Source organism: Trichomycterus rosablanca, chromosome 2 (genome assembly GCF_030014385.1).
Source record: "Trichomycterus rosablanca isolate fTriRos1 chromosome 2, fTriRos1.hap1, whole genome shotgun sequence".
NCBI classification, from domain to species: domain Eukaryota; kingdom Metazoa; phylum Chordata; class Actinopteri; order Siluriformes; family Trichomycteridae; genus Trichomycterus; species Trichomycterus rosablanca.
The window spans coordinates 51,491,206-51,563,294 of NC_085989.1; the positions used below are offsets into that span (position 1 = coordinate 51,491,206).

The 72,089-nt window shown below is 40.4% G+C and overlaps 4 protein-coding genes across 5 annotated transcripts; 2 read left to right on the forward strand and 2 right to left on the reverse strand.

The window, feature by feature from the left end:
* Nucleotides 1–10,985: 10,985 nt before the first annotated feature.
* LOC134335046 (GTPase IMAP family member 8-like) lies at nucleotides 10,986–16,525 on the reverse strand. 2 transcript variants are annotated; one of them, XM_063017425.1, is made up of 4 exons: nucleotides 16,427–16,525; nucleotides 14,507–14,619; nucleotides 13,398–14,030; nucleotides 10,986–13,322 (listed from the first exon to the last, which is right to left on the reverse strand). In XM_063017425.1, the coding sequence occupies exons 3-4, from the start codon at nucleotides 13,978–13,980 to the stop codon at nucleotides 12,196–12,198; spliced, it is 1,710 nt and encodes a 569-aa protein (XP_062873495.1). In that variant the 5' UTR covers nucleotides 13,981–14,030; nucleotides 14,507–14,619; nucleotides 16,427–16,525; the 3' UTR covers nucleotides 10,986–12,195. The 2 variants fall into 2 exon arrangements, with proteins under 2 accessions (XP_062873495.1, XP_062873485.1); XM_063017415.1 differs by having other exon boundaries at nucleotides 14,507–14,622.
* A 2,679-nt stretch (nucleotides 16,526–19,204) lies between these two features.
* On the forward strand, nucleotides 19,205–32,742 carry LOC134300412 (GTPase IMAP family member 7-like). Its single transcript, XM_062985102.1, has 3 exons — nucleotides 19,205–19,264; nucleotides 29,453–29,524; nucleotides 31,814–32,742. Exons 1-3 carry the CDS (start codon nucleotides 19,252–19,254, stop codon nucleotides 32,740–32,742), a joined length of 1,014 nt encoding a protein of 337 aa, XP_062841172.1. The 5' UTR covers nucleotides 19,205–19,251.
* On the forward strand, nucleotides 31,194–32,742 carry LOC134302063 (GTPase IMAP family member 7-like). Its single transcript, XM_062987077.1, has 2 exons — nucleotides 31,194–31,449; nucleotides 31,814–32,742. The coding sequence occupies exons 1-2, from the start codon at nucleotides 31,194–31,196 to the stop codon at nucleotides 32,740–32,742; spliced, it is 1,185 nt and encodes a 394-aa protein (XP_062843147.1).
* A 15,105-nt stretch (nucleotides 32,743–47,847) lies between these two features.
* On the reverse strand, nucleotides 47,848–53,890 carry LOC134335142 (GTPase IMAP family member 9-like). Its single transcript, XM_063017602.1, has 2 exons — nucleotides 53,728–53,890; nucleotides 47,848–49,698 (listed from the first exon to the last, which is right to left on the reverse strand). The coding sequence occupies exons 1-2, from the start codon at nucleotides 53,761–53,763 to the stop codon at nucleotides 48,727–48,729; spliced, it is 1,008 nt and encodes a 335-aa protein (XP_062873672.1). The 5' UTR covers nucleotides 53,764–53,890; the 3' UTR covers nucleotides 47,848–48,726.
* Between the last annotated feature and the right edge of the window lie 18,199 nt (nucleotides 53,891–72,089).

A 72,089-nucleotide genomic window follows, 5' to 3' on the forward strand; every position in this document is an offset into this window, starting at 1 on the left:
AAAGCTTCTGACAAGCTAACGTAATTAACGCTAATTAATAAACGCACGTAATTAACGTTCTTCACATCATACATACGACGCAATTTTGCTTATTGAAATATTTACTTTAAAGAGATAATACAGTCCGATCCCATCTGAGCTGATTCAATTAGCAAATAAATTTGTGGTTCACCTTGGTAAATCGTAAGTGGTTCTTGCTTTTTGATGTAGATGAGAGCAGAAAACGTTCCTTCACAGAGTCAAGCATAGACAAAAGTTCATTAATTACTAAGTTGGTTAGTTCGGGATCATCTGCTCTGACTGAGGCAGAACGAGTCTGAGTCGGTTCCCGCTCTGTGGTAATAACCAGTATAATTAAGCCTGAGCTTTTTAATGTAAGCAAGTCACACAAAATGTTCTGTTGAAGTGTTTTTTTTTACAACCGCAACATTTATTATAACAGTAAACACGGAGAGATGACTGAGAAAAACTTACGCTGCGCTTAAAATGAATCGACTCCTGAATCACTTATATCGATACTGTAAACAGAGCATCTATCTTAAAGACACACTCACGTCCTATAACAGCAGTCGTTACTTTGGTCACCGGTTTATCTTCACTGTTAGTCCTATTTTGAAAGGGTTTTTTTTTCAAACTGAACTGAATAACATTAAACGTGTGTGTGTGTGTGTGTGTGTGTGGTCAGTTAGACTAATCAAATCTGTCTCCCGTGGGTGAAAAATTAATTGCTTTAGTTTTAAAAGTAAAAAAAAATCTCGTAATGCCATGCCCCCTGGTCAGGCACTCGCGCCCCCCCAGACAAGTACTCGCGCCCCCCACAGGTTGAAAACCCCTGGTCTGTGGGATGGGGAGGTGTGTGTGTGTGTGTGTGGGGGGGGGGGGTCTGTGGGACCCATGGCCTGTCAGTCAACATGACCTGTCAATCAAACTACCCAGTCACTCACAGAGGAGGGTCATAAATCAAGGGTCATAAATCATATTTTGACAGAAGGTGTATTATACATACTACTGGGGCTAACAAAGCATGCAGAGAAACAGATAGACTACAGTCAGTAATTGTAGAACTATAAAGTGCTTCTATATATGGTAAGTGTAGATGTTTTAATGTTTTGGCAGTGTGTGTGTGTGTGTGTGTGTGTGTGTGTCTGTATTAGGTAAGCACAATTCAAGTATAAAGTAAAATTTTATATATATATTTCATGATAGTTAATATTTTTATGGTGTTGGTGATGTTGCGGTGTATAGAACCACTGCGTCTATGAGCTTTTTTAAAGGCAAATTGGCTTAATTAATCGTTTTTGTGCACGCAAAGTTCAAGTTAAGAGGTACTTAGTGAGTTACGAATGGGTCAGACTACTCTTCATTTACGAACGATTTTAAGTACTACGTTAGTTGCGAAGGCTTTCAGGAAACACTTGTAAATTTAAGAATGTTGGTAAGTACGAGGTTACGAAGTACTTACCGTTGCGAACGTTTTGGGAAATGCACCCCTGAACAGTAAAGTTAAACCGAAGCCTGATTCTCGCTGCTCTGCTTCTTGCTTTCTTTGCTGCAGTGTTCATACAGATAAAAAAATTATAGAGATGCCCTGTAGTGACCGGGAGCATTTCCGTTGTAGGATTTGTATTCGTGTTTCCTTAATTTTGTTGTGTTGTCCTTTTTGTATTCGCATTTTTCCTTAATGTTGTTGTGTTGTCAGCTTTTGTTTGTTTTGTAAATGTTATTGTGTTTTGACTCAGTGGGCCACCGTAATTTAAAGCATAGGGTATTAAAATGTCCAGTACAGTTCTTAGATTGAGATGTATAAAGGAAATTGTATTTCAGATATGATTCCATTTCTCTTTTTTATAGGAACTTAGATCACAGCTTCCTGAATGCAAAAAAAACCTTATCTTCATGGCATAACACAATAAAAATTAGATTAGCTACGTCCGGAATCGCATACTTCCATACTCAATAGTACACGAAAGCAGTACGCGAGAGCGGTTAGTTTGTCTAAATACATAGTATACATTAAATTCAACTGGAGCTGCTTAGGCGCTCGAAGCGGAAGAAAAAACAAGAAAGATGGCAGAAAATGGAGAGTCTGTTCACAAGTGTAAGTATGATAAACAAAATAAAAATGTTATTATTGTGTACAACCCTAAATAACATTACGATTAGCGCAAAAAGACAATAAATATCCAAACTTTTGGCAAGTGGGGCTTGTAATGAGCACGCGGTCTGTAACTATGGTGATGTTACGTCATCACCTGACATTGGTAAGATGGCAGACGTAGTACGTAGGGGTGTTGCGTGCATACTGCACACTTCTATACTGAAAGCACGTACTTCCTTCAATCTAGTACATACAAACATCGTTGCATTTGCATGCTGACCAATAGTTCCTACACTACCTTGAGGATGAGAATTTAACTTGCTTGGTACAATGTGCACACAGATTGTTAAATGTATTATATCTATATATTTAATTGTATTTATGTCATTATCATTATAGTATATATGTATTTAAAATAATGCATAAGGATAATAGTTTGGCTCTCTGAAAGTGTGTGCTTTTTCATTTTACCATACATGTCTATTATTCCTAAAAGCTTCTTCTTTTCTTCACACATAATTTCTGAATCAGTGATTAAATGACGTGGTGAACATTTGTTTTACATGTGTTTTTTGGGGTTGAGGTCCTTCATATTTAACTCATCAAACCTGTTATGGAATGGGGGGGGGGGGGGGGGGGGTATTGGGGGGGGGATTTTATACCTCTGTTAATTTGTAAATTTTTTTATTGCTCCCAGCTGCTCTCTTACTGCGCCACCCTGCTGGTGACCGGTGGTATAGACGAGAATTTAACTTGCTTGGTTAAAAACCCCTTACAAAACCAAACGACGTCTTTACGTACCCTGTTTAGTGCACAGTCATGCTGGAACAGAAAAGGCCTTTCCCCAAATTTTGGCTAAAATGAATTAGAAACGATGTCTACAGTTTTGTCCATAGTGTGAATTATACAACGATTAGGCATAACATTATGACCACCTTCCTAATATTGTGTTGGTCCCCCTTTTGCAGCCCCATACACAACAAACTATATTGCACTGTGTATTCTGACACCTTTCTATCAGAACCAGCATGAACTTCTTCAGCAGTTTGAGCTACAGTAGCTCGTCTCTTAAATCAGACCACACGAACCAGCCTTCACTCTCTATGTGCATCAATGAGCCTTGGCCTCCCATGACGCTGTCGCCGGTTTACCAATGTTCTTTTCTTGGACCTTTTTTGATAGATACTGACCACTGCAGACCAGGACACACTGCACAAGAGATGTAGTTTTGGAGATGACCTAGCCATCACAATTTGGCCCTCAAATCCTCACACTCGCCCATTTTACTCATACATTTTGAGGATAAATTGTTCACTTGCTGCCTAATATACCCCCCCCCCCCACACACACACACACTAACAGGTGACGTGATTAACAGTGTTATTCACTTCACCTCTCAGTGCTCAGAATGTCTATAGGATTAATACTTGATTAGTAAAGAAACAACTATTTAAATGTAAAATCTTTGGTTTCCAGTGTACAGTAGAAAATCAGTAGTTGTTGGGAGGTGGAATTTAGTGTATAAACAGAACAATAAGAATCTAGTAAATTTAGTCAATACGTGTAAAGAGAAGGATGTTTTGCGTTGGGCCCCCTGAGAATAATATGCATTGGGCCTCTTGCTTCACTACAACCTGAAGCACTGAGGTTTTTGTAAGTTTCTGCATTTATTACATTTGCAAGTGGTGCGTTAGGAACCATCTGCTCCTGAATGTCTCCAAAATTTAAGAGATGTCCGTGGACTTCAGGAGGAAGAGAACTGAGACCACCCCTGTTAACATCATGGGTCAGAATGTTGAACTGGTGGACATGTACAAGTACTTGGGTGTCTGGCTTAACAACAGACTGGACTGGAAGGCCAACACAGAGGCTGTTTACAGGAAAGGGATGAGCAGACTCTACTTTCTGAGAAAACTCTGATCCTTTAATGAGTGCAGCAAGATGCTGACCATTTTCTACCAGTCTGTTGTTGCGGGGCTGTGTTCTTTGCAGCAGTGTGTTGGGGAGGCAGCATCAAAGCAGGAGATACAAAAAAACCTTAATAAACTGATTAAAAAGGCATACTGGACAATCCATCACACCCTCTCCATGAGCTCCTAATCAGACAGCGGAGCACTTTCAGTAACAGACTCATTCAGCTCTATTCAGCTATCATTCAGGAATGATACAGGAAAACGTTTGTACCAACAGCGATCTCACACTTTTGTATTATATTACATATTGCATATATATTTATTCCTACCAACATTGTACTGCAATACTTACTTCATATTTCTTATGCACCTTGAGACAATTTAATTAATAATTTATAACTGAGTCTTTTCTTTACTTAATACTTTTTCTATTGTACCTTGGGCTGTTGTAATACTTGACTTTCCCTCTGGGATTAATAAAGTATCTAAGTAAAGTTTTCTAAGTAATAAAGTATAAAGATAGATCGTTCTATCTATCATTATACTTTATCTTTATTTCATCTCACACTTCTCAGTAATGAACTATAATGAGAATCATCAGGAGGTAACTGCAGGTGATGTAGGGTGATGATGACAGACAACATCACAGACAACATCCTGAGCAGATGTGCGAGCGGATGTGCGAGCGTCAACAAGTTATTTATAAGTAGTCGTATTTTTTTGCTTTGTATCATTTAGTTATGTAAGTAAGTTTCATTTTCTTTAAGCGGAGATTTGTCGGTTTTTCACAACGCTGTTAACACCGCTGTGGGGCTGTGTTGTGAGGCTGGACCGATACACTAATGCTAAGCTAAGCTATCTATTATGTTCTAAGGCTGCTACGCCATTTATACTGTACTGACTACCATAACACAAGGACACTGGACAACATGCCACCCAAGAAAGTCAATAATATATCTGAGGAAATAGAAGAGATAAAAAAATCTCTGGATTTTATGTCTGTTGCACTGAGTAAAGTGGTGAAACAGCAGAGTATGCTACTGGACTTAATGGATGAAGTTAAAGAGTTAAAGACCATAGTTAAAGAAAAAGATAAAATCATTTATGGATTAGAACGAAGAATTGATGACCTGGAACAGCATACAAAGATGGAGGATTTAATAATAAGTGGACTGGAAACTTCACATAGATCCTACTGAATAGCTGAATGCAAAGATGGTGAAGACGTCTCATCAGAGGAACTAAAATCTCTGGAATGGCAGGTTAAAAAGTTCTTTGAAAGCAAGAATATAAACTTACAAACTAACAATATTTCAGCTTGCCATACCCTTCCCAGAAAAAACAGCAAAACAAAGCCTGCCATAGTGGTCAGGTTTGTGAATAGAAAGCCCAAGACTGAACTACTGAGGCAGGCAAAGAAGCTGAAGGGAACAGGAGTGTACATCAATGAGAATCTTACCAAAAAGAATGCAGATATTGCAAGACAAGCACGTATACTTAGAAAACAACATAAAATACAAGCCACATGGACTAGGAACTGTAAAGTAATGATACGGCTAAACGGAACACCGGAGGAAGCCAAAGTAATTATGATAAAATAATTGAAAGATTTGAACCCATACAAATGAAGAATTATATAAAGCATACTGCTTATTTTGTATTGGATAGCTGTGCATTATTGTAATTTGGATTGTGTGACTGTATATTAATTAGACCTTACAAAATGGCAGACCTTAATGAGGATTATTTATTTCCATTTAGTGATGTTAATGATGAAGAGTTTATAGATAATAAGGATAGTGTGGGGGATCTTCCACACAAACTATGGAGTGAGTATGATCATTTGAGTTTTAAAACATTTGATAATACTGAACAGAAGATGTATGAGTTTGGAAATGACATTGATCCAGAAATTCATTTCTACAATAATATCAACTATCATTGTGAGTATTACACCGAGGAACAGTATAACAATAATGTGAATATGGAAGGTGCTCTATCAATAATACACTTTAATAGCCGAAGTCTCTATAGAAACTTTACTAAAATAAAGGACTATTTACGAAAATTTAAAAAGTTTAATGTCTGAAACCTGGCTTGATAATGATAAAGTAAATGACGTGGGACTGGATGGATATAAGTTTTTTACAGTAAATCGGAACAATAAAATCGGAGGAGGAGTTGCTCTGTATGTTGATGCAGATCTAAAATGTAGTATGGTTAAAAGTATGTCAACTACAATAGAAAATATATTAGAATGTATAACTATAGAAATCGATATAAAACAATCAAAAAATATATTAATCAGCTGTGTATATAGAACACCAGGGACTTGCTTAATGACCTCATTCAATGATAAATTAGCTGGTTTGATTGAGAAATTGAGAGATAATAAGGTACAAATTGTATGTGGTGATTTTAATATCGATTTGCTAAATCCAAATAGACATAGAAGTACAATAGATTTTATCAGTACAATGTACAGCAACAACCTGTTTCCAGTGATTACAAAACCAACAAGAATAACAACGGACACTGCAACATTGATCGATTGGATTGCTTATAAATGATATAAGTGACCATCTTCCAGTTTTTGCAATTATTCAAAAATGTTTAAAGGTAGAAAATAAACATAGATTAAACCATTTTAATGTGATCAGACATAAAACTCCAGAAACTATCACTGCCCTTAAGGTGGAATTAATGAAACAAAATTGGACAGAGGTTTATGCAAACGATGATCCAAACAAGGCTTATGATGCTTTTATGTTCACATTTGTTCAGTTATATGAAAAAAATTGTCCATTAAGAAAAGTTACAAGAAGGTATAAATATGCTGATAAACCATGGATTACTAAGGGAATAGCAAATGCATGTAAAAAGAAAAATGTATTATATAAGAGATTTATAAAGTATAGAACAAAAGAAACAGAAAACAAATATAAAATATATAAAAATAAACTAATAAGTGTTATGAGATTTAGTAAGAAGGAATATTATCAGAAACTATTGGAACAGCATAGGAATAACACCCAACGAACATGGAGTGTACTAAATAACATTATTAAAAAGAGTACAAAAAGAGTAGATAGCCCAGATTATTTCATTAATGAAAAGAATACAATGATAAATAATACGAAGGAAATAGTGAATGAATTTAATGAATACTTTGCAAAAGTTGAGTATAATTTAGCAAAAGAAATTGTGGAGCCAAAAAATAGGAAGGGTGTAGATAAAGATATTGCTTATAAAAAACCCCACCAAATTTTTATACGGAGAACTGATGAAAATGAAATATTGGATATTGTAAAAAAAAATTAAAAAATAAAAAGTCCACTGATTGGACTGAAATTGATAGGACATTGGTTAAAACTATTATAGAATCTATTGTGAAACCGTTTACATATATCTGCAATCAGTCTTTTCAAACAGGTGTATTTCCTAATGAAATGAAAACAGCAAAAATTATTCCGATTTATAAAAATGGTGACAGACATAAGTTTTCCAATTATAGACCAGTTTCCCTGCTCTCTCGGTTCTCAAAGATTCTAGAAAAACTATTTGTAGATAGGCTTGATAAATTTATAGAAAAACATAATTTATTGAGTGAACATCAGTATGGCTTTAGAACAAATAGGTCCACCTTGATGGCAGTGATGCAACTGGTAGAAGAGATCACAACTGCAATAGATAACAAAGAATACACTGTTGGGGTTTTTATAGACTTAAAAAAAGCATTTGACACTATTGACAATAATTTATTAATGGATAAAATGGAGAGATATGGTTTTAGAGGAGTAGCATATTCATGGCTCAAGAGCTACTTAGATGAATGATATCAATATGTACAAATAAATAACATTAAATCAAAACTAATGAAAGTCACTTGTGGTGTTCCACAAGGCTCAGTGCTTGGACCTAAGTTGTTTATATTGTATATGAATGATATCTGTACAGTGTCTAAATTGTTAAAATTTGTTTTATTTGCTGATGACACTAGTTTATATTGTTCTGGGACAAATTTGGAACAGCTTCTGAATATAGTGGAAAGTGAATTGAATGTGTTAAAGACATGGTTTGATATTAACAGGCTATCATTGAATTTAAATAAAACAAAATTTATACTTTTTGGAAATCGAAAAATTGAATGAAGTTAAAATTATGATCAATGATGTTGAAATAGAAAGGGTGAATGAAAATAAATTTTTGGGCGTAATAATTGACCATAAATTATGTTGGAAACAACACATAAGTAATGTGAAAACAAAAATGTCTAAAACTATTGCAATATTGTTTAAAACCAAAGATATTTTGAATAAACAATCACTCTATATATTGTATTGTTCTTTCATAGTTCCATATATGACTTACTGTGTGGAGGTATGGGGAAACACATACAAAACTAATATTAAACCAATATTCATGCTACAGAAAAAAGCTTTAAGAATTATAAATCGAGTGGATTATTATGCATCAACCAAGCAACTATTTACCAAACTGCAGGTTTTAAAATTCAGTGATCTAGTCGATTTTAATATTGCACAGATAATGTACAAAGCACAAAAAAATTTACTTCCAAACTCTATTCAGGGGCTGTTTGAAATAAAAGAGAGCAAATATGGACTTAGGAGAACAGGTATATTTAAAAAAATAAGAGTAAGGACAAATCTAAAAGATAGGTGTATATCTGCTAAAGGGGTACAGTTGTGGAACAGCTTTGATAAAGATTTAAGAATGTGTTGCTCACTCGACAAATTTAAAAAAATGTTTAAAAATAAGGTGGTCAGTACTTATTAAACTGAGGATTGATTATTATTATGTATGAAATGTTTTTGACATGTTGATTTGTTTTTATTATTAAATTTCCTATTTTTATTTATATGTATATGTATATGTGTGTATGTGTATGTAGATGTGTATGTATATATATATATGTATGTATGTACAGTATATGTGTATGTATATGTATATATGTATATTTATATATATTATGTACACACACACACATATATATATATATATATACTGTATATATATATATATATATATACAGTGTATCACAAAAGTGAGTACACCCCTCACATTTCTGCAGATATTTAAGTATATCTTTTCATGGGACAACACTGACAAAATGACACTTTGACACAATGAAAAGTAGTCTGTGTGCAGCTTATATAACAGTGTAAATTTATTCTTCCCTCAAAATATCTCAATATACAGCCATTAATGTCTAAACCACCGGCAACAAAAGTGAGTACACCCCTAAGAGACTACACCCCTAAATGTCCAAATTGAGCACTGCTTGTCTATTTCCCTCCAAAATGTCATGTGATTCGTTAGTGTTACTAGGTCTCAGGTGTGCATAGGGAGCAGGTGTGTTCAATTTAGTAGTACAGCTCTCACACTCTCTCATACTGGTCACTGAAAGTTCCAACATGGCACCTCATGGCAAAGAACTCTCTGAGGATCTTAAAAGACGAATTGTTGCGCTACATGAAGATGGCCAAGGCTACAAGAAGATTGCCAACACCCTGAAACTGAGCTGCAGCACAGTGGCCAAGATCACCCAGCGTTTTAAAAGAGCAGGGTCCACTCAGAACAGACCTCGCGTTGGTCGTCCAAAGAAGCTGAGTGCACGTGCTCAGCGTCACATCCAACTGCTGTCTTTGAAAGATAGGTGCAGGAGTGCTGTCAGCATTGCTGCAGAGATTGAAAAGGTGGGGGGTCAGCCTGTCAGTGCTCAGACCATACGCCGCACACTACATCAAATTGGTCTGCATGGCTGTCACCCCAGAAGGAAGCCTCTTCTGAAGTCTCTACACAAGAAAGCCCGCAAACAGTTTGCTGAAGACATGTCAACAAAGGACATGGATTACTGGAACCATGTCCTATGGTCTGATGAGACCAAGATTAATTTGTTTGGTTCAGATGGTCTCAAGCATGTGTGGCAGCAATCAGGTGAGGAGTACAAAGATAAGAGTGTCATGCCTACAGTCAAGCATGGTGGTGGGAATGCCATGGTCTGGGGCTGCATGAGTGCAGCAGGTGTTGGGGAGTTACATTTCATTGAGGGACACATGAACTCCAATATGTACAGTGAAATACTGAAGCAGAGCATGATCCCCTCCCTCCGGAAACTGGGTCGCAGGGCATTGTTCCAGCATGATAATGACCCCAAACACACCTCTAAGACGACCACTGATTTATTGAAGAGGCTGAGGGTAAAGGTGATGGACTGGCCAAGCATGTCTCCAGACCTAAACCCAAAATAGAACATCTTTGGGGCATCCTCAAGCAGAAGGTGGAGGAGCGCAAAGTTTCGAATATCCGCCAGCTCCGTGATGTCGTCATGGAGGAGTGGAAAAGCATTCCAGTGGCAACCTGTGAAGCTCTGGTAAACTCCATGCCCAGGAGAGTTAAGGCAGTTCTTGGAAATAATGGTGGCCACACAAAATATTGACACTTCAGGAACTTTCACTAAGGGGTGTACTCACTTTTGTTGCCGGTGGTTTAGACATTAATGGCTGTATATTGAGTTATTTTGAGGGAAGAATAAATTTACACTGTTATATAAGCTGCACACAGACTACTTTTCATTGTGTCAAAGTGTCATTTTGTCAGTGTTGTCCCATGAAAAGATATACTTAAATATCTGCAGAAATGTGAGGGGTGTACTCACTTTTGTGATACACTGTATATATATATATATATATATATATATTTCTCTTTTTGATAATTATTTGTGTTGCTTATAAACAGAAATGAAAAAATTGTATAAGTATTAAAAAGGGTAGTCAAAATAAGCTAAAGCTTCAGACTACACCTTTTCGGTTAGTACAAATATGAATGTATAAACAACATGGATGTAGAAATGTTGAAAAAGGAAAAAAAATGAATGAATGAATGAATGAAAAATGAATGATAGTTATGAATAATGAGTAACATGTCAGTCATTGATGCACTGACTCAGACACTTACCTTCAGATTTTCTTTTATTAGAGTAGGTGTTCTTTACACAGCATGCAGGGTGATTATAAATGTCTGTGTTTCTAATTTATACAGTAAATTGCCAAAAGTATGTGGACACCTGAACATGGCTTTGTTGGACATCTCATTTCAAAATGGCAGATATTACAGCTTTCTTCTGTTGGAATTTTTTGTAATAATTTGAGCATTTGTGAGGTCAGGCAAGGATGTTGAACGAAAAATTCCTGACTCTATGCCAAAAACATGTTGCCACAAAAATGACCTTTTATACACCTGTTAGCAATGGGTGCGGTTAAAATACCTAAACTTAATATTTAGGGTAGATGTCCACATACTTTTGCCGATGTGAATGTGTTATCAGTAGTCAGTGTGCAGATTATGCAAGTGTCAACTGTGAGTGCATCAAAAAAATACAGTAACCAGTAACCTTCTGCTTACTAGTCCAGTACTTTAACCACTAGGCTACTGCTTGAATGATGCAATAGCTGCACTAAGCAAACACACAATCTATCATGGTATTTACAACATTACATAACTTTTCATGTCCACCATCTGCAGTGTATCTACCTGCACAGGTTAACCAGGACAGTGGTAGCTTAGCATTCAAGTTCTAAACAACATCTCATCAAAAAGATAATCAGAAATATAAATTCTTTCACCCTTTTATTGAGGGTTTAGCACAGCGGTCCCTAACTGGACCATTTTCATATAAGATATAATTTTCCGCACTATAAAACAGAAAATCAGTGTGAATCTGCAATGAGACGCTGCTTCCACATGGTGGTGATTAGGGACAGCAACATTCAAAGAGTTTTGGAAATGTAATTGCTCTTGTAGCATCTCTAATTATTTATTCTTTCTGTGTGGCCCGGTAATAAATGACTAGATACCGGTACACGGCTCGGTGGTTGGGGACCACTGACTTAGCAGACACTTTTATCCAAAGTGATTTACAACAGTGACTGAGTCCAGTACCTTAACCACTGAGCTTTTACTGCCACTGTAATATACATACTGCATCCAAAACCATTTATCTGGTAGAATAGTTAAGTCCTATAATGCCATTTAACACCATTAGTTACTGAATAAAGTTGTTCATATAAAAAGTTAGATTTACTGCATTCATTACAGAGTACATGGAACAGTGATCTTTTGACAAGGTCTGAGAAAAAAACCACAATGATTTATAATCTTCTGCTATTCCTCTTTTTCTCTCTTTTTCGGTTTGTCAGCATAAACAACAGCACCAACACACATAGCGGTGCCAATAACAGCAGCAACACCACCTAAAGCAGCAGCAGCACCAGCAGCACAACAAGCAACAGGTACACCAACAACCAGAAGTGCAACTCCACCAATAAAAATATATGCCCCATACTTTCTCATGAACTGACTGAATCCACTTTCAGGTTTTTCAGGAGTTTTGTTTTGAGCCTCTTCTACCTGTGATCTTAATATATTTATTTCTTTTTGTGTCTGTGTAACCCTTGCTTCGGTCTCTCTCTTTATATTTTTAATTTCCTCTTGTTTTTCCTGTTTAATTCTTGCTTCTGTCTCTCTCTTTGCATTTTCAATTTCTTCTTGTCTTTGTTTTTGTTCTCTTTGCCTTTGCTCTTCTTCCTCCTGCATCTTTCTCTCTTCTTCCTTTCTTTTAAGTCTGGCTGCTTCCTCAAACATCTCATTTGAGTAGCAGCTCCCTTCATTCTCCACCATTCTGTCGATCTTCTCTAACAGCTCACTGACCTGCTCTCTGTTATTTTTATCTCTGTTGTTGAAGACGTGATATCCACCTCCACACTTCTCTACAAACTTTTTTAAAGATTCATTCTCATTAATGAAATTCTTTACATTGTTTTCATTTTCATCATCATATAACTGATCTCCATAAGTGAATAGAATGATTGTATATTTTGCCACTTCATCTCCAAATAACATTTCAGTTTTCTCAATTATTACCTCTTCATGTTCTGTGAATCTGTCACTTATTTTGAGAACCATGAGAAAAGCGTGAGGTCCTGGACTGGATAAACAGATACTTCTTCCTATCTCTGTCACTAACTCTTTATTTAACACAGAAGTATCAAAGAACCCTGGAGTATCAATCACCGTCACATTCTTGTCACCAACACGTCCACTATAAGCTTCACTCTTCCTGGTTACAGATTTTGAACTCAATTTTGATTTGAAACATTTCTTTCCCAGGATGGTGTTTCCTGTTGCACTCTTGCCAGCACCAGTTTTCCCAAGCATGACGATTCTTCTGTCCGATCTGTTGCCACTGCTGTTTGATGTGATTTTCTCTTTTTTTCTGCGTAGATGTGTTGCTGTTTGATGAACATATGAGGTCAACTTAATGACAAAAACTTTGAAACATCTTATTAAACTGAAGAATAACTCACCTAATTTCAGAAATTTCTGTACAACTTTTTTAATCAGATCGTTCACTTGTTTAAGTGACTCTGTCATCTTGTTGTTGAAGACGTGGTATCTGTCCTCATATTTCTGCACCAGCTTCTTCAGAGCGTCTGTCCTACTGATGAATTTCTCTATTGTCTGTTTATCGTCCTCCAGTTCATCTCCCCTGGTGAAGAGGATCCAGGTTTTCTTCAGACGATCTTCTCCTAAGAGATCCTCAATCTGCTCCACAGTTCTTCTCTCTTCTGCAGTGAATCTGTCTGCCTTGATGACCAGAAGATACGAACAGAATTCTGATTCACATGAGCTGAGAACATTCTGACATTTCTGTCTGATCTGTTCATCACTCAGTTCTGTGTCACAGAATCCTGGAGTATCATAAACAGTGACCGGGAGTCCACATACAGTGTCACATTCTTTCTGAACATCTTGGGTCACAGATGTGGCACTCTTAAATGATGTAAAAGCTCTTCGTCCCAGTATTGTGTTTCCTGCGGCACTTTTTCCTGAACCTGTTTTTCCAAACAGGACAAAACTGATATGTGGTTTCTTGATTTTAACACCCATTTCAGTGGGGCAGCCGATTTCTAAAGCAGACTACAGCTGTGGAGAAAAGACTGATCTCACACACACACACACACACACACACACACAGTACTTGAACTGAAGGTTCAATATGACTGGATGTGTATAATCAAAAGTGTTAAATAGAACAATTTGTTTGAAGGTTGTCAGGTTAATCATTATTAAATGTTACAAACTGACAAGTTGGCGACAGTTGTATTAACAGATTATACTCTTAACAACAGTTTAGGAACATGAAATAAGAAAATAAAGAGACTTGCTGCCACCATTTGCTAATCACTGCTTCTTGGTGCAATAAATTGTTGAAGGAGAAAATGCCAAATTAACTTGAGTAGTTTTCTTTTACACAAAAAAGAAATTAATAAAATGGTTTGATCTCTGTGACAGATGAAATTTGGAGCATTTGTATGTTTTTCTAATCGCTTTTACTTGCAGGTTTTTTTATTCAAATTTTTTTTATTTACTGTTTACAAAAAATAACCAGAGATAATGAAATGTTGAAGCTTACCTGATAAGAAGATATTTATAAAAGCAAAGATCAAATGTAATCTCTGTGTTTGCTGGTGCTTTCGTTTTTACACAAATGTTAAACCCTCCCACAGATATGCTGCGTGCTGAAACCTGCTGAAGCATTAAACAGATGAACAGATCATTTATATAGAATCTCTTGAATTATTCACCAAGTGAAACTCTTTTGCATCAGTGTGGAGCTGCTTGACAGTAAACAGTCATTTCATATCAGAAAACAGCCAAATTTACTTAGATCAGGGGTGTCAAACTCATTTTCACCGAGGGCCACATCAGCATTATGGTGGCCCTCAAAGGGCCGATTGTAACGTATCCTGCTGTTATTGCAGTCTGTTGTTTTTCTTGGAGGCTGAATTCTGCATTATATTGTCCTCCTTTACCACAGACACGGCCTCATAACACAAGAGACGCTACTGGTTTCTCTTCCTGAAGCACAAACTTGTATTCACTTTCATTACATTCCCTTTTTCTGCTTAATTTTCTTACTTATCTTCTTGTACATTTTGGGATTATGTGTAAATATTTCTTAACATCATCTACTAGTGAGATGTGTCACTTTGCAGGTCACAAAATTAGGCATTTTGAGAGATGCAGTTTATGTAGGATTTTACTGTGTATTTTAAGACAATTGTTCAACCCTTACTAATAGTTTATCCCCCTTTCTCAGGTGGACAGACAGACAGCTCCCTTCAGAATACAGTCGGTTTATTTGCTCCCCAGCTGTGTGATACACTGTGTGCATCAAAATGAAGTAAAAATACAAACAATAAAAACAATAAAGAACCTAATACAGTAAAAGCACACAGCTGTAGTCAAGTGTTACATCTGGTACAATATGAGATTTAACCAAACGTAAAATAACATTAACGAGTTAGCATTTTGTGTAAAAATACAAATTGCTATAGTAACGCTAACGATTGTATTTAATTACGGTAAAGTTGTAAATAAAACGCTGTGATATACTCACTAAACATTTACAAACAACTGAGAATATAAACGCCACTACGTACAGAGGATGCTTTGGTATTATACTGCAAGATAATTTATTATTGTTTACATTACTGACTACGCTACCCCGCGTTCTTTTGCCGTAAAAGTCACATGGCTTCTCAGCGAAGGTCAAAGTTAGTTGCCATGACTACGATGTCAACAGTTGCCACTTAAAGGCGCAATAAATGATAAGTGAACTCAATAAATTATAAGCGCGTCTCAGTAACGACTCGAACCATCACAACAATCATTCAGTCGTTTAAGCTCTCGCGGGCCACAGAAAATGACGTGGCGGGTCGGATCTGGCCTGCGGGCCTTGAGTTTGACACCCCTGACTTAGATAAATTGTACACAAAGATAAATTAATACAAATTTTTTTTTAAATAAAACTAACAAGTCTGTGTGTTCAAAAAAGGGTTTTCTCCAAACATCTGTGCTGCACATTTGCCCAGGAGTTTACATGCAACAAACTTCAGTTTACTTGAGCTTAATATTGGTCAAAATAATTTTTATTTCTGGTCATATCTATGATTGATGTGCCCATGAAATTTGGCTTTAAATGTACTAAATATTAAATGTTAGTTTTTCCAAAGAAAGAACAGAATACCTGATGGATATTACACTGAATTAAATAAATCATCCTGACTCGGGTCATAAACAAATTAATATCAATAGTTTTTAATACGATGATAATATTACCACATTTCAAACATGAAACAACATTTCTATTTCTTAGTTTTTTATCTTTTCTTGAAACAGGAAGTCTGCGCCTCTGTGTGACGCAGATGAAATTCGGAGCGTTTTTGTTTGTATGTTTTTCTAATCGTTGTTTCTTGCAGGTTTTTTTTCGCGATTTTTCTATTTACTATTTACACAAAATAACCAAAGATGATGAAATGTTGAAGCTTACCTTATAAGAAGATATTTATAAAAGCGAAGATCAAATGTACTCTCTGTGTTTGATAGTGCTTTCGTTTTTACACGAATGTTAAACCCTCCCACTGTTATGCTGCCTGCTGAAGCGCTGAACAGATCAGCTCCTGCTGGTGTTTTTTTTATCTGTTTTTTTACTGCCTCTGTCTGTTCATTGGTTTGCTCAGTGATGTCATCATCCTCACTAAGTTTAACCCTCTGCTGCTCCCCTGCTCTTTGTGACTCCCTGTTCTCTTCATTGCAGTGGCATAACAAGGAGCTCATGGGCCCCTGTGCAAAAAAATTATTTTGGGCCCCCCTCAACAAATGACACACACACACACACACACTGGGTTTGATCCCCACGTGTGGCATTTTTGTGTGGGTTTCCTCCGGGTGCTCCGGTTTCCTCTTACAGTCCAAAGACGTACGAGGTGAATTGGAGACACTAAATTGTCCATGACTGTGTTTGATGTAACCTTGTGAACTGATTAATCTTGTGTAATGAGTAACTACTGTTCATGTCATGAATGTAACCAAATTGTAAAACATGACATTAAAATCCTAATAAACAAATAATGCATCAGCAAACACACAAGTTTACAGTCTCTGTAACTTGATCGTCCATGCCAAAACATCATACCAACGTTTTCATTACAAAAAAAAAATTTTTTACCTTAAACTCTCTCTGCAGAACAGAACAGACAATCCATGTTGGTCACGTATCCCAATACACTGATTTACCCATATTCTTTTTTTCCCCCCGTTTTCTTACTGCATATTAGGACATGAATAACATGGATGACCGTTTGGTGATGATGTTTACTAATATGTGGATGCTGTGCACAGCCTGCAAAAGAGCACAACCTGTGCTAAATACGTTTTTAATTTAAACAATATTCATAATCTTGGTCTTACAAAAAAAATCATTCGATTGAATGATTACATAAAATACTTAGACAACATTAGCAAAGTTAATTAATAAAGTACATTTTATATACACAAATCAAAGTGCTTTATGTATGTTAAATAGAACAGCATAAATGATTGGAATATGGCCAAAATTAAAAAATAAAATAAGTGAGAATTCCACATGCTGCTAACTGTCTTTATCTGTATTCCTGTATATTTTTTATATAATTTATAGTTAGTATATTTTTGTGTTTAATGTTTGCTTGTATACTGGATTTATAATGGAGAGATACCATCACTGGGGACCACATTTCTTGTGTGTATCCACATACTTGGCCAATAAATCTGATTCTGTTAACTCTAAAACTCCAGGTGTACCCTGAATGCAGTGTTGCCAGATTGGGTGGTTTTCCTCTAAATTGGGCGGATTTTGTTGTAAATTGGTGGGGAAAATTTAGGCTGGTTTGTAATCATTTTAGCAGCTTAAAATAAATTTAAAAAAAAACTAGGGCTGGGCAATTTTCACGATTAATTCGAATCAACGTTTTCACCCGATGTTAGAAATGTGACAATCGCGATTGTTTACATACTTTATATTTTAATTAAAATACCAACATATCACGAGGTTGAAACTGAATCAGGTCAAAGTCCAAAACCAGAGGATAAACAGACAGGCAGAAAACCAATACAGTTAAAACAGTAAACGGAAAACAACAAGGGTCGTACGCGGTAACGACTAGATTCAGAAATAAGGAGCGCAAACACAATCGGCAATATTTCACAAGGGGACTCAAACAGAAGAGTTTATATAAGATTCATGGAATTGAACACAGCTGAACTGAATCAAAACACCAGCGACTGAGGACATGTGATAGTCATGTGAGAGTCCATGGGAGCTGGGAATTGTAGTCCATATTGTTAGAAGGAGACCGAGCCCTCTCCATCCTCTCCCCAGTCACAAGAGGACAAAATCTGACTGCTTACTCGATGTCCCCCAGTGTAGATACTGATACAGACTCACTTCATTGGTGGAAACAGTACACAGGCTTGTGTTCCTTTTAAGAAACCTGTAAAGAGCATTGTGGTTTTGCACTTTTCCTAATGTAAGGAGGTTTTTCTGCACATTATTTAAAGTAAAAGTTGTTTGTGAGCTGTTCTTAAAAAGAAATATAGTTAATTAAGATTTCTATTTTGTTTTAATTATTGTAATATTGTTATTGTTATAATTATAGGTAGTGCAGTTACTATTTTTGCACTTCTGCAGTCTTTTAAACTCAAATGCAAAAAAAGAAAATGTAGTCTTTTTTTCAGTTTCATTATACAAGAACACAAAAAATTACAATTGGAATCAAGAATCGTTGATGAATTTGAAAATCATCTAGATTTTTTTTTTCTTTTTTGCAATATCTATCAGTCCTACATCCAATCCGTATAGTTAAAAGTTTGACTGATCGGTTATTCTGGTCCAAAAGACACCGTCACCACGCCCATTAATACAGTGATTGATATGGCAACGGAATAGGCTTTTGTTAAGTTTATTCTTATTTACTTGAAAAGGGTTGTGTGTTCTATCATAAATAATGTATGTTAAAACTTGGTAGGCTCCTTCAAAGACATGCAAGCAAAAATAATTTGTCCTTTATCATTTATAATGACTGATCTGTACATTTTAAGATATTGATCTGTAGGTCATGGTGGTTTAACTAGTGGTTTATTATTTTTGAAATGCTAAACATTATCTGCTTATTCTGTGTGGTTTTTCATGCATATTTGGCGGATTTTGAGAAGGTATTTGGCTGGAAACCACTGTTGCAATCTGGCAACCCTGCTTGAACGTGTGTAGCCGTGTTTTACTTCCGTTTCAACTGACTGCAGCAGGGCGTCGATTCTTCCTCTCAATAATAACCGAACATGTCGCTTCCAGGTAAAGTAATTAAGCCTGAATAACGTTTAAACACCAATTGAACACGTTTTATTCATTAATACGTCTATAAATTACTCTTAATAAATAAAATATTAGGTCACGATTTTACTTTCGGTTTCAGCCGAACCTGCCCGAGTAAAAACACTGATTTTTAGCTCCAAATAATGATGAACACGTATAAGAATGTTCTATTGTTAAACTGTTTTACTTGTTTAGTGTTTGAGATGTTTGATTGTGTTTTATTAATCGATACTCTCATTGTTTGGTTTGACTGTTACACATAACGTGCAGAATCTATCAGGTGGAAATCAAACCGGTGTTCTGTTGATTTGATTTGTCCTGCCTTAGTGCAGATTTATAGTAAATACTTGTAAGTTTTATAGAGTTATTCTTAGTAGACTATAGGCAGCACATCTCGATGGATCTGTTTCTAGTTATAAACTATAGGTAGCAAATATCAATAGAAGTGTATCTTATTATAGGTAGCACATCCTGATAGATGTGTATTTTATTATAACTAGTGGTAGCACATCCTGATAAATGTGTATTTTATTATAACTAGTGGTAGCACATCCTGATAGATGTGTATTTTATTATACCTAGTGGTAGCACATCCTGATAAATGTGTATTTTATTATACCTAGTGGTAGCACATCCTGATAGATGTGTATTTTATTATAACTAGTGGTAGCACATCCTGACAGATGTGTATTTTATTATAACCAGTGGTAGCACATCCTGATAAATGTGTATTTTATTATACCTAATGGTAGCACATGCTGATAGATATGTATTTTATTATAACTAGTGGTAGCACATCCTGATAGATGTGTATTTTATTAAAACTAGTTGGTAGCACATCTTGATAGATGTGTATTTTATTATAACTAGTGGTAGCACATCCTGATAGATGTGTATTTTATTATACCTAGTGGTAGCACATCCTGATAGATGTGTATTTTATTATAACTAGTGGTAGCACATCTTGATAGATGTGTATTTTATTATACCTAGTGGTAGCACATCCTGATTGTGTATTTTATTATAACTAGTGGTAGCACATCTTGATAGATGTGTATTTTATTATAACTAGTGGTAGCACATCCTGATAGATGTGTATTTTATTATAACTAGTTGGTAGCACATCCTGATAGATGTGTATTTTATTATACCTAGTGGTAGCACATCCTGATAGATGTGTATTTTATTATACCTAGTGGTAGAACATCCTGATAGATGTGTATTTTATTATAACTAGTGGTAGCACATCTTGATAGATGTGGATTTTATTAAAACTAGTGGTAGCACATCCTGATAGATGTGGATTTTATTAAAACTAGTGGTAGCACATCCTGATAGATGTGTATTTTATTATAACTAGTGGTAGCACATCCTGATAGATGTGGACTTTATTATAACTAGTGGTAGCACATCTTGATAGATGTGTATTTTATTATAACTAGTGGTAGCACATCTTGATGGATGTGAAATCTTATTATACACTATAAGTGTTAGGGTGCCTGCGGTAGCTGGTGAACTTACCCCGGGTTCCCGGCGAAGGAGGCGTTACAGACCCAAACCCAGCAAGGCCTCTAGTAGGAGAGCGGCTGATTAGGGCGATTGCCTGCAGCTGCACCTGGCTTATTTAATCTGCCAGTGTGCAGCAGCGGGGGTCGCACCTTTGTTTGTGTTGGCCTGTGTAAGCCCGGTGGCGAGAACGTCCTCTCGCTCCCATTTTGACAGGGAAAGACGGTAGCCCGAACGGTGGTTTATGTCGTTCGGGATTGTAAAGCGCTTTGCTGAGGTATAGTCCTTTCATTTCTTTCATCTTAGGGAAAGTGGTGCGATTATGCTCAGCCCTCGCGCTGCCCGTTTGTTTATAGCTTTGTGCTAAGCTCCCCTGTTGCTAATAGCAGGACTTCAGCGTCTGGTGCCACGCTTGGTCCAGACGCTTATCTGTTCTTTGTGCCTTGTAGCTCTCTAACCTCTAGTGGGCGAGACTGTAGCGCGAACGCCCAGCATCGGAGCGATCGGGGTTCGCGCCTCGCTCTCATTCATTTTTTTTTCTTTTTCTTTTTCAGCCCCCCAGCGCCTCTTAAGCGCATTTGCCTGGGCTGTTGTTATCCTCCGAGTAGCGAAACTGTAGCGCGAATGCCCAGCATCGGAGCGACCGGGGTTCGCGCCTCGCGTTCATTTATTATTTTTGTATTTATTCTTTTCAGTTCCACAGCGCCTCTTAAGCGCGTTTGCCTGGGCAGTTCTCATCCCCCGGTTGGCGAGACGGTAGCGCGGACGCCCAGCATCGGAGCGATCAGGGTTCGCGCCTCGCTTTCATTTATCATTTTTTTCTTTTTACTGTTTCAGTTGCCTGCGGAACCTGCGGCGCAATCGGGGTTCTCCCGACTGCTTTTTGTTCTGGTTTTGTCTTTTACTTTGTCTTTTATTTCATAAAATAAATAAAATTAATTTTTTTAAAGAATCTGCACCTTGGGTCCTTTCTGCCTCATAACAGAAAGGTGCGACCAGTAATATGGACCCCGCAGATTCCTCCCCGGTAACTGACATCTTGCGCCACCAGGGGGTGGCTTTGGGCCGGCATGAGCTAGCGCTCACAGAGCTGGCACAGCGGGTAGGCGATCTTTACCTGCGTGTGCCGGCTACTGAGACCGGCCCAAGCCATCATGGCCATCTTCCTGGCCCCCCCGGAAATTCCCTGGGGGGCGAGACCCCTATTCCGCCCCCCGAGCGATTTTCAGGAGAGGCCAAAAAGTGCCGTGGGTTTCTCCTACAGTGCTCGTTGGCCTTCGAGTTACAGCCATCACGCTTCCCCACAGAACGCTCCAAGGTGGCCTTTATTATTTCTCTTTTAACAGGCCGAGCCTTGGAGTGGGCCACTGCGCTCTGGGAGCAGAACGCTCCCGAGTGTTCTTCTGAGGGTGCGTTTAGGGGTGCCCTCAAAGACACCTTCTTTCACCCCTCTGGAGGGCGGGAAGCAGGGCCTAGGCTACTTGAACTCACACAGGGCCATCGGCCGGTGGCGGATTATGTCATTGAATTTCGCACCCTAGCCGCTGAATGCGGTTGGGGCGAGGGGGCGTTAACCGCCATTTTTCACCGGGGCCTTGGGGAGAACATCAAGGACGAGTTGGCCACTCGTGACCTCCCCACCACTCTTAGCGCCTTTTACTCACTGGCCACCTCCATCGACACTCGCCTCCGCCAGCGAATGCAGGAGCGAGGTGTTCGACCCTCTTTTTCCGGGCCTCAGGGTTCGTCCAGACCGGTGTCTCCTGATCCTGAACCCATGCAGTTGGGTTCCACTCGAGCGACTGCACCTCCGTCTTCGAGCCTTCCTCCTCGTTCACGGAGGCGGTTAAACGAGTAGGCCACTCTCGATTCGGGGAGTTGGGAGTGAGCCGTTTAAACATCCTCCGCCATGGCTTGTTCCTACAGGCCCAGCTGCGTTGGGGTTCAGGGGACACCAACCTAAAGGTCTGTGTGGACTCTGGGGCCGTAGAAAATTTTATTGACATCAACTTGGTACGCGGCTTGGGGATCGAGGTTCAACCCCTACCGACCCCCATCTCGGTTTATGCCGTTGATGGCAGGGCGGTTAGGGGTAGCCCCATCACGCACCAGACCCAACCTCTTACGTTGCGTCTAGGCAGCCACGAGGAACACATCACATTTATGGTGACTTGTGTTCCTCACCTCCAGGTGGTGTTGGGCTACTCCTGGTTGACCAAGCACAACCCTCAGATCGACTGGGCCACCGGTTCGATCTTCATCTGGGGAACTCGGTGCCGGGATGCTTGCCTCCTTCAGGCGGGTACGACTGCCGCATCGTTGGACCCTAAGATGGAGCTCCCGGACCTGGCCCAGATACCAGCCGTGTACCATGACCTGCAAGAGGTTTTTAGCAAGTCCAGGGCGCAGGACTTGCCCCCCCATAGACCGTTCGACTGCGCCATCAACTTGTTGCCCGGCACTTCTCCTCCTAGGGGGCGCCTTTTCTCACTCTCCGGTCCGGAGAAGGTCGCTATGGAGGAGTACGTGCGTGAGGCACTTAAACAGGGGTTCATCCGTCCTTCTTCCTCCCCGGCCGGGGCGGGGTTTTTCTTTGTAGCAAAGAAGGACGGCGGTTTGCGCCCCTGTGTCGACTATCGCGGTCTTAATGCCATTACGATCAAGGATCGGTACCCGCTGCCGCTGATGGCCACGGCTTTCGAAGCCCTCCAGCGAGCCACTGTTTTTACCAAACTTGACTTACGCAGCGCGTACAACCTGATTCGGATCAGGCAGGGGGACGAGTGGAAGACCGCGTTCCTCACACCCACTGGCCACTATGAATATTTTGTGATGCCTTTTGGGCTGATGAACGCACCGGCGGTCTTCCAACGGTTTATCAATGAGGTCCTACGGGAGACCCTTGATCGTTTCGTCTATGTATATCTAGACGACATTTTGATCTTTAGTCGATCCATTGACGAGCATATAGGGCACGTCCGACGGGTTCTCCAGCTATTGTACGATCATTGTTTATTCGTCAAGCTGGAGAAGTCCGTATTCCACGCCCCATCAGTGTCATTCCTGGGGTTTATCGTGTCACAGGGCGCCCTGCGCATGGATCCGGCTAAGATCCAGTCTGTGGAGAGTTGGCCTACTCCAAGTTCTGTCCGCCAAGTGCAAAGGTTTCTGGGCTTTGCAAATTTCTTCCGGCGATTTATTCAGAACTTTAGTACAGTCGCCGCTCCCTTGACGGCCCTTACTGGCAAGGGGCCTTTTAAATGGTCGGTGCCGGCCCAACAAGCCTTTGACAGGCTTAAGTCTCTGTTGACCACTGCACCGGTTTTGCAGTTGCCCGATCCTGAGGAACCCTTCGTTGTCGAAGTGGATGCCTCTGAGGTCGGGGTTGGGGCAATTTTGTCCCAAAGAGCGGGCCCTGAGAAGAAGCTACACCCTTGTGCCTTCTTCTCGCATCGCCTGACTCCAGCCGAGCGGAATTACCCGGTTGGAGACAGGGAACTTTTGGCCATCAAGTTGGCCCTTGACGAGTGGCGCCACTGGCTCGAGGGAGCTAAACATCCCTTCCTTGTTTGGACAGACCACAAGAATCTGTCGTTCATCCAACAAGCGAAGAGGATGAACTCACGTCAGGCTCGGTGGTCTCTATTTTTCGGACGCTTCCATTTCACGCTGTCCTATCGGCCGGGCTCCAAAAATGGTAAGCCGGATGCCCTGTCGAGACAGTGGGAGCCGACCAGACCGGAGACAGAGCCTGATCCCATTCTCCCTTCGACCCAGATTGCGGCCCCAGTGACCTGGGGAATATCTAAGGTCATCCGGGATGCCCAACGGGCAGAGCCGGACCCCGGTGGGGGACCTCCTGATCGACTGTATGTCCCCTCTACAGTTCGCCGTCAGGTATTTGAGTGGGGCCATGCATCCCCTTTTGCGGCGCACCCAGGCGCGACTAAGTCCCTGGTTCTGTTGCGCCGAAGATTTTGGTGGCCGGGGATGGAGAATCAGGTACGTGACTTTGTCCGTGCCTGCCCTGTGTGCGCTTTGAATAAGAGCACCAGAGAGCGCCCACGTGGGCTTCTCCACCCGTTGCCAGTACCCTCTAGACCGTGGTCCCATATTGCTCTGGACTTTGTGACAGGTTTGCCAAAGTCCAGGGGATTCACGGCGGTGCTGGTAATCGTAGACCGGTTCACCAAATCTTGTATATTCGTTCCACTGCCCAAGCTGCCATCCGCCAATGACACGGCTCAGATCATCCTGCAACATGTGGTAAGAGCACATGGGGTCCCCTCTGACATTGTGTCGGATCGGGGCCCGCAGTTTGTGAGCCAGTGTTGGCGGGCCTTTTGCCAACTTATTGGCGCTACGGCTAGCTTATCCTCAGGCTACCATCCTGAGTCCAACGGGCAGTCGGAGAGGTTAATTCAGGACCTGAGCAAGATGCTCAGGTGTTTAACTGCAGGGAATCCGGCAGCATGGGCCGATAAGTTGTTGTGGGCTGAGTTCGCCCACAATACCCTGCATCACTCGGCTTTGGGTATGTCACCGTTTGAAGCTCAGTTCGGGTACCCTCCTCCGCTCTTTCCAGAGCAGGAGCAGCAAGTGGCGGTCCCGACGGTACAGCTTCATATCCGCCGCTGCCGCGCCGCCTGGCGCAAAGCAAGGAGGGTCCTTTTGGCCACCCAGCGCTCCATGAAGCGCAATGCTGACCGCAGGCGGCAACCGGCTCTCACTTTCCGGCCGGGTCAACGTGTCCTCGTCTCGACGAGGAATCTCCCCGTCAGAGGTGCCCCACACAAGTTGGCACCCAGATACGTTGGTCCGTTTAAGGTGGTCAGGCGGATAAACCCGGTGACCTATAGGTTGGAGCTTCCTCCCAAAATGAAAGTGCATCCAACCTTTCATGTCTCACAACTCCGACCATTTATGTGCGGAGGAGTTAGACCCCCCCCACAACCCCCCGCCCCTCGTATCATCCAGGGTGCCCCTGCCTTTACGGTGCGTCGCCTCCTGAGTAGCAGGAAGGTGCAGGGTAGCACCCAATACTTGGTGGATTGGGAGGGTTACGGCCCCGAGGAGCGTTCATGGGTACCGGCTCGTCAGATCCTGGACCCTGAACTGATCCGCGAGTTCCGTAGGAACCAAGCAGCGGGTCTTGGGACCTCGGGAGCTGTCCCTAGGGGGGGGGGTACTGTTAGGGTGCCTGCGGTAGCTGGTGAACTTACCCCGGGTTCCCGGCGAAGGAGGCGTTACAGACCCAAACCCAGCAAGGCCTCTAGTAGGAGAGCGGCTGATTAGGGCGATTGCCTGCAGCTGCACCTGGCTTATTTAATCTGCCAGTGTGCAGCAGCGGGGGTCGCACCTTTGTTTGTGTTGGCCTGTGTAAGCCCGGTGGCGAGAACGTCCTCTCGCTCCCATTTTGACAGGGAAAGACGGTAGCCCGAACGGTGGTTTATGTCGTTCGGGATTGTAAAGCGCTTTGCTGAGGTATAGTCCTTTCATTTCTTTCATCTTAGGGAAAGTGGTGCGATTATGCTCAGCCCTCGCGCTGCCCGTTTGTTTATAGCTTTGTGCTAAGCTCCCCTGTTGCTAATAGCAGGACTTCAGCGTCTGGTGCCACGCTTGGTCCAGACGCTTATCTGTTCTTTGTGCCTTGTAGCTCTCTAACCTCTAGTGGGCGAGACTGTAGCGCGAACGCCCAGCATCGGAGCGATCGGGGTTCGCGCCTCGTTCTCATTCATTTTTTTTTCTTTTTCTTTTTCAGCCCCCCAGCGCCTCTTAAGCGCATTTGCCTGGGCTGTTGTTATCCTCCGAGTAGCGAAACTGTAGCGCGAACGCCCAGCATCGGAGCGACCGGGGTTCGCGCCTCGCGTTCATTTATTATTTTTGTATTTATTCTTTTCAGTTCCACAGCGCCTCTTAAGCGCGTTTGCCTGGGCAGTTCTCATCCCCCGGTTGGCGAGACGGTAGCGCGGACGCCCAGCATCGGAGCGATCAGGGTTCGCGCCTCGCTTTCATTTATCATTTTTTTCTTTTTACTGTTTCAGTTGCCTGCGGAACCTGCGGCGCAATCGGGGTTCTCCCGACTGCTTTTTGTTCTGGTTTTGTCTTTTACTTTGTCTTTTATTTCATAAAATAAATAAAATTAATTTTTTTAAAGAATCTGCACCTTGGGTCCTTTCTGCCTCATAACAATAAGTAGCACATTTCAATAGATATACACTATATTGCCAAAAGTATTCGCTCGCCTGCCTTCACACACATATGAACTTGAGTGACTCCCGTTATTAATACATAAGGTTTAATATGATGCCACCACCTTTTGCAGCTATAACAGCTTCAAATGCTTTCCACAAGGTTTAGGAGTGTGTTTGTCTTCCAGAAGCACATTTGTGAGGTCAGACACTGATGTTGGATGAGAAGGCCTGGCTCACAGTCTCCGCTCTAATTCATCCCAAAGGTGTTCTATCAGGTTGAGGTCAGGACTCTGTGCAGCCCAGTCAAGTTCTTCCACACCAAACTGGCTCATCCACGTCTTTATGCAGCTTGTGTACTGGTGTGCAGTCATGTTGGAACAGGAAGGGACCATCCCCAAACTGTTTCCACAAAGTTGGGAGCATAAAATTGTCCAAAATTTATTGGTATGCTGAAGCATCAAGAGTTCCTTTCACTGGAACTAAGGGGCCGAGCCCAACTCCTGAAAAACAACCCCACACCACAGTCCCCCTCCACGAAACTTTATACTCGGCACAATGCAGTCAGACAAGTACCGTTCTCCTGGCAACCGCCAAACCCAGACTCGTCCATCGAATTGCCAGACAGAGAAGCGTGATTCATCACTCCAGAGAACATGTCTCCACTACTCTAAGTCCAGTGGCAGCGTGCTTTACACCACTTTACATCACTGCGCTTGGTCATGTAAGAGTTGGATGCAGCTACTCGTAGGGCTGTCGCGGTGAAAGAATTTCCCCTTGCGATATTCAGCCTGTCTCAATATCGCGGTATGCGGTTATATCGCCATTTTTTGTGTTTTTGAAAATTACTTAATTTATCTGGTTTTTAGAGCTATATAAACAAGCTTTATTGTTATGCTATATTATTGCTTTATAATGACAAAGATGAGACAGCTTTAAGACCAATGAAATGCGTGTTTATTGTTAAATACAGAACAGAGCAGGGATGCGCGTCTTTTCTCTATTAAAAAAAAGGTTAAAATTTAGCTTCTAGCCTAGGCTAGATATACACTGTGAAACAAAAAAAAGTGTTTAGGATAAATATTTTAAATGCACATCTAATCAAAATATGGTAAAAAAAAAAATAGAATAAAGAATAAAGTCTGTAAGAGTTTAAACCTGCGTTCATGCGCGCTAGAAAAACCAACACGTTCATCTGATGTGGTTTAGAGAGGATCTGAGTGGGGTAGTGATGTTCCCCTCGGCACTAAAACTCTCTCTGATGGTGCTCGTTGCACTAATACACGTGTACTGTACCTGCATGCGACTTTAGAGATCAGAGGAGATCTAGCATGGTTATCGCGCCACTATTAACTATCTATTTAGTAGGTATAATTAACATAACAATATATACTACATTTCAAGTTATTATTCGTTTCAATACATTTTTATTCAACGAAAAAATACATTTAAATCATCCCAGCAAGCCAGCAAGAGAGTATCTGCAGGCTGCAATGCCATATTAACCGTCATTAAGTGTTTTAGTACGCCAAGGCTGTTTAAATATAGTCTAAATTACAAGTATTTATTGAGTGTGAATTTAATTTAATCATTAATGAACTTGCCTATAATTCTTGTTGCGATTGTTTACATTTTAAAACACAAAGTCTGACACTCAGCAGCAACGGATGCGAACAGGTTGCGGGAAAATGACGCTCTTAGCTCATTTTCATTATGAATTTATTTAACATTTATTACGTCCGATGTAAGCGAAAAACAAGATGGACCCTGCAACAATGAAAAAAAAAAAAAGAGAAGAAAGAAAGAAAAAAACGTGAATATCGCGGTGATGCGGTTGCTTGGCATGCCCTGCGGTTGGCTGGTCTATACCGCGATATTTCAAAATTGCGGTTAGCGCGACAGCCCTAGCTACTCGGCCATGGAAACCCATTCCATGAAGCTCTACACACTGTTCTTGAGCTGATCTGAAGGCCACATGAAGTTTGGATGTCTGTAGCGATTGACTCTGCAGAAAGTTGGTGACCTCTGCGCTCTATGTTCCTCAGCGTCCACTGACCTGCTGATTGTACGTGGTACCACTTGGTGGCTGAGTTGCTGTCGTTCCCAATCGCTTCCACTTTGTTATAATTTGGACTTGTTGCACAGGTGGCATCACGGTACCATGCTGGAATTCACTGAGCGACCCGTTCGTTCACTAATGTTTGTAGAAGCAGTCTGCATATCTGGGTGCTTGGTTTTATACACTTGTGGCCATGGAAGTGATTGGAACACCTGAATTGGATGGGTGATTTGGATGGGTAAGCGAATACTTTTGGCAATATAGTGTATACCTTATCATAGCACGGAATAATAAGCATTTCACTTAAAGAGTCGAAACAGGTAAGTAGGATTAATGGACAGAACACCGGTAAATCTGTGTATATTTGTATAACTGGTTTAAACCATTGTTTATTTTTTTATATTTCCCAAGGGGTGAAAGATGGGGGCCCAGAGAAGCCAAAACCATCAGGAAGACACAGTCCGGATAAAGATCGTCCAAACAGTAAGAAACACTGTGCTATTCTGCTATTTGCCTGAAAAACGGACCCATAAAGTTTGGTGACTTTTTAGAATTGTCATCAAACATCAAAGTGCTAGTAATAATAATAAATTTATTTTATATTATATATTTTAATTGTATCTTTTCACTTTATATGAGTATTTCCACAGGCATTAACAGGTCTCCTTCAGTCTGAAATGACTTATCATCTTAGAATGACACCTAGATTTATGACTTCTCTAAAAGAAGGGAGTGGGGGCACACAGACCAATTTACAAGAACCAATTGGACCGGCCTAAAAAAGAATGAAGGAAAAAATACATGAGTGAGCTTTAGGTTTCCATCACATGATTGTGGGAGGACTGTACTTCCCATTGGCTGCGTTCACCAGAAACCACTGTCATTGAAAAGGCGCGGTAACCAGACAGAGAGAGGACATTTTTAGATTCCAAATCGAATAAGCAGCTGGCAAATAAGGAGTCAACCTTGAGATTATTATGAAAACATTCTGGCCATGAACAGGCTTAATAAATCAATTGACTCAATTTTTCAATTCATTAAACAAACAATTAAAATATCTAACTTACAGATAAGGGTGAGTCCTGCTTCATCATTGTCCAAACAGGGAGGACAACGTTTTAAAACTTTTGAACAAACTTTACTGAAGAGACACGATTGATCAACCCATAAGTGTATTGAAGTTTAATAAATATTAAATAACTTTTTTATAAATAATTTATAATAATAAATAGTAAATATTTTATTAGGGTTCTACACATATACACCGATCAGCCATAACATTAAAACCACCTCCTTGTTTCTACACTCACTGTCCATTTTATCAGCTCCACTTACCATATAGAAGCACTTTGTAGTTCTACAATTACTGACTGTAGTCCATCTATTTGTCTACATACCTTTAAAAAAAAAAAAAAAAAGAAAAAAAAAAATGAAGAATTTGGAGTGGCCTAGTCAAAGTCCAGACTTGAATCCGATTGAGATGCTGTGGCATGATTTTAAACAGGCCGTTCATGCTCGAAAACCCTCCAATGTGGCTGAATTAAAACAATTCTGCAAAGAAGAGTTCAAAATTCCTCCACAGAGATGTGAAAGACTCATCGCCAGTTACTGCAAATGCTTGATTGCAGCTGTTGCTGCCAAGGGTGGCACAAGCAGTTATTAGGTTTAGGGGGCAATTACTTTTTCACATAGGGCCAGATTGGTTTTGATAGCTTTTTTCCCTTAATAAATGAAATCACCATTGAAAAAATGCATTTTGTATTTACTCAGGTTTGAAATTTGTTTGATAATCTGAAAAATGTTTTTGAAAAAAGTATGACAAAAAAGCAAAAACCAAAAAAATCTGTAAGGGGCAAATACTTTTTCACAGCACTGTATATACACTACTCACAAAAAGTTAGGGATATCTGGCTTTCAGATGATATTTCAGGATGAACCTAAAATGCATTCTAACCTTTACAGGTGAACTTAATGTGACCTCCTCTAAACTTTTGAATGCACATGTCCAACTGTTCAATGTTTCAGTACTTTTTGGACAAATTGCTGTTCTTTAACAAGGAGCTTAATGGCAAAATTCACAACAGGTGTTTGATCCATGAATCAACCAATACATTTCCTGGTTCAATTAGAATTGGTATTTAAACAGTCCTCCATGGATGACAATGCTCCAGCTCATCAAGGTCACATCATTAGGGAATGGCTGCTGGAGACTGGGGTACCACAAATGGAGTGGCCTGCACTTTCTCCAGACCTGAATCCTATAGAAAACCTATGGGATCAGCTGAGTCGCCGTGTAGAGGCTCGTAACTCTGTACCCCAGAACCTCAATGACCTGAGGGCCGCCCTTCAAGAAGAGTGGGATGCCATGCCTCAGCAGACAATAAGTCGACTTGTGAACAGCATGAGACGTCGTTGTTATTAAGTTATTGAGACATTGACATTATTTGTTGGGGTTTACCCACCACTGTTGTTGGCTTTTGTTTCAGTAAATTGTTTGAGATGAGGAAATCACCATTGCATGCCTCTACTTAAATGCCCTACTTTCATGACATAATGAAACTTTTTACGTTGTCCATAAATTTAATCAGAAAGCCAAATACCCCTAACTTTATGTGAGTAGTGTATAGATTAACTTGGAGTTACACTACAAAAATATCCAGAATTGGTACAAAGTGTGTTAGACCTCATGACACAGTAGATGTGTAGGAAAAAACAACATATTAGTATGGCACAGATAACCTTTATATTTCACGTATTGTACCATTATTACAGTGTGCATGAGGAGGATGGTGCTGGTGGGGAAGACTGGAGCTGGTAAAAGTTCATCAGGAAACACCATCCTGGGCAGGAAGTGCTTTGGAGCTGCCAAAAGCGCATCATCCGTTACCAAAGAGTGCTGGAAGGAAACTGGAGAAGTGGCTGGACGTGAGATCATTCTGGTGGACACTCCTGGTTTGTTTGACACAGATATGTCTGAAACTGAACTAAAAAAGGAGATCAGTAAGTGCATAAACATGACTGCGCCGGGACCTCACGCCATCATCCTGGTAATCTCTCTTGGTCCATTCACCAAGGAGGAGAATCAGTCAGTAGAGAAGATCCGAGCCATTTTTGGTGAAGAATCAGTCAAGTACACTACAATACTGTTCACCAGAGGTGATGAACTGGACAGTTCAATGGAGGAATACCTCAGCAGAGCAAACAAGGACCTCAAAGATCTCATTAGTAGGTGTGGTAACAGGTATCACGTCTTTGACAATACACAAATGAACGACCGCATGCAGGTTCTGGAGTTCCTGGAAAAGGTAGACAACATGGTTTCTGCAAATCAGGAGCAGCATTTCACTACTGACATGTACCAAGATGTGGAACAGGAGCTCAGGATGAAGGAGGACGAGCTGAAGAAGTTCTATGAGCAGAAATTAAGAGAGCAGCAGATTCAGCTGGAGATGAAGTTTCAGGAGGACAAAAGGAAACTGCAGGAGACCATCGATGCACTTCAAGAGTCTGATCAACAAAAAGAAAAGAAAATCAAAGAGCTGGAGGGTCTGGTCAGGCTGAACGAGCGGAGACTGATCGAGTATAAACGATATTATGATGACAAGTTCAGCGCAGCAAGACAGGAAGCAGAAGAAACTGAGATCAATGAGAAGATCATGATGCAGGTTTTAGGGAAAATCAAAAGCTTAATCCTGGAATAATGTGGATTTTTATGTAGCATTTTTTTATGTTTACCACAAAAGAGCGTTCCCAACAGTGTGTTTGTAAGGGCATTTCCAATCAAATCAGTTTTCTGTGAAGATGCACAAATAGGCAAAAATATGAGGAATATTAATATCAATAGCAGAAAATATTCTAGCATTAAATTAATTAAAAAACATAACATATGGAAACGTAATACATTTGGTCAGGTCCTCCACAGGACCACCACAGAGCAGGTATTATTTAAGTGGTGGATGATTCTCAGCACTGCAGTGAAACTGACATGGTGGTGGTGTGTTAGTGTGTGTTGTGCTGGTATGAGTGGATCAGACACGGCAGCGCTGCTGGAGTTTTTAAATACTGTGTCCACTCACTGTCCACTCTATTAGACACTCCTACCTAGTCGGTCCACCTTGTAGATGTAAAGTCAGAGACGATCGCTCATCTATTGCTGCTGTTTGAGTCAGTCATCTTCTATACCTTCATCTGTGGCCACCTAAATAATACCTGCTCTGTGGTGGTCCTGTGGGGGTCCTGACCATTGAAGAACAGCATTAAAGGGGGCTAACAAAGCATGCAGAGAAACATATAAACTACAGTGAGTAATTGTAGAACTACAACATGCTTTTATGGTAAAATGGACAGTGAGGGTAGAAACAAGGAGGTAGAAACGTTCAATTTATATAGCGCCTTTCAAGAACCCAGGGACGCTTTACAATTATGGCGTAACACAACAAAGAATCACAAACATCTAAAGAAAAAATGCAAGGAGAACAGGTACGATTTTAATTGAGATTTGAATGAGGACAGAGAAGGACAGTCAGAGGTCGAGATGGGCGGTCCGGGATAATGAGATCCATGATATATAGATGGGCGAGTCTGTGAAAAGCTTTGTATGTTGTAAGGATTATATTTTATTTAATGTGAGAGGCAACTGGTAGCCAGTGTAGTCGCCTAAGAATGGAATTAATATGAGCAGAAGGATTTACATGACTGAGGACCCTGGCTGCAGAATTTTGAATGTGTTGTAGGCTTGTGTTTGGAAGGTGGGAGGAAACGATTGATCAGGAGGACAGCTTTAAGAGGTTTAAACCTTGCCGGTAAGCAAGTTCCTCTCATGCCACCCTCCAAACATTCAGGTACATAAAGAGAAACTGTTGCTAGAATCATTTTGTAGAAATTGTAGAAAGTTCAGAAGAGTAAAGACTCTCATTGCCTTGAAAAAGAGGATGATGATGCTACCGTATTAATACCCATGGTTTTGAAATGGGTGTGCGTCATGCTCGTGATAATTTAGGCCACACAGTGTACCTTTTGCATCCAACTTGCTGTGCAACTTTATTTATTAAATATAATAAACACAAACTGTATTTGCCAAACTGTATCCAGTGCCAAACTCAAACATTTGAGGGAACTATTATATAATGATGTATAAACAATGGGGCAGAACAGCTCAGGACCTGGGTTCTATTCAAGTCCTTAGTGACTGTCTGTGTGTTGGATGTCTCTAGGTACTCTTATCATGCATTTGATCCATTGATTCATTTAAATTGCCACTAGGTGTAGGTGAGTGAGTAAATGTGCATTCTGTTGTTATGCATAGTGTTTCTGGCACTGAATCTACTATGACCCTACTATGACTAAAGAGTTAGTAAAAATAAATAAATGTACAAAAACAAGTAGACATATTACTGAAAGTTGTTACTGTACTGTACTTGTGCTTAGTATTACATGGGTGGCACATAAAGAACAGATGAAATGGTTACAGAAAGTAACCAAATAATGAATGAATTAATGAAATGTGCATTTAGGATTTACAAAGTTAGATACAATTAGTGTTTTAGAACAAATATCTTATTGCTGACAGACAACTACTGAGTAGGTGTATCTAAATATCTCTACAGTTTTTTCTACTGAAAATACATGTCTGCATGGACAAGTATGTAATTTCTATGTACAACTATATAATAAAAAAAAGCTTATTATGATTAAACACTATCTCAAGTTCTGATTTGTATCCCTTCATACACAATTAACCCCTTGGCTGTCCAGGATATTTTTGTGATTTTTTTTTGCCTAAAGGAAAAGCAAGCTCTCTACATTTTTTCATCCTATGCGCTCCCGAGAATGAGGCTGTTCGAAATCCTAGATGCCTTAATAAGTTGTCTACCGAGGTATCTTAAAATTTTAATGTTAGTATGACTTTTGGCAATCCCAGCATTCATTGCAGCAGGTCTTCTGTCACAGAAAAAAAAAAAAAAACATGGCTGACTGCAGAGAAATTAAGAGTTATTTTTAAATGTAAATAAATGATTATTGATGTTTAACTTGTATAAACTTGTACGAGTGTTTTTATTTGCCAGTTCAGGCTTGTCAGCAAATGAAACAATTTTCGGTACACGAAGGGAGATGTTATATTGACATGTTAGCCTGCTGTGCCACCTCATTCCATTGGTTTGAATGGCTAAATGTAGAGTTGTCCCATCATTTTTTTGGTTCCCAGTCCCGATCCGAGTCATCAATTTTGAGTGTCTTCCGATACCGAGTCTCAAATCGATACTTGTATTTTCTAGATATTGTCTAGATAAGAACTGGATAATACTGTTCACACAGTGCACACTTCAAGTACATTACAGTTATTCAAATTAATCCAATGTACATGTTTAACAACTGAATAGCTCTGAAGTGCTGTAGGAAAAAAAATGCCTGCATCCAAGCTATTGCTTAATGTTCTTTTATTTTTACAAAATAAAAGTAAACAAACTTAGTGCAGCATTGTAGTAGTAAAACTAGAACACTCAAAATGAAGTGGTTCTTTTTTAAGAAAATCAGCATCTCTGCCGTGTTAGTGGACAGCCTGAGTGTTTATTCAGCTGAGTGTTTATTTTTTAGGTGCCATATCAAATTGGTAGTAATTGTAGATCGTTTGGTTAAATGAATTTTGTAAACCGGTGTGATCCTTGACTCACACACCGTATAAATAGTAAAATTCTACAGTAATGAACACAGCTCTGCTACTACCGCCTCGTGAAACACTCACATTGCAGACATTACACTTCACTGTTGGACTCTCCGTTTACGACACCTGCCAATACCAATCAGTTAAAAAATGCCTTGATCAGACCCGATCCAGATCTTTGAGATCGGATCGGGACATCCCTAGATAAATGCAAGTCAATGGAATTGCTGTCTGAGTAGCGCATTCGAATAACCTGCCTTATAAGTCACTGACTTATTAAAATCCTCTCTACTAAGGCAGCTGTGTAGGCAGTAAGACAGCAAGGCAGCTCACTAGGTTTTTGAACACACCCACAGTTTCTAAGGCTTTTTATTCATAAAGTTTATAAGATCACACAAAATGTATAATGTTATATAAAAGAAAAAACAGCTAAATGCCATGATGACATTTTTATCATGCTCAAATGATGATAAGTAAATAATGTTGCGTGTGTATAAAGTGAAATGAAAGAAATCATTTTAAATGGCATGACTGAGCGAAAGGTTTTTTCTATACAGATAAGTTTTATGGTCGGGGACACTGCTGGTGCTCGGTTGAGAATTGCGCTGATCTTCCAGTAAATGAAATAACCAGAGAGGAACCTGTTAATATTGATACCTTGACTCCTGGTGTAGGATTAAGTGAAACAGATGATAAACCATTCAGTTTGCCATGGTTTGATCTCTGTAGAAGCTCCGACCAAGCTAGCCTTTTAATTGTGGCCCACTTCCGGCGCAGCTCCTGCCAGCCGAGCCTGCCGCATCTGGTTCAGTGCCGGCAGTCCGTGTCGGCTCTGACTCTTTTTGAATGACTGCCCAGAATCGGGCCAAATATACTGGCCCAAATCCGGATGCCAGATCTCCGCCGACACTCCCATTACTGGGCCGGAATAGCCCCCGAAACACTGCGATACTATTTATTTACCATTTTCTTCTCCTTTCACATCCTCATAGATAAAATAGTACATTTATACTACAGATTGACTACAGATTGTGCAGCAGAAAGTATTTTATTAAGATAATTGCAGCAAGTAGTATAATAATAATAATCAGAATATTATAAAAGTAATCCAAAATGATAACTATATGAATATTATACTACCCCTGGCAAAAATTATGGAATCACCACTCTTGGAAGATGTTCTTTCAATTGTTTAATTTTGTAGAAAAAAAATAAATCACAGACATGCCACAAAACTATCATTTCTCAAACTGTCAACCCTCTGGCATTAAGAAACAATAAAAAAAGAAACAAATATAATAGTTGTGGTCAGTCACAATTGCTTTTTTTTAGATCAAGTAGAGGAAAAAAATATGGAATCACTCAAATCTGAGGAAAAAATTATGGAATCATTAGAAAACACTGCACCATTATTACTTTGTTGCACCACCTCTGGCTTTTATAATGGTTTAAACTCTCTGAGGCATGGAGTTAACTAATGACAAACAGTATTCTTCATCAATCTTCCTTCAACTGTCTCTTGCTGTTGCCAGATCAGCTTTGCAGGTTGGAACCTTGTCATTGACCATTTTCTTCAATTTCCACCAGAGATTTTCAAATGGATTGAGATCCGGACTATTTGCAGGCCATGCCATTGACATTATATGTTTTCTTGAAGGAAAGTTTTCACGTCCTTTGCCCTATGGCAAGATGCATTATCATCTTGAAAAATGAAGTCATCATCACCAAACATCCTTTCAACTGATGGAATAAGAAAAGCGTCCAAAATTTCAATGTGGACTTTGGCATTTATTGAAGACCATCTCCCCTGTGCCTTTACCCGACATGCAGGCCCATATCATCAACAACTGTGGAAATTAACATGTTTTCTTTAGGCAGTTATCTTCATAAATTTCATTGGACAGACACCAAACAAAAGTTCCAGCATCATCACCTTGCCCAATGCAGATTCGCGATTCATCACTGAAGATCACTTTTATCCAGTCACCCACAGTCCACGATTGCTTTTCTTTAGCCTACTTTAACCTTGTTCTTTTCTTTTTAGGTGTTAATGATGGCTTTTGTTTGGCTTTTCTGTATGTAAATCCCATTTCTTTTAGGTGATTTCTTACAGTTCAGTCACAGACATTGACTCCACTTTCCGGCCACTTGTTTCTCATTTGTTTTGTTGTGCATTTTCTGTTTTCAAGACATATTGCTTTAAGTTTTCTATCTTGATGCTTTGATGTCTTACTTGGTCTACCAGTATGCTTCCCTTTTACAACCTTCCCATTTTGTTTGTACTTGGTCCAGATTTTAAACACAGCTTACTGGGAACAACCAACATCTTTTGCGACATTCCACAATGATTTATCTTCTTGAAGGAGTTTTATAATCCTCTCATTTGTTTCAACTGACATATCTTGTGTTGGAACCATGATTCATGACAATCTGCTTTGTGCAACAGCTCTCCGAGGTGTAAGCACTCTTTTTAAACTGAAGAATAATTAGCAAATCTAATCTGCTGCAGATGTTTTGTTTTTAAACTGCAAATTACAGAGTGATTCCATAATTTGTTCCTCAGATTTGAGTGATTCCATATTTTTTTCCTCTACTTGATCTAAAAAAAGCAATTGTGACTGACCACAACTATTATATTTGTTTCTTTTTTTTATTGTTTCTTAATGCCAGAAGGTTGACATTTTGAAAAATGATAGTTTTGTGGCATGTCTGTGATTTATTTTTTTTCTACAAAATTAAACAATTGACAGAACATCTTCCAAGAGTGGTGATTCCATAATTTTTGCCAGGGGTTGTATATAGAAAATAACATATACACTGCCTGGCCAAGAAAAAGGTCACACACTCTAATATTTTGTTGGACCGCCTTCAGCTTTGATTACGGCACGCATTCGCTGTGGCATCGTTTCCACAAGCTTCTGCAGTGTCACAATATTTATTTCTGTCCAGAGTTGCATTAATTTTTCCCCAAGATCTTGTACTGATGATGGGAGATTTGGATCACTGCGCAAAGTCTTCTCCAGCACATCCCAAATATTCTCAATGGGGTTCAGGTCTGGACTCTGTGGTGGCCAATCCATGTGTGAAAATGATGTCTCATGCTCCCTGAACCAGTCTTTCACAATCTGATCCTGGCATTGTCATCTTGGAATATGCCCGTGCCATCAGGGAAGAAAAAAATCCATTGATGGAATAACCTGGTGGTTCAGTATATTCAGGTAGTCAGCTGACATCATTCTTTGGGCACATAACGTTGCTGAACCTAGACCTGACCAACTGCAGCAACCCCAGATCATAGCACTGCCCCCACAGGCTTGTACGGTAGGCACTAGGCATGATGGGTTCATCATTTCAGCCGCCTCTCTTCTTACCCTGATGCACCCATCACTCTGGAACAAGGTAAATCTGGACTCATCAGACCACATGACCTTCTTCTATTGCTCCAGAGTCCAATCTTTATGCTCCCTAGCAAATTGAAGCCGTTTTTGCCGGTTAGCCTCACTGAAGAGTGGTTTTCTTAAGGCTACACAGCTGTTTAGTCCCAATCCCTTGAGTTCCCTTCACATTGTGCATGTGGAAATGCTCTTACTTTCACTATTAAACATTTCCCTACAAAACAGTTCTACTGGAGTTTTTCTACCATTTGATTTCACCAAATGTTTAAGTGATCGATCATTCAAGATTTTCCTTGAAGATGTTTCCCCACTGTCCTTCCACTTTTTAATAATGCGTTAGACAGTTCTTAACCCGATTTTAGTAGTTTCAGCTTCTCCTTAGATGTTTTCTCTGCTTGATGCATGCCAATAAATTTACCCTTCTGAAATAGATGAACATCTTTTCCACGACCACAGGATGTGTCTTTCCACATGGTTAACAAATGAGAAGCTACTCACTGCATCAGTTAGGGATAAATAACTTGTTGCCAGCTGAAACATAATCACCCATGCAGTAATTATCCAATGGGAGGCTCTTACCTATTTGCTTAGTTAAATCCAGGTGGTGACCTTTTTTTGGCCAGGCAGTGTAATTGCATTTAAGAATAATAATCATAAAAGTGAACAATATTGTAAATATAAATACTATACTACGCATACACAATACTACTAAACATACTACTACTACTACATCTACTAATACATCCTATATACATACCATAAATATTTATCACACACATATATCACATAGACATATATACACAGTGTATCACAAAAGTGAGTACACCCCTCACATTTCTGCAGATATTTAAGTATATCTTTTCATGGGACAACACTGACAAAATGACACTTTGACACAATGAAAAGTAGTCTGTGTGCAGCTTATATAACAGTGTAAATTTATTCTTCCCTCAAAATAACTCAATATACAGCCATTAATGTCTAAACCACCGGCAACAAAAGTGAGTACACCCCTTAGTGAAAGTTCCTGAAGTGTCAATATTTTGTGTGGCCACCATTATTTCCCAGAACTGCCTTAACTCTCCTGGGCATGGAGTTTACCAGAGCTTCACAGGTTGCCACTGGAATGCTTTTCCACTCTTCCATGACGACATCACGGAGCTGGCGGATATTCGAGACTTTGCGCTCCTCCACCTTCCGCTTGAGGATGCCCCAAAGATGTTCTATTGGGTTTAGGTCTGGAGACATGCTTGGCCAGTCCATCACCTTTACCCTCAGCCTCTTCAATAAAGCAGTGGTCGTCTTAGAGGTGTGTTTGGGGTCATTATCATGCTGGAACACTGCCCTGCGACCCAGTTCACCCAGGGAGGGGATCATGTTCTGCTTCAGTATTTCACAGTACATATTGGAGTTCATGTGTCCCTCAATGAAATGTAACTCCCCAACACCTGCTGCACTCATGCAGCCCCAGACCATGGCATTCCCACCACCATGCTTGACTGTAGGCATGACACACTTATCTTTGTACTCCTCACCTGATTGCCGCCACACATGCTTGAGACCATCTGAACCAAACAAATTAATCTTGGTCTCATCAGACCATAGGACATGGTTCCAGTAATCCATGTCCTTTGTTGACATGTCTTCAGCAAACTGTTTGCGGGCTTTCTTGTGTAGAGACTTCAGAAGAGGCTTCCTTCTGGGGTGACAGCCATGCAGACCAATTTGATGTAGTGTGCGGCGTATGGTCTGAGCACTGACAGGCTGACCCCCCACCTTTTCAATCTCTGCAGCAATGCTGACAGCACTCCTGCGCCTATCTTTCAAAGACAGCAGTTGGATGTGACGCTGAGCACATGCACTCAGCTTCTTTGGACGACCAACGCGAGGTCTTTTCTGAGTGGACCCTGCTCTTTAAAAACGCTGGATGATCTTGGCCACTGTTCTGCAGCTCAGTTTCAGGGTGTTGGCAATCTTCTTGTAGCCTTGGCCATCTTCATGTAGCGCAACAATTCGTCTTTTAAGATCCTCAGAGAGTTCTTTGCCATGAGGTGCCATGTTGGAACTTTCAGTGACCAGTATGAGAGAGTGTGAGAGCTGTACTACTAAATTGAACACACCTGCTCCCTATGCACACCTGAGACCTAGTAACACTAACAAATCACATGACATTTTGGAGGGAAAATGACAAGCAGTGCTCAATTTGGACATTTAGGGGTGTAGTCTCTTAGGGGTGTACTCACTTTTGTTGCCGGTGGTTTAGACATTAATGGCTGTATATTGAGTTATTTTGAGGGAAGAATAAATTTACACTGTTATATAAGCTGCACACAGACTACTTTTCATTGTGTCAAAGTGTCATTTTGTCAGTGTTGTCCCATGAAAAGATATACTTAAATATCTGCAGAAATGTGAGGGGTGTACTCACTTTTGTGATACACTGTATATAAATATAGCAAATATCAATACTATCCTATACATACATAATAGTACTATACATACTATGTACTACTATATATATATAGGTAAAGTTCTTCACATTTCTTTTGGTCTTGCTTTTTCCAGTCTTTTTTTCTGCTGCCACCTTTTCATATATTTTTCAATTTTCTCATCGACTGCTTTGCTGCAGAATGAATTCTGTCTCTCTGCACCTGCAGAAGTATAGGGGTTTGGATAGGGATTAACAGACTGAAAGCCTATTATTAAGTTTTAGTAAATATGCTAGTTTATTGCAGTAAATAACCTGAAATAGAAAATCTGTGCAATTCAGATTCTGTATTTTTTGTTTATTCATTTAGCTATTTAGAGACAGGACATTCTGTTTATGTTGTTCTGTACATCTAATAAACCCATCTACCATATGGAAGTCTACCATTTATTTCAGCTCAGTGTCTGTCTAATTCACATTTATTTTATTCAGTTTATTAACATGGTGCATAGTGCTGATCTTTTACAGGTCAACGAATTAGCAAAGTTCTACTTGCTGTCGATGTTGACTGCAATGTCAGAGAGAAAACTCAAGTATAACAAGTATACTAACAAGTATTTCAGTAAAAAGTATTTTTAGTAGTGAGAAAGAAAAAGTTTCCCATAACAGAAATAATACAAAGAAGTACAGACACTTCAGTTATGTTAACTGTCATCTACAATTAACTTTTAAAATAACTTTCTATAAAAAGAACTTTTTGGACAAATAATTGTGTTCCAGTTATTCAGTTACACAAAGAGAACAGTTGCAAAAGTCACTAAAAAGACTGCCACGGTCTTTTACAAATGTTACTAAGTACAATACCAAATAATACACCAATCAGCCACAACATTAAAACCACCTCCTTGTATGTATACTCTTTTTCTATCAGCTCCACTAACCATATAGTTTACTAACCATTTACTGACTTTCCCTATGGGATTAATAAAGTTATCTATCTATAGAAGCACTTTGTAGCTCTACAGTTCCACTGTCCTCCATCAGTTACTCTGCATACTTTGTTAGCCCTCTTTTACCTTATTCTTCAATAGTCAGGACTTCCACAGGACCACCTCAGAGCAAGTATTATGGGTGGTGGATCATTCTCAGCACTGCAGTGACACGGACATGGTGGTGGTGTGTTAGTGTGTGTTGTGCTGGTTTAAAAGGATCACACACAGCAGTGCTGCTGGACTTTTTAAACAATGAGTCCACTTATTGTCCACTCTATTACTGTACACACCTGCTTTGTTGGTCAACCTTGTGGCTTATTATTATTGTTATTATTGTCATTAGTGCTGCTGGACTTTTTAAACAATGAGTCCACTTATTGTCCACTCTATTACTGTACACACCTGCTTTGTTGGTCAACCTTGTGGCTTATTATTATTGTTATTATTGTTGTTGTTGTTTTGTTATTATTATTATTGTTCTTGTTGCTTATTGTAGCTTTTTAGTTAACGTTATCTACAGTATTCAATGAGCTTCAATTATTTAGCAGCTGTTGTCTAATGCTAGAAACTGTTAGCCTTTTAGCTAACGTTACCTGAAGTGTTTCAGTTCAGACTGTTAACCTGACACTCACTAGATAACATTACATAACAGTTTCCATTTCCAAATTACTCTCTATCTTAATCCAAAACTCATTAATAGACTTTCTCCTTACATTTTACTAAGTAAAAAGTTGTTAAGATTAAACGTTTATTTACCTCACACGAACGAACGAGTCCTCATTTTCAACGGCTCGCGTCGCACTGTTGCCATGGTGACGCTGTTCCGCCGGCGCTGAATCAGAGACTGGACGCTGGGCCACAGCCGGACAACCAGCGTCGGCGCGCACGCGTTTCTCCGAGCACCAGCCGAACCCAGCTGTGGTAACAACTGGACCGGATCTGGCTACATTGATTCCGGCCGATTCTGACACTCGGCCGACTGTGCCGATAGAAAAGTGGGAACTGGGCCAGATGATTGTGCTAGCTGGGGAGTTAGATGCTCGAAGAATGCCCAACCCCATTCGCTAAAATGTGTTTTTTTGCAGTCTGCTGTCCATACACTTTACATCATACAATCTAGTGTTAAATCATGTCATACAAGTTGTATCACTAAAGTACGGAGCCCCTAAGGTGATCCCCTGAAAAAAAAATAACGCGTGGCCACGACTTAGTAACGCGTTCCCACGCCTTATTAACGCGTGGCCACGACTTACTTAACGCGTTCCCACGCCTTACTAACGCGTGGTCACGACTTACTTAACGCGTTCCCACGCCTTATTAACGCGTGGCCACGACTTACTTAACGCGTGGCCACGCCTTACTAACGCGTGGTCACGACTTACTTAACGCGTTCCCACGCCTTACTAACGTGTGGTCACGACTTACTTAACGCGTTCCCACGCCTTACTAACGCGTGGCCACGACTTACTTAACGCGTTCCCACGCCTTATTAACGTGTGGTCACGACTTACTTAACGCGTTCCCACGCCTTACTAACGCGTGGCCACGACTTACTTAACGCGTTCCCACGCCTTACTAACGTGTGGTCGCGACTTACTTAACGCGTTCCCACGCCTTACTAACGCGTGGCCACGACTTACTTAACGCGTTCCCACGCCTTATTAACGCGTGGTCACGACTTACTTAACGCGTTCCCACGCCTTACTAACGCGTGGTCACGACTTACTTAACGCGTTCCCACGCCTTATTAACGCGTGGCCACGACTTACTTAACGCGTGGCCACGCCTTACTAACGCGTGGTCACGACTTACTTAACGCGTTCCCACGCCTTACTAACGTGTGGTCACGACTTACTTAACGCGTTCCCACGCCTTACTAACGCGTGGCCACGACTTACTTAACGCGTTCCCACGCCTTATTAACGTGTGGTCACGACTTACTTAAAGCGTGGCCACGCCTTACTAACGCGTGGTCACGACTTACTTAACGCGTTCCCACGCCTTACTAACGCGTGGTCACGACTTAGTAACGCGTTCCCACGCCTTACTAACGCGTGGTCACGACTTACTTAACGCGTTCCCACGCCTTATTAACGCGTGGTCACGCCTTAATAACGCGTGGCCACGACTTAGTAAGGAGTGGGAATGAGATCGTGGCCACGACTTAAAATGGTTGAAACAGTTGAATATTGTTTACTCTGTTAACTTTCTTGACTATCGTGTCAATAAACAGAATGGATGATTAAAGCATTGTACTTGCTTACTTTATACCCAGCTAACACAGAACGTTCCCGTAACGTTAGATTTTGGTTCCCCTATGGTTATTTTTAGGGAACCATCCCATAACGTTATGGTAACGTTCTATTTTCGTTAAAAAAATCAGCGCTGTTCCCGGAACGTTCCGGGAACTATGAAACCTATGAGAACTAACAGAGAACGTTAGTTAAAGCTTGTATAAGGTTTTCTTTCTGTGTATAAAGTATCGTTCCAGTAACGTTCCCGGAAGGTTTCTAAGTTAAAGGTTACTGCAAGGTTCCTACCCAGCTAGCACAATCATCTGGCCCAGTTCCCACTTTTCTATCGGCACAGTCGGCCGAGTGTCAGAATCGACCAGAATCAATGTAGCCAGATCCGGTCCAGTTGTTACCACAGCTGGGTTCGGCTGGTGCTCGTAGAAACGCGTGCGCGCCGACGCTGGTTGTCCGGCTGTGGCCCAGCGTCCAGTCTCTGATTCAGCGCCGGCGGAACAGCGTCACCATGGCAACAGTGCGACGCGAGCCGTTGAAGAAGAGGAATCGTTCGTTCGTGTGAGGTAAATAAACGTTTAATCTTAACAACTTTTTACTTAGTGAAATGTAAGCAGAAAGTCTATTAATGAGTTTTGGATTAAGATAGAGAGCAATTTGGAAATGGAAACTGTTATGTAATGTTATCTAGTGAGTGTCAGGTTAACAGTCTGAACTGAAACACTTCAGGTAACGTTAGCTAAAAGGCTAACAGTTTCTAGCATTAGACAACAGCTGCTAAATAATTGAAGCTCACTGAATACTGTGGATAACGTTAACTTAAGCTACAATAAGCAACAAGAACAACAACAACAATGATAGTAATACAATAATAAGCAACAGATGACCTACCATCTCTGACTACATCCACAAGGTGGACCAACAAAGCAGGTGTGTATAATTTAAGAGTGGACAGTGAGTGGACACAGTATTTGAAAACTCCAGCAGCGATGCTGTCTGATCCACTCATACCAGCACAACACACACTAACACACCACCACCATGTCCGTGTCACTGCAGTGCTGAGAATGATCCACCACCTAAATAATACCTGCTCTGAGGTGGTCCTGGGAGTCCTGACCATTGAAGAATAAGGTAAAAGGGGGGTAACAAAGTATGCAGAGTAACTGATGGACGACAGTGGAACTGTAGAGCTACAAAGTGCACCTATAGATAGATAACTTTATTAATCCCATAGGGAAAGTCAGTAAATGGTTAGTAAACTATATGGTTAGTGGAGCTGATAGAAAAAGAGTATACATACAAGGAGGTGGTTTTAATGGTATGGCTGATGGTATATAATTTTATAACCCAAAGGTTGTCCCTTGTATTTTTTGTAGATATTCAAGTGTCCACTACCATCACTGAGCCACATTTGCTTCTTCACCTCTCATACATGAGTAAAAAATATGAACACTACTCTGCAGCATCTAACAGCCGGTGTAGATCATCAGCCAAGGTCACAAGATCCAGCAAGAAGGTTCTGGGTTCGATCCCCAGGTGGGGCGGTCTGGGTCCTTTCTGTGTTGTTTACATGTTCTCCCCATGTCCGCGTAGGTTTCATCCGGGTGCTCCGGTTTCCTCCCACAGTCCAAAGACATGCAAGTGAGGTGAATTGGAGACACTAAATTGTCCATGACTGTGTTTGATATAACCTTGAGAACTGGTGAATCTTGTGTAATGAGTAACTACCGTTCCTGTCATGAATGTAACCAAAGTGTAAAACATGTCGTTACAATCCTAATAAACAAACAAACAGTAGTTTACTTTTATAATTATTATTCTTATATGCAATTATATGTTATTTTCTATATATAATATTCATATAGCTGTCATTTTGGTTCACTTTTGTAATTGGTCTTATTTATAATATTCTGATTATTATTATTATACTACTTGCTGCAATTATCTTAATAAAATACTTTCTACTGCACAATCTGTAGTTAATCTGTAGCATAAATGTACTATTTTATCTGAGGATGTGAAAGGAGAAGAAAATGGTAAATAAATGGTATCGTAGTGTTTCGGGGGCGATTCCGGCCCAGTTATGGGAGAGTCGGCGGAGATCTGGCATCCGGATTTGGGCCAGTATATTTGGCCCGATTCTGGGCAGTCATTCAAAAAGAGTCAGAGCCGACACGGGCTGCCGGTGTTACCTGAGTGTTATTGCAAGGTTGTCTAAAGTTTTCAATAATTTAAAGGTTAGTACAAGGTTCCCTTAAGGTTTCAATAATTTTAAGGTTACGGGAACGTTAGGGGAACGTTCCCACAACTATAATGCACAACCAACGGGAACGTTCTATTTCCGTAAAGAAAACTTTCCTGGGGAACCAAAGGGCAACCAAAATGATCCGTTCCCAGAAAAACTAACGTTCCCGGAACGTTCTGGGAACCAAAAATTGTTAGCTGGGTATTTATTACATCTACAACAGTAGCGAACATTAACGTGTGTGTATAAACATTACTATGACAACCCGCATACATCTGTGTGTGCATAAGAGTTCCGTACTGAAACATAAAACCATCACACGTTCCATACATTAACACATGTTGTTAGGGGAAACAGTTGAATATGGTGTGATCATCTGTTACACCCAGGAGGGAGACTGTATATTACATCAAGGCTCCAAAACAAACGATCTACGGCTAACAACATGTGTTAATGTATGGAACGTGTGATGGTTTTATGTTTCAGTACGGAACTGTTACGCACACACAGACGTATGCGGGTTGGCATAGTAATGTTTATACACACGTTAATGTTCGCTACTGTTGTGGATGTAATAAATATAAAGTAAGCAAGTACAATGCTTTAATCATCCATTCTGTTTATTGACACGATAGTCAAGAAAGTAAACAGAGTAAACAATATTCAACTGTTTCAACCTTTTTAAGTCGTGGCCACGATCTCATTCCCACTCCTTACTAAGTCGTGGCCACGCGTTATTAAGGCGTGGGAACGCGTTAAGTAAGTCGTGGCCACGCGTTATTAAGGCGTGGGAACGCGTTAAGTAAGTCGTGGCCACGCGTTAATAAGGCGTGGGAACGAGTTACTAAAGCCTGAGTTATACTTTCGCATCTGAGCGCAGCGCACGACTCAGCACACTGCGCGCGAACCTGTGAGAACGGCAGAAGCATTTATACTTGATGCGTCATTCGTTGCTGTTTTCTCCGAACGACAGGTGGCAGTGCAAAGAAATACCCCATTCTGCTGAAGTGCAGCGCGCGCGCGATACGCGCAAAGTTTCAAAAATCAGGAGGTGCACGACGCATGGGCCAACGCGCATGGGCGGAGCCATCGCGACTGCGTCATATTGGGCGCGCGCCCCCTTGCGCCAGCTGCGATGCGTGAAGTATAAACCTAGCTTAAGTCGTGGCCACGCGTTAGTAAGGCGTGGGAACGCGTTAAGTAAGTCGTGACCATGCGTTAGTAAGGCGTGGGAACGCGTTAAGTAAGTCGTGGCCACGCGTTAATAAGGCGTGGGAACGCGTTAATAAGTCGTGGCCACGCGTTATTTTTTTTTCAGGGGATGTCACCTTAGGGGCTCCGTACTAAAGGATGTTTACTGTCTGTATAGAATATAAAATTTACTTCAGAAATTATGTAAAGAAGCAACATTTTAGATTACAGGGTTTAATGTTCCATAATTCAGTACAATCAACACAACACACACAACGTTCATCATGTACAAGGGAGAGAAGAAAACACATTTGATTTTTTTTTCAACGAGGACAAACAGCAGAACTGATGCAAAGCACATAAAAGAAAAGCGACAGCTCCCTCTGGTGGAACACATGTGAGTAAGAGAATGAGTCACACCTCCACAGACCAGGCCGAACATTTTGTTCATGGACTAATAATAAACATGAGGAGATCTATGAGGTGATAAACAAGACATCTTAAAATGACTCCTCCATATCAGCTCACAGGTCTTTTCCATGATCAGTCCCACTGATGCTGCTAACCCACCCAGACCACACCCATAGGACAAAATCTTTACAATATCTTCTCAGTGCATATACAAGCACTAAAGAAAAAACACCAACACACAAATGCTTTAGGTCATAAGATGACACCTTTTTTTTCTCTTCTTCAGCCAAGGCCAAATTTTGATTGGCCTCAATTTCTGCTCTAGTCTTTTCCAGAATCTCATCCATTTCCTTCCTAACACGTATCTCAGTTTCTCTTCTTGCCTTTTCCAGATTAGCTTGATGTTCCATCCTTTCTCTTTCCTCCTTTCTCTGCTGCTCCTCCAAAATCCTTCTGCGCTGTTCTTCTGCTCTTCTCTCAGCCTCCTGCAGCATCTCCAGTGTGTAGCAGCTGTTCCCATTAGCAGAAACCATGTTGTTGATTTTCTCCAGTAGCTGATAAACCTGCTGTCTGTCTGATAGATCTTTATTGTTCAGAACATGGAACCTTCCACCACAGCGACTCACTAAACTCTGTAAGGACTCATTCTCTGAGATTAATGTCTCCATGTCTTCATCAAGTAGGTCTCCATGTGTGAAGATGATCATCGTGTATCTAAAAGCTTCCTCACCATAACTGAGTTGAAACTGAGACACTGTATCTGCCTCCTGCTCTGTAAATGTGGTGGGTTTTAATACAAACAGAAAAGCATGAACTCCTGGAGGAGATAAAGCTACACTCCTTTCTATCTCACTGCTGAGATCTTCATCATGTGTGGAGTAGAAATAATCTGGAGTGTCCACAACTGTCCATTTCTTTCCTGAAATCACAGCACTTTGTTTCTGACATTGTTTGGTAACATATATAGAGCTTAAACCTGCAGCAAAACTCTTCATGTGTAAGATGGTGTTTCCTGCTGAACTTTTCCCAACACCAGTTTTTCCCAGCAGGACGATCGTACATTCAGTGTTAGCCATGTCTTCATCCTGTAAAGAATAACATGCAATGTAAAAAAGTATAAGAGTTTTAACAAAACAGAGAGTAACATAGTAACACAGAGTAACATAGTAACACAATAACACAGAGTAACACAATAACACAAAGTAACACAAAGTAACACAGAGTAACACAGTAACAGAGTTACACAGAAACACAGAGTAACATGGTAACACAATAACAAAGAGTAATACAGTAACACAGAGTAACACAATAACACAAAGTAACACAAAGTAACACAGTAACAGAGTAACACAATAACACAAAGTAACACAAAGTAACACAAAGTAACACAGTAACAGAGTAACACAGAAACACAGAGTAACATGGTAACACAATAACAAAGAGTAACACAATAACACAGAGTAACACAGAAACACAGAGTAACACAGAGTAGCATAGTAACACAATAACACAGAGTAACACAGAAACACAGAGTAACATAGTAACACAATAACACAACGTAACACAGAGTAACACTAACACAGAGTAACACAGAAACACAGAGTAACAGTAACACAATAACAAAGTAACACAGTAACACAGAAACAGAGTAACATAGTAACACAATAACACAAAGTAACAGAGTAACACTAACACAGAGTAACACAGAAACACAGAGTAACACAGAAACACAGTAACATAGTAACACAATAACACAGTAACACAGAGTAACACAGTAACAGAGTAATTTAGTAACACAGTAACACAATAACACAAAGTAACACAGAGTAACACATAAACACAATACCACAAAGTAACACAGAGTAACACATAAACACAATAACACAAAGTAACACTAACACATAAACACAATAACACAAAGTAACACAGCAACATGGTGGTCTTCTGTACAATTCAGTGATGATCTGATCCACCCCTTTACAAGCACACATAAGTAATAAAACAGCAGCTGGATCAGTAACTTTACTCATCTAAAAAACATGGTCTCTGTACTTTGGGACCAAAGGTAGATTTCTGGGTCCTTCCACCACATCATAAAGTGGACATAAAGTATCAGAGGCTCTTTTAAAATCGCCTAAAATGTGTAATAATTGTAACTATGAATATAAATATGACGTGTCGCTTCAATATTTGTATTCTATTAAGGACTTATTAAGTAAGACCCTCATTTTACAAGCTAATAAAGCCGAATCTAATGAATGTCTGCCGTATATAACATTTTATATTTTACATCTTATACTTTACATCTAAGTCGGGGGTGGCATGGCAGCTAAGTGGGTAGCACTGTCGCTTCACAGCAAGAAGGTCCTGGGTTCGATTCCCAGGTGAAGCGGTCCGGGTCCTTTCTCTGTGGAGTTTGCATGTTCTCCCTGTGTCTGCGTGGGTTTCCTCCCACAGTCCAAAGAAATACAAAATTGTCCATGACTGTGTTTGATATAAACTTCCCAGCTAACAATTTTTGCTTCCCAGAACGTTCCGGGAACGTTAGTTTTTCTGGGAACGGATCATTTTGGTTGCCCTTTGGTTCCCCAGGAAAGTTTTCTTTACGGAAATAGAACGTTCCCGTTGGTTGTGCATTATAGTTGTGGGAACGTTCCCCTAACGTTCCCGTAACGTTCCCGTAACCTTAAAATTATTGAAACCTTAAGGGAACCTTGTACTAACCTTTAAATTATTGAAAACTTTAGACAACCTTGCAATAACACTCAGGTAACACCGGCAGCCCGTGTCGGCTCTGACTCTTTTTGAATGACTGCCCAGAATCGGGCCAAATATACTGGCCCAAATCCGGATGCCAGATCTCCGCCGACTCTCCCATAACTGGGCCGGAATCGCCCCCGAAACACTACGATACCATTTATTTACCGTTTTCTTCTCCTTTCACATCCGCATACATAAAATAGTACATTTATGCTACAGATTAACTACAGATTGTGCAGTAGAAAGTATTTTATTAAGATAATTGCAGCAAGTAGTATAATAATAATAATCAGAATATTATAAATAAGACCAATTACAAAAGTGAACCAAAATGACAGCTATATGAATATTATATATAGAAAATAACATATAATTGCATATAAGAATAATAATTATAAAAGTAAACTACTGTTTGTTTGTTTATTAGGATTGTAACGACATGTTTTACACTTTGGTTACATTCATGACAGGAACGGTAGTTACTCATTACACAAGATTCATCAGTTCTCAAGGTTATATCAAACACAGTCATGGACAATTTAGTGTCTCCAATTCACCTCACTTGCATGTCTTTGGACTGTGGGAGGAAACCGGAGCACCCGGATGAAACCTACGCGGACATGGGGAGAACATGTAAACAACACAGAAAGGACCCAGACCGCCCCACCTGGGGATCGAACCCAGAACCTTCTTGCTGGATCTTGTGACCTTGGCTGATGATCTACACCGGCTGTTAGATGCTGCAGAGTAGTGTTCATAGTTTTTACTCATGTATGAGAGGTGAAGAAGCAAATGTGGCTCAGTGATGGTAGTGGACACTTGAATATCTACAAAAAATACAAGGGACAACCTTTGGGTTATAAAATTATATACCATCAGCCATACCATTAAAACCACCTCCTTGTATGTATACTCTTTTTCTATCAGCTCCACTAACCATATAGTTTACTAACCATTTACTGACTTTCCCTATGGGATTAATAAAGTTATCTATCTATAGAAGCACTTTGTAGCTCTACAGTTCCACTGTCGTCCATCAGTTACTCTGCATACTTTGTTACCCCCCTTTTACCTTATTCTTCAATGGTCAGGACCTCCACATGACCACCTCAGAGCAGGTATTATTTAGGTGGTGGATCATTCTCAGCACTGCAGTGACACGGACATGGTGGTGGTGTGTTAGTGTGTGTTGTGCTGGTATGAGTGGATCAGACAGCATCGCTGCTGGAGTTTTCAAATACTGTGTCCACTCACTGTCCACTCTTAAATTATACACACCTGCTTTGTTGGTCCACCTTGTGGATGTAGTCAGAGATGGTAGGTCATCTGTTGCTTATTATTGTATTACTATCATTGTTGTTGTTGTTCTTGTTGCTTATTGTAGCTTAAGTTAACGTTATCCACAGTATTCAGTGAGCTTCAATTATTTAGCAGCTGTTGTCTAATGCTAGAAACTGTTAGCCTTTTAGCTAACGTTACCTGAAGTGTTTCAGTTCAGACTGTTAACCTGACACTCACTAGATAACATTACATAACAGTTTCCATTTCCAAATTGCTCTCTATCTTAATCCAAAACTCATTAATAGACTTTCTGCTTACATTTCACTAAGTAAAAAGTTGTTAAGATTAAATGTTTATTTACCTCACACGAACGAACGATTCCTCTTCTTTAACGGCTCGCGTCGCACTGTTGCCATGGTGACGCTGTTCCGCCGGCGCTGAATCAGAGACTGGACGCTGGGCCACAGCCGGACAACCAGCGTCGGCGCGCACGCGTTTCTACGAGCACCAGCCAAACCCAGCTGTGGTAACAACTGGACCGGATCTGGCTACATTGATTCTGGTCGATTCTGACACTCGGCCGACTGTGCCGATAGAAAAGTGGGAACTGGGCCAGATGATTGTGCTAGCTGGGTAGGAACCTTGCAGTAACCTTTAACTTAGAAACCTTCCGGGAACGTTACTGGAACGATACTTTATACACAGAAAGAAAACCTTATACAAGCTTTAACTAACGTTCTCTGTTAGTTCTCATAGGTTTCATAGTTCCCGGAACGTTCCGGGAACAGCGCTGATTTTTTTAAAAATAGAACGTTACCATAACGTTATGGGATGGTTCCCTAAAAATAACCATAGGGGAACCAAAATCTAACGTTACGGGAACGTTCTGTGTTAGCTGGGTTGTGAACTGATGAATCTTGTGTAATGAGTAACTACCGTTCCTGTCATGAATGTAACCAACGTGTAAAACATGATGTAGAAATCCTAATAAATAAATAAAATAATAAATATGTGAGTCGGATCTGAAGTGGAAGCTGCTGTGTGCTGATGATCGAGTTCACTAAAACACTTACCGTCATAACAGTCTCGCTTCTTCTTATAACTACCATCTTCTCCGATTACAGCTTCCTAAATTAAATCCAAAATACGGATTTTCATACAAATGTAGAACTGAAACCCTCAGAATCAGAGCAGTTAAACACAAGAGATTTAGTGAGTGTTGATGCGGGTTCAGCACTAAAATGTCGGAGCGTTTTTACTTTCATTTTCAGCCCAACAGGAACTGATGTGACGGGCTGTTATGAGTTTAAAACCCACCCCTAAAACCTGAGTGGTCAGTCAAAGTGTCACACAACAGTCCTAGAGCATGATTGGCTCTTAGCTCTGTTAGAGGCGGGACTTTTGATCAAAACAGGATTTTGGGTTAATCCCAGCTAACAAAATAAAGTTGTGAGAACGTTCCCCAAACGTTGCATTTTGGTTGTGGGAACGTTGCTTTAGAATGTTTCCTCAGCGTTATTCTGTCCAGTTGTCTTGATGTTTTCAGAACGTTTTTTAAGTTATGAAAACGTTTATAGAACGTTACCTAAACCTTATTATTATTATTATTATTAAAGCAAAGCCACGAGAGACCGTGCGTTACTGCTGTAACAAGAGGAACCTTTGTTATGTGCTTGTTGTAACACGGACGGAGATTAATGATGTACTTGAGATGTTGCACCTGTTATACCGCTAGATGTGTTTTGTTAATAAAGTAAGCCAATGTTATTGCTTTAAACGTCCATTCTGTAGCGTCATTATTAATGGTCAGAGCAGAATGAAACAACTGCGATTTTATCACGGGTAAAGTTGTTTTTTGAAGAACATGCAAATTAATTTGAAGAACATACACATTAAAGAACATGCAAACTTCACACAGAAAGGACTCGGACCGCCCTACCTGGGGATCGAACCCAGGACGTTATTAGCGTGTAATCGCCACTAAATAGTTGTTAAAAATCCGCATCCATGTATCGAAAGGCATCTGCGGGTCTCCCGGACAAGGTAACAACAGAAGAATCCACGTTTGCCGACATACTGACTAAAAAAATACGACGAGACTGAAGTTGGTTACTTATTCGCGGCTTCTTATTTAGCGGCTGAAGTTGGTTCCTTATTCACAAAGGGAGCGTTCGCCATGGACATTTGCTGCACACTTTATATTTTACCGACATAAATCAACTAAATGAAGACGTCAACATAATTTTTTTGGCTGATTCTCATCGTGATATTGTCAATGTAAAAATGTGATTCAAATATAATTAAAATATTTACTTTGTAAAATATTTTTTCAATTCATTCTTTCAGGCTGCATTTCCACTGTAAGATAAACCTATTTTTATTCAGAAGCATACTGGTGGCATAATTCAAGTCGGGCCAGACAAATAACAAATCCATCATACAGAACTGGTCCCTCTCTGTAAGAAAAAGTTGATTTTAGCCTGGCCCAAGTTCATTTTATACCTAAAATCTATAGCCAACATGGCACACTCAGCAATGGTGCACATGTAAATTGATTCAAAGGGGCAACTTCAGAAGCATACTGGTGGCATAATTCAAGTCGGGACAGACAAATAACAAATCCATTGCACAGAACTGGTCCCTCTTTGTAAGAAAAAGTTGATTTTAGCCTGGCCCAAGTTCATTTTATACCTAAAATATAACTGCCAACATGGCACACTCAGCAATGGTGCACATGAAAATTTATTCAAAGGGGCAATTTCAGAAGCATACTGGTGGCATAATTCAAGTTGGGCCAGACAAATAACAAATCCATCATACAGAACTGGTCCCTCTCTGTAAGAAAAAGTTGATTTTAGACTGGCCCAAGTTCATTTTATACCTAAAATCTAACTGCCAACATGGCTCACTCAGCAATGGTGCACATGAAAATTCATTCAAAGAGAAAACAAATTAGACAACCAAGTTAACCAAAAAGAAGAATTCTCTCCCTGTAAGCAATTTTTAAATTTTATTACTTGAGAGAACATGGCAATCATATTAAGAAGTTGCAATCTTTGCCACTGTCTCCTGGAGGCCCTTCACTATACAGCCTACTTGTTCATGTGACGAACGCAAGTCGCATATGCGTTAAACAGCTTTTATTGAGCAGAACCACGAACAAACACGGACTAGTGAACACTGACTAGCAGTAATTTAAAAATAGGCACAAATGTAGACCACAACAATAACCAGTACAAACAAACACAAACAGAAACCACCACAGTAAGTAGCAAAAGAAAAAACAGGATAGAGGAGTAGGCCTATTTGGACACACAGGTAAAGTGAAGAGCGCTAACAACGGGGCGTGGCAACGAGGGCAACAGAGTGTAAACACACAGCACACGGTGACATACTGGCAGAAGAAAGCAAAAATATAAAGTCTTGTGCACTTTTACACATTTCAAACAGTGTTGCCAGTAAGTTACTGTAGTACAAATTTACAGTACCATAACTGTATTTTACTTTTTCAATAACTTGATCTTACTGTAATTGCATTTTACAGTAACATCACAGTAAAAACTTAGGTTAACTGTACAGTACTGTAATTATTTGTTAAATTCTTATTATTTAATTCAAATTTTAGAAACTGAATTATACTTATTTTAATTATATCTTACACAATACTACTATTTAATCCACACAGACACAATTGTTGCAAGATATCAAATTGTTAATTTAAAGCACTGCAAATGCTTAAAGCACTTCAACAAAAACACGCAAAAATACAGAATTTCCTTAAAAATATTCTTACTTTAATCCATGCAACTTTCAAAATGCATTTAAAACACATTTAAAATAACACAATGTACATTACTTAACATGTACAAAATTCATGTTAATTCATACATTTCAGATAATGTCAGCGCAAATTTGTATTTTAAACAGTACTGTAAAATTTATAGAACACAATATACTGATTGTTCATTGTTGTATAAAAATTTGTAAACAGGTATGTGTCACAACATCTACTGCATGTTGTTTGATTTGGACATTGTTCAGACACTATTTTTTTAGTAAGTAAAATTACTAGAATAGTATTACTATTAAATGTTTGTACTGATTTTCAGTGAATGAAACTTGTTTATGTTTTATGTATTATGTATAGTGATGTTCTTATATGTTAATTTGAAGCATGTCTATGGTTTAAGTTTAAGTCTATTAAGTCTCTTACATTAGTTCAGAACTGTTCAAGTCAGGTCACAAAGGTCACAGGTTGTCATGACAGCTATGGTTGGTAACACCCCTTTGAGTGAGATGAAGGAGAACTTGGGCCAGGCTAAAATCAACTTTTTCTTACAGAGAGGGACCAGTTCTGTATGATGGATTTGTTATTTGTCTGGCCCAACTTGAATTATGCCACCAGTATGCTTCTGAAATTGCCCCTTTGAATCAATTTTCATGTGCACCATTGCTGAGTGTGCCATGTTGCCTATAGATTTTAGGTATAAAATGAACTTGGGCCAGGCTAAAATCAACTTTTTCTTACAGAGAGGGACCAGTTCTGTATAATGGATTTGTTATTTGTCTGGCCCAACTTGAATTATGCCACCAGTATGCTTCTGAAATTGCCCCTTTGAATAAATTTTCATGTGCACCATTGCTGAGTGTGCCATGTTGGCAGTTATATTTTAGGTATAAAATGAACTTGGGCCAGGCTAAAATCAACTTTTTCTTACAAAGAGGGACCAGTTCTGTGCAATGGATTTGTTATTTGTCTGTCCCGACTTGAATTATGCCACCAGTATGCTTCTGAAATTGCCCCTTTGAATGAATTTTCATGTGCACCATTGCTGAGTGTGCCATGTTGGCTATAGATTTTAGGTATAAAATGAACTTGGGCCAGGCTAAAATCAACTTTTTCTTACAAAGAGGGACCAGTTCTGTATGATGGATTTGTTATTTGTCTGTCCCGACTTGAATTATGCCACCAGTATGCTTCTGAAGTTGCCCCTTTGAATCAATTTACATGTGCACCATTGCTGAGTGTGCCATGTTGGCTATAGATTTTAGGTATAAAATGAACTTGGGCCAGGCTAAAATCAACTTTTTCTTACAGAGAGGGACCAGTTCTGTATGATGGATTTGTTATTTGTCTGGCCCGACTTGAATTATGCCACCAGTATGCTTCTGAATAAAAATAGGTTTATCTTACAGTGGAAATGCAGCCTGAAAGAATGAATTGAAAAAATATTTTACAAAGTAAATATTTTAATTATATTTGAATCACATTTTTACATTGACAATATCACGATGAGAATCAGCCAAAAAAATTATGTTCACGTCTTCATTTAGTTGATTTATGTCGGTAAAATATAAAGTGTGCAGCAAATGTCCATGGCGAACGCTCCCTTTGTGAATAAGGAACCAACTTCAGCCGCTAAATAAGAAGCTGCGAATAAGTAACCAAACGAATCGGAAGCCACGAATAAGTAACTAACTTCAGCCTCGTCACCGAGAGCTAGAGAAGCCGCTGCACTCCTGCGCACCGCCACACTCATATATATATATATATATATATATATATATATATATACAGTGTATCACAAAAGTGAGTACACCCCTCACATTTCTGCAGATATTTAAGTATATCTTTTCATGGGACAACACTGACAAAATGACACTTTGACACAATGAAAAGTAGTCTGTGTGCAGCTTATATAACAGTGTAAATTTATTCTTCCCTCAAAATAACTCAATATACAGCCATTAATGTCTAAACCACCGGCAACAAAAGTGAGTACACCCCTTAGTGAAAGTTCCTGAAGTGTCAATATTTTGTGTGGCCACCATTATTTCCCAGAACTGCCTTAACTCTCCTGGGCATGGAGTTTACCAGAGCTTCACAGGTTGCCACTGGAATGCTTTTCCACTCCTCCATGACGACATCACGGAGCTGGCGGATATTCGAGACTTTGCGCTCCTCCACCTTCCGCTTGAGGATGCCCCAAAGATGTTCTATTGGGTTTAGGTCTGGAGACATGCTTGGCCAGTCCATCACCTTTACCCTCAGCCTCTTCAATAAAGCAGTGGTCGTCTTAGAGGTGTGTTTGGGGTCATTATCATGCTGGATCACTGCCCTGCGACCCAGTTTCCGGAGGGAGGGGATCATGCTCTGCTTCAGTATTTCACAGTACATATTGGAGTTCATGTGTCCCTCAATGAAATGTAACTCCCCAACACCTGCTGCACTCATGCAGCCCCAGACCATGGCATTCCCACCACCATGCTTGACTGTAGGCATGACACACTTATCTTTGTACTCCTCACCTGATTGCCGCCACACATGCTTGAGACCATCTGAACCAAACAAATTAATCTTGGTCTCATCAGACCATAGGACATGGTTCCAGTAATCCATGTCCTTTGTTGACATGTCTTCAGCAAACTGTTTGCGGGCTTTCTTGTGTAGAGACTTCAGAAGAGGCTTCCTTCTGGGGTGACAGCCATGCAGACCAATTTGATGTAGTGTGCGGCGTATGGTCTGAGCACTGACAGGCTGACCCCCCACCTTTTCAATCTCTGCAGCAATGCTGACAGCACTCCTGCGCCTATCTTTCAAAGACAGCAGTTGGATGTGACGCTGAGCACATGCACTCAGCTTCTTTGGACGACCAACGCGAGGTCTGTTCTGAGTGGACCCTGCTCTTTTAAAACGCTGGATGATCTTGGCCACTGTGCTGCAGCTCAGTTTCAGGGTGTTGGCAATCTTCTTGTAGCCTTGGCCATCTTCATGTAGCACAACAATTCGTCTTTTAAGATCCTCAGAGAGTTCTTTGCCATGAGGTGCCATGTTGGAACTTTCAGTGACCAGTATGAGAGAGTGTGAGAGCTGTACTACTAAATTGAACACACCTGCTCCCTATGCACACCTGAGACCTAGTAACACTAACAAATCACATGACATTTTGGAGGGAAAATGACAAGCAGTGCTCAATTTGGACATTTAGGGGTGTAGTCTCTTAGGGGTGTACTCACTTTTGTTGCCGGTGGTTTAGACATTAATGGCTGTATATTGAGTTATTTTGAGGGAAGAATAAATTTACACTGTTATATAAGCTGCACACAGACTACTTTTCATTGTGTCAAAGTGTCATTTTGTCAGTGTTGTCCCATGAAAAGATATACTTAAATATCTGCAGAAATGTGAGGGGTGTACTCACTTTTGTGATACACTGTATATATATACACACAGGTGCTGGTCATAAAATTAGAATATCATGAAAAAGTTGATTTATTTCAGTAATTCCATTCAAGAAAAGAAACTTGTATATTATATTCATTCATTACACACAGACTGATATATTTCAAATGTTTATTTAATTTATTGTTGATGATTATAACTGACAACTAATGAAAACCCAAATTCAGTATCTCAGAAAATTAGAATATTACTTAAGACCAATACAAAAAAATGATTTTTAGAAATGTTGGCCAACTGAAAAGTATGAGCATGTACAGCACTCAATACTTAGTTGGGGCTCCTTTTGCCTGGATTACTGCAGCAATGCGGTGTGGCATGGAGTCCATCAGTCTGTGGCACTGCTCAGGTGTTATGAGAGCCCAGGTTGCTCTGATAGTGGCCTTCAGCTCTTCTGAATTGTTGGGTCTGGCGTATCGCATCTTCCTCTTCACAATACCCCATAGATTTTCTATGGGGTTAAGGTCAGGCGAGTTTGCTGGCCAATTAAGAACAGGGATACCATGGTCCTTAAACCAGGTACTGGTAGCTTTGGCACTGTGTGCAGGTGCCAAGTCCTGTTGGAAAATGAAATCTGCATCTCCATAAAGTTGGTCAGCAGCAGGAAGCATGAAGTGCTCTAAAACTTCCTGGTAGATGGCTGCGTTGACCTTGGACCTCAGAAAACACAGTGGACCAACACCAGCAGATGACATGGGACTCCAAACCATCACTGACTGTGGAAACTTTACACTGGACCTCAAGCAATGTGGATTCTGTGCCTCTCCTCTCTTCCTCCAGACTCTGGGACCTTGATTTCCAAAGGTAATGCAAAATTGACTTTCATCAGAGAACATAACTTTGGACCACTCAGCAGTCCTTTTTGTCTTTAGCCCAGGCGAGACGCTTCTGACGCTGTCTCTTGTTCAAGAGTGGCTTGACACAAGGAATGCGACAGCTGAAACCAATGTCTTGCATACGTCTGTGCGTGGTGGTTCTTGAAGCACTGACTCCAGCTGCAGTCCACTCTTTGTGAATCTCCCCCACATTTTTGAATGGGTTTTGTTTCACAATCCTCTCCAGGGTGCGGTTATCCCTATTGCTTGTACACTTTTTTCTACCACATCTTTTCCTTCCCTTCGCCTCTCTATTAATGTGCTTGGACACAGAGCTCTGTGAACAGCCAGCCTCTTTAGCAATGACCTTTTGTGTCTTGCCCTCCTTGTGCAAGGTGTCAATGGTCGTCTTTTGGACAACTGTCAAGTCAGCAGTCTTCCCCATGATTGTGTAGCCTACAGAACTAGACTGAGAGACCATTTAAAGGCCTTTGCAGGTGTTTTGAGTTAATTAGCTGATTAGCGTGTGGCACCAGGTGTCTTCAATATTGTACCTTGTCACAATATTCAAATTTTCTGAGATACTGAATTTGGGGTTTTCATTAGTTGTCAGTTATAATCATCAACATTAAAAGAAATAAACATTTGAAATGTATATGAAAGTTTCACTTTTTGAATGGAATTACTGAAATAAATCAACTTTTTCATGATATTCTAATTTTATGACCAGCACCTGTATATATATGTGTATGCATGTATATATATATATACAGGGGTTGGACAAAATAACTGAAACACCTGGTTTTAGACCACAATAATTTATTAGTATGGTGTAGGGCCTCCTTTTGCGGCCAATACAGCGTCAATTCGTCGTGGAAATGACATATACAAGTCCTGCACAGTGGTCAGAGGGATTTTAAGCCATTCTTCTTGCAGGATAGTGGCCAGGTCACTACGTGATGCTGGTGGAGGAAAACGTTTCCTGACTCGCTTCTCCAAAACACCCCAAAGTGGCTCAATAATATTTAGATCTGGTGACTGTGCAGGCCATGGGAGATGTTCAACTTCACTTTCATGTTCATCAAACCAATCTTTCACCAGTCTTGCTGTGTGTATTGGTGCATCGTCATCCTGATACACGGCACCGCCATTGGATGCACATGGTCCTCCAGAATGGTTCGGTAGTCCTTGGCAGTGACGCGCCCATCTAGCACAAGTATTGGGCCAAGGGAATGCCATGATATGGCAGCCCAAACCATCACTGATCCACCCCCATGCTTCACTCTGGGCATGCAACAGTCTGGGTGGTACGCTTCTTTGGGGCTTCTCCACACCGTAACTCTCCCGGATGTGGGGAAAACAGTAAAGGTGGACTCATCAGAGAACAATACATGTTTCACATTGTCCACAGCCCAAGATTTGCGCTCCTTGCACCATTGAAACCGACGTTTGGCATCGGCACGAGTGACCAAAGGTTTGGTTATAGCAGCCCGGCCGTGTATATTGACCCTGTGGAGCTCCCGACGGACAGTTCTGGTGGAAACAGGAGAGTTGAGGTGCACATTTAATTCTGCCGTGATTTGGGCAGCCGTGGTTTTATGTTTTTTGGATACAATCCGGGTTAGCACCCGAACATCCCTTTCAGACAGCTTCCTCTTGCGTCCACAGTTAATCCTGTTGGATGTGGTTTGTCCTTCTTGGTGGTATGCTGACATTACCCTGGATACCGTGGCTCTTGATACATCACAAAGACTTGCTGTCTTGGTCACTGATGCGCCAGCAAGACGTGCACCAACAATTTGTCCTCTTTTGAACTCTGGTATGTCACCCATAATGTTGTGTGCATTGCAATATTTTGAGCAAAACTGTGCTCTTACCCTGCTAATATATATACAGGGGTTGGACAAAATAACTGAAACACCTGTCATTTTAGTGTGGGAGGTTTCATGGCTAAATTGGACCAGTCTGGTGGCCAATCTTTATTAATTGCACATTGCACCAGTAAGAGCAGAGTGTGAAGGTTCAATTAGCAGGGTAAGAGCACAGTTTTGCTCAAAATATTGCAATGCACACAACATTATGGGTGACATACCAGAGTTCAAAAGAGGACAAATTGTTGGTGCACGTCTTGCTGGCGCATCAGTGACCAAGACAGCAAGTCTTTGTGATGTATCAAGAGCCACGGTATCCAGGGTCAATATACACGGCCGGGCTGCTATAGCCAAACCTTTGGTCACTCGTGCCAATGCCAAACGTCGGTTTCAATGGTGCAAGGAGCGCAAATCTTGGGCTGTGGACAATGTGAAACATGTATTGTTCTCTGATGAGTCCACCTTTACTGTTTTCCCCACATCCGGGAGAGTTACGGTGTGGAGAAGCCCCAAAGAAGCGTACCACCCAGACTGTTGCATGCCCAGAGTGAAGCATGGGGGTGGATCAGTGATGGTTTGGGCTGCCATATCATGGCATTCCCTTGGCCCAATACTTGTGCTAGATGGGCGCGTCACTGCCAAGGACTACCGAACCATTCTGGAGGACCATGTGCATCCAATGGCGGTGCCGTGTATCAGGATGACGATGCACCAATACACACAGCAAGACTGGTGAAAGATTGGTTTGATGAACATGAAAGTGAAGTTGAACATCTCCCATGGCCTGCACAGTCACCAGATCTAAATATTATTGAGCCACTTTGGGGTGTTTTGGAGAAGCGAGTCAGGAAACGTTTTCCTCCACCAGCATCACGTAGTGACCTGGCCACTATCCTGCAGAAAGAATGGCTTAAAATCCCTCTGACCACTGTGCAGGACTTGTATATGTCATTTCCAAGACGAATTGACGCTGTATTGGCCGCAAAAGGAGGCCCTACACCATACTAATAAATTATTGTGGTCTAAAACCAGGTGTTTCAGTTATTTTGTCCAAACCCTGTATATATACAGTGTATCACGAAAGTGAGTACACCCCTCACATTTCTGCAAATATTTCATTATATCTTTTCATGGGACAACACTATAGACATGAAACTTGGATATAACTTAGAGTAGTCAGTGTACAGCTTGTATAGCAGTGTAGATTTACTGTCTTCTGAAAATAACTCCACACACAGCCATTAATGTCTAAATAGCTGGCAACATAAGTGAGTACACCCCACAGTGAACATGTCCAAATTGTGCCCAAATGTGTCGTTGTCCCTTCCTGGTGTCATGTGTCAAGGTCCCAGGTGTAAATGGGGAGCAGGGCTGTTAAATTTGGTGTTTTGGGTACAGTTCTCTCATACTGGCCACTGGATATTCAACATGGCACCTCATGGCAAATAACTCTCTGAGGATGTGAGAAATAGAATTGTTGCTCTCCACAAAGATGGCCTGGGCTATAAGAAGATTGCTAAAACCCTGAAACTGAGCTACAGCATGGTGGCCAAGGTCATACAGCGGTTTTCCAGGACAGGTTCCACTCGGAACAGGCTTCGCCAGGGTCGACCAAAGAAGTTGAGTCCACATGTTCGGCGTCATATCCAGAGGTTGGCTTTAAAAAATAGACACATGAGTGCTGCCAGCATTGCTGCAGAGGTTGAAGACGTGGGAGGTCAGCCTGTCAGTGCTCAGACCATACGCCGCACACTGCATCAACTCGGTCTGCATGGTCGTCATCCCAGAAGGAAGCTGACGCACAAGAAAGCCAGCAAACAGTTTGCTGAAGACAAGCAGTCCAAGAACATGGATTACTGGAATGCCCTGTGGTCTGACGAGACCAAGATAAACTTGTTTGGCTCAGATGGTGTCCAGCATGTGTGGCGGCGCCCTGGTGAGAAGTACCAAGACAACTGTATCTTGCCTACAGTCAAGCATGGTGGTGGTAGCATCATGGTCTTGGGCTGCATGAGTGTTGCTGGCACTGGGGAGCTGCAGTTCATTGAGGGAAACATGAATTCCAACATGTACTGTGACATTCTGAAACAGAGCATGATCCCCTCCCTTCGAAAACTGGGCCTCATGGCAGTTTTCCAACAGGATAACGACCCCAAACACAACCTCCAAGATAACAACTGCCTTGCTGAGGAAGCTGAAGGTAAAGTCAAGTCAAGTCAACTTTATTTATATAGCGCTTTTTACAATAGACATTGTCTCAAAGCAACTTTACAAAATCCAGGACCAACAGATACAAAAAAAAAAAAAAACCCTGCCCCTGTTGAGCAAGCCGAGGGCAACTGTGGCAAGGAAAAACTCTCTGAAAATTACAGGAAGAAACCTTGAGAGGAACCAGACTCAGCAGGGCCCATCCTTCTTGGGTGGCCTGGAGGATACTTTAAATAAATACATGATTTACACAGAGCATACAAACACAGAATTAAATAATCTAAAGGTTATAACTGGTAATAAATAGATAAATAATAATAGAGTTGTTATTCGCTCTAGTTTTCAATATAGTCTGTAGTGAGTTCTTGTCATTCTTGGTGCAATTACTCCAGACCCGTCACATCCGGCACGAGCAGCATAGTTGTCACGGCAGTCTCGACTTTAATCCTTAACCTCGGCGGGTAAACAGGTTTCCATCAGAATGCCTTTGGAGTAAAACAACAAAGAATGTAGTTAATAATGTACAATGCTAGTTGAGTAAAACAGTTTTACAGAGAGTTTTAGACTCCGGCAGCCCTAATTATTACAGCATAACTAAAAGGGAGAGCGAGCAGGTAACAAGGTCATGAAGGCTTTCACAGGACATCAGCGCCCATCTCCCCACCGTCATCAAACCTGAGTGATCGGATAAGAGAGGCAGAACGACAGCAACCCAACATCCCTGATCACCACAAGTTTCTATGACCAAGAACCCCCAAGCTCTGCGCCTTTGTCTATATTAATCAAAAGCCTGAGAAAATAAATATGTTTTCAGTCTAGACTTAAACATTGAGACTGTGTCCGAATCCCGAACAGAGGCAGGAAGATTATTCCAAAGTTGTGGAGCTTTGTAAGAAAATGCTCTTCCACCAGCTGTGGTCTTTTTAATTTTAGGAACTATAAGTAACCCTGCATCTTGTGAACGAAGTGGACGCGCTGGGTTGTAGTGATTAATAAGTTCACTCAGATACTGTGGTACAGACCATGTAGCGCTTTATAGGTTAGTAAAAGTATTTTGTATTCAATGCGGAATTTAACTGGCAGCCAGTGTAGAGACGATAGAACAGGAGTAATATGATCAAATTTTTTAGTTCTAGTTAGCACTCTAGCTGCTGCATTTTGAACTAACTGGAGTTTGTTTATGGATCTACCAGAGCATTCAGTTAGAAGAGCATTACAATAATCTAACCCAGAAGTTATAAACACATGGATCAGTTTTTCAGCGTCATTAACAGATAGTATATTTCTTATTTTAGAGATATTACGCAAATGATAGAAAGCAACTCTAGTAATATTATTAACGTGTGCATCAAAGGAAAGATCTGAATCTATTGTGACACCTAAGTTTTTTACATCTGGGCTGGGAGTAACAGAGAAAGTGTTTAGGTTTAGCACCAGGTTAGACAGCTTGTCTCTTGCAGCTTTAGAGCCAACAAGTAAAACCTCCGTTTTATCTGAATTAAGTAAAAGAAAATTACACGACATCCAGTTTTTTATGTCGTTTACACAATCTTCTATCTTACTGATTGTGTCAGTATCATTTGGTTTGGCTGATATATACAGCTGTGTGTCATCCGCATAGCAGTGAAAATTTATGCCATGTTTATGAATAATTTCACCTAGTGGAAGCATATAGAGTGTAAATAATAGCGGTCCCAGTACAGACCCCTGTGGAACACCACACTTTACTTTTGTAGTTTCCGAGCATTTATTTTTTACATAAACAAATTGTGAGCGGTCAGTCAAATATGATTTAAACCAAGAGAGTGCGAGTCCTTTAACACCTACTGTATTTTCTAGCCTCTCCAGTAAAATGTTATGATCGACCGTATCAAGATCTAATAGAACAAGAAAAGAGACACATCCATTATCAGAAGACATTAACAACTCGTTAACTACTCTAATTAATGCAGTTTCGGTACTATGATTGGGTCTAAATCCTGATTGAAATTTTTCATGAATACAATTTTCATTCAAATAAGAACATAATTAGGAAACTACTTTTTCTAATATTTTAGAGACAAAAGGAAGGTTTGAAATTGGCCTATAATTAGCTAGTACATGTGGATCAAGATTAGGTTTTTTAATCAGGGGTTTAATAACAGCACTTTTAAACAATTTAGGTACGTACCCAAGGCTAAGGGATGCATTGATTAATGTAAGCAGGGGCTCTACAATAGCTGGGAGTAAATCTTTAAGTAAACGAGTTGGAACAGGGTCGAGTATACACGATGATGACTTCGATGATTTAATCAACACAGTTAGTTCATTTTGGGAGATTGGATTAAAGGAATTTAGTTGGATTAACTCGTTACTATTATCACCAATGCTGCTCGGAGTGAGTCCACACTTAACATTGGCAAGTGACACACTTTGACTCTGAAGTCGTATTTTTTCTATCTTGTCATTAAAGAATTGTAAAAAATCATTGCTGGTACAGTCGGGTGGTGTATTAGATTCAGTTTCATTGACGTTTTTAGTTAATTTGGACACTGTCTCAAAAAGGAATCTAGGATTGTTTTTATTTTTCTCTATTAGGGACGAATAATATAAAGATTTAGCTTTTATAAGTGCATGTTTATACTCAGTTATAGCATCTTTCCAAGCAATCTTATACACCTCCAGTGTAGTGTGACGCCACTTGCGTTCTAATTTCCGTGCTGCTTGTTTAAGTGCGCATGTGTGGTCATTGTACCAAGGAGCAAGTTTTTTCTCCCTAATCAGTTTAGTTTTGAGTGGGGCTACGTTATCTAAGGTTGTGCGCAGTACGGTCTCTAGGTTTTGAGTTGCCTGATCTAGTTCTTTAGGTTCTGATGCTGATATATTTGGTAATTCTGGTAGGCAGTTTATGAACGCTGCTGCAGTTGCAGATGTAATAGTGCGCTTACATTTAAAACGATTTGGTTGCTGTATATTATCGGACAGGGACACTTCATATATTAGTAGGGAGTGATCAGAAATTAAGTCATTCTGTGGTACAATTTCCAGGTTGTTTATGTTTATACCATAAGTAAGTATTAAATCTAAGGTATGTTTACAGCGGTGAGTGGGTCCCGTTACATTTTGGATGATGCCTAACGATTCTAAAATAGAATCAAACGCAATTTTGAGTGGATTACACTTATCCTCATAATGAATATTAAAGTCACCAACAATTAAAGCTTTTTAGTTGATGAGACTAATTTAGAAAGAAAATCGGCAAATTCATTAAGAAATTCTGAGTAAGGACCAGGGGGTCGATAAACAGTAACCAGTTTAAACATACTATTTTTATCAGACGAACATTTATTGGTTATGTCAGAGATAAGAACTTCAAACGAGTTTGTTATGGGAGATGATTTTACAGTAAGACCTATGTCTTTATCATAAATTGTGGCTATTCCTCCACCACGACCGCTAAGACGTGGCTTATGTTCATAACTGTAACCCGGAGGAGATGCTTCATTTAAACCTAGATACTCATCAGGTCTAGCCCAGGTCTCAGTTAAACAAAGGGCACTAAGACTATTATCTGTAATTATTTCATTTACAATTACTGTTTTGCATGCAAGTGACCTGATGTTTAGAAGTCCTAACTTTAGTTTAGCCTTACTAGGGTTTTCATGATGCTCATTTAGATTAATTTTAATTAAGTTATTATGACATACTTTTTGATTTTGTTTTGGCTTACACCTGCCACGGTAAACAGACACGGTCTCAATGGTTTGTGACCTAAGGATTCCGGGTGACGTCCGATGGCGACTCGCAGACAGTTGGTTAGTCTGCTGCCTGGTCTTGGCTCTCGATAGTCATTTACCACTATCTGTCGCTACACTAACGCGGTGGTAAAGCCTGTCACCTATGCTGCAAGAAATGCGAGCAGCACCCTCCCACGTGGGGTGGACACCATCCCGCTTCAAAAGACCAGGCCTTCCCTCAAAGGTGGACCAGTTATCTACAAAATCAATGCAGTTTTCTGAGCACCATTTAGACATCCAGCGGTTCAGCGACAACAACCTGCTGTAGGTTTCGCCACTGGGTCGAATCGGTAAGGGGCCAGAGCACACTACTGCCTCAGACATCGACCTAGCTAACTCACACACCTCTTTAACATTACTCTTAGTAACCTCAGACTGCCGTAAGCGAACATCATTAGTGCCGACGTGGATAACAATCTTCGAAAATCTACGATTAGCATTAGCCAGCACTTTTAGATTTGCTCTGATGTCGGGCGCCCTGGCCCCCGGAATACAAGTGACTATGGTTGCTGGTGTCTCTATGGGGGTTGCAATATGCACGTGTCGGAGCTGAGAATCTCCTATAACCAGAGCACTTACATTAACAGGCTTCTCAGCGGGTGGCTCACTGAGTGGGGAAAACCTGTTGGACACGTGCAACTGAGATGGTCGGTGCTTTGCCCTACGACTATGTCGCCGAGACGTCACCCAGTCGCCCCGCTGTGAGGGCTCTAATGCCGGAGTCTGGGGTTCTGTACCTGAACTGCTGGCATTCGGGACTGCTACAGCTGAATCTAAGCCCTCACTAGTAGTAGTCTGTTCTAACTCCCGAATGCGCCCCTCTAACACTGAGATCTTCTCCGTCAGACTAACAACTAATCACATATAAAGTTATCACTAAACACGGAGAAGGAATAACTGAACATGTTGCACTCGGAACAGGGAAATAAAGCTTATGTTGGTTTCACCGGCGCTTCTGCTGGTAGTCACAGAAAAACGGCTTTAATTCCGGACGAAACAGGCGATGATAAGCTGAAATACAAAAACCAACAACCAAACAACACAAACGCGCTTCGTTCGGATAAAACGGCTGTAATTCTAAAGGAAAACGGTGTTTATGCGCTCGTGTATAAAACAAATAAACAGAACGCGGTTCCTACAGACAGAAAACGGTTTTAACTCCCCACAAAACAAAGGTGTTTAAGCGCTGAAGTACAAAAACAAACAAACACAAACGCGCTTTGTTTCCGACAAAACCGGCTGTAATTCTAAAAGAAAACGGTGTTTATGTGCTGGTGTACACAACAAATAAACAGAACGCGGTTCCTACAGACACAAAACGGCTTTAACTCTCCACAATGCAAATATGTTTAAGCGCTAAAATACAAGAACAAACAAACACAAACGCACTTTGTGCGGACAGAAAGCGGTTTTAATTCTGGATGAATAAAATGTTTACGCGCTGAATTACAAAACAAACTAAAACCGGCTTCGTTCGGATGCCGGTAGCAGAAGTTTTCACAAGCACGGATTTACGTTAGTAAACAAGCGTAAACACAAGCGCTTTTTTACGATAGACAAAATAACACTCTATATCAACTACGCGCAAAAGATTAACGTTTAAAACATACGCATATAAGAAGTTATTTAGCTAATGGCTACAAACAAACAACTAGGCTACAGTCTCAGCGTGCGTACCACCGGAAACCGGAAGTCAGGTCCGTCTGGTGAAGTGCACCTCCCAAAGACCTGGATGTTGTGGACTGAAAGGTGATGGACTAAACCCAATTGAGCACCTGTGGCGCATCCTCAAGTGGAAGTTGGAGGAGTTTAAGGTGTCTAACATCCACCAGCTCCGTGATGTCATCATGGAGGAGTGGAAGAGGATTCCAGTAGCAACCTGTGCAGCTCTGGTGAATTCCATGCCCAGGAGGGTTAAGGCAGTGATAATAATGGTGGTCACACAAAATATTGACACTTTGGGCACAATTTGGACATGTTCACTGTGGGGTGTACTCACTTATGTTGCCAGCTATTTAGACATTAATGGCTGTGTGTTGAGTTATTTTCAGAAGACAGTAAATCTACACTGCTATACAAGTTGTACACTGACTACTCTAAGTTATATCCAAGTTTTATTTCTATAGTGTTGTCCCATGAAAAGATATAATAAAATATTTGCAGAAATGTGAGGGGTGTACTCACTTTTGTGATACACTGTATATATACACACACACACACATTGAGATCTGTATTAACAGAACATCTTATGTATTAGCCAGTATACAAAACATTTTGATTTTGTAGTAAATAATATTCTAACCCGAGGAACATCTTAATCTCAAATAATTAGAACTTAACTGACAAGGGAGCAGCAAAAAATAGTTGTACATATACAAATAACTAAGTACATAAAAAACTTAATAAATGCTCAACATATTCATTCAGTAATTCACTTTACATTTACATTTACATTTTCAGCATTTAGCAGACGCTCTTATCCAGAGCGACTTACAGAAGTGCTTCTATAGTGAACATTTCATTTCTCAAGTTTAGGAAAACAACAGTCAAAGAACACAAATCTGCTAAAACCTGTTAGAACCAAAGTGTTTTTTTTGTTTTTTGTTTTTTTTTGGAAATGAATAAGAATGGAACAAAATGTTAGTAAATAAGTACAAGTCAGCCTAAGTGTTTAGTAAAAAGGTGGGTTTTTAATCGTTAGAGGTTTTTAATCGTTTTTTAAAGACAGCAAGAGACTCAGATGTTCGGACAGACAGAGGAAGTTCATTCCACCACTTCGGCGCTAGAACAGAGAACAGCCTTGATGCTTGTCTTCCTTTAGTCCTGGATGGGGGCTCAAGTCGAGCGAGACTAGAGGCTCGGAGGTTGCGTGGTACAGAGCGGGGTTTGATTAGGCCACAAAGGTAGCTTGGGGCTGGTCCATTTTTGGCTTTGTAGGCGAGCGTCAGTGTTTTAAACTGAATGCGTGCAGCTACAGGAAGCCAGTGAAGAGAACGCAGCAGTGGGGTGATGTGGCAGTGTTTGGGCTGGTTAAAAACCAGACGGGCAGCTGCATTTTGAATGAGCTGTAAGGGTTTAATCGTGGACATGGGAGCTCCAGCCAGAAGGGAGTTTACATATACATATTGAACTGCTAATAAAGCACAGAACTGAAAAATAACCGAATACATTTTGTGTTGTCATAATGTTAAGGTCGCAGATGGTTATTTGAAAATGATTGGCTTTTCTAGATGTATGAAAAACGCATCTAAAATTACCAAAGGCATGTATAAACCTGGTTAAATACAACGTAAATACAACGTTATTTAACTGTAATCAATCAAGTACAGCTCATTTAAGCACTTTGAATATTTTTATATAGCTTTTTGTTTTAGTCACATAATAACGGCATTACATACACTTAAACTTTAAACTTTTTAAAGAATTAAAACGAAACCATACGTTACTAACCGCTAGAAGAAATAAATTTGGCAAAGGTAGCACAGAATTATAGGCGTTCCCCGCAACGAGTCAAAACCGATGTGC

Bases quoted from the DNA above. Each gene is read 5' to 3' on its own strand.
- LOC134335142 (XM_063017602.1), bottom strand. From the start codon at position 53,763: ATGGTAGTTATAAGAAGAAGCGAGACTGTTATGACG. The intron at 49,699-53,727 runs GTAAGTGTTTTA...TATTCTTTACAG, and splicing joins GAAGCGAGACTGTTATGACG to GATGAAGACATGGCTAACAC.
- LOC134335046 (XM_063017425.1), bottom strand. From the start codon at position 13,980: ATGGGTGTTAAAATCAAGAAACCACATATCAGTTTTGTCCTGTTTGGA. The intron at 13,323-13,397 runs GTGAGTTATTCT...TTCATCAAACAG, and splicing joins ACAGAAATTTCTGAAATTAG to CAACACATCTACGCAGAAAA.
- LOC134300412 (XM_062985102.1), top strand. The intron at 29,525-31,813 runs GTAAGAAACACT...CCATTATTACAG, and splicing joins GGATAAAGATCGTCCAAACA to TGTGCATGAGGAGGATGGTG.
- LOC134302063 (XM_062987077.1), top strand. From the start codon at position 31,194: ATGGATGACAATGCTCCAGCTCATCAAGGTCACATCATTAGGGAATGG. The intron at 31,450-31,813 runs GTCGTTGTTATT...CCATTATTACAG, and splicing joins ACTTGTGAACAGCATGAGAC to TGTGCATGAGGAGGATGGTG.